The sequence below is a fragment of the Lepidochelys kempii genome, chromosome 9, assembly GCF_965140265.1.
Source record: "Lepidochelys kempii isolate rLepKem1 chromosome 9, rLepKem1.hap2, whole genome shotgun sequence".
Taxonomy (NCBI): Eukaryota; Metazoa; Chordata; order Testudines; family Cheloniidae; genus Lepidochelys; species Lepidochelys kempii.
Window position 1 is genome coordinate 61,303,801 of NC_133264.1, and position 56,487 is coordinate 61,360,287.

The 56,487-nt window shown below is 48.0% G+C and overlaps 3 protein-coding genes across 11 annotated transcripts in view; 2 read left to right on the forward strand and 1 right to left on the reverse strand.

Moving 5' to 3' along the window:
* Nucleotides 1-1,440: 1,440 nt before the first annotated feature.
* AIFM1 (apoptosis inducing factor mitochondria associated 1) lies at nucleotides 1,441-39,640 on the reverse strand. Of its 9 annotated transcripts, XM_073360652.1 has the most exons (19): nucleotides 39,332-39,636; nucleotides 26,234-26,376; nucleotides 24,598-24,725; nucleotides 20,890-20,980; nucleotides 19,779-19,835; nucleotides 18,936-18,968; nucleotides 18,177-18,301; nucleotides 17,904-18,034; nucleotides 16,935-17,025; nucleotides 16,164-16,248; nucleotides 11,580-11,656; nucleotides 9,678-9,786; nucleotides 8,190-8,297; nucleotides 6,027-6,115; nucleotides 5,795-5,935; nucleotides 5,098-5,240; nucleotides 3,547-3,671; nucleotides 2,168-2,364; nucleotides 1,441-1,693 (listed from the first exon to the last, which is right to left on the reverse strand). In XM_073360652.1, the coding sequence occupies exons 4-19, from the start codon at nucleotides 20,924-20,926 to the stop codon at nucleotides 1,622-1,624; spliced, it is 1,620 nt and encodes a 539-aa protein (XP_073216753.1). In that variant the 5' UTR covers nucleotides 20,927-20,980; nucleotides 24,598-24,725; nucleotides 26,234-26,376; nucleotides 39,332-39,636; the 3' UTR covers nucleotides 1,441-1,621. The 9 variants fall into 9 exon arrangements, with proteins under 9 accessions (XP_073216753.1, XP_073216751.1, XP_073216752.1 ...); XM_073360650.1 differs by lacking the exon at nucleotides 24,598-24,725 and having other exon boundaries at nucleotides 39,332-39,640; XM_073360651.1 differs by lacking the exon at nucleotides 26,234-26,376 and having other exon boundaries at nucleotides 39,332-39,639.
* On the forward strand, nucleotides 39,327-44,909 carry MARS2 (methionyl-tRNA synthetase 2, mitochondrial). Its single transcript, XM_073360657.1, has 3 exons — nucleotides 39,327-39,631; nucleotides 39,816-40,150; nucleotides 43,684-44,909. Exons 1-3 carry the CDS (start codon nucleotides 39,406-39,408, stop codon nucleotides 44,866-44,868), a joined length of 1,746 nt encoding a protein of 581 aa, XP_073216758.1. The 5' UTR covers nucleotides 39,327-39,405; the 3' UTR covers nucleotides 44,869-44,909.
* A 9,819-nt stretch (nucleotides 44,910-54,728) lies between these two features.
* Nucleotides 54,729-56,487, forward strand: part of RAB33A (RAB33A, member RAS oncogene family) — a 6,278-nt gene continuing 4,519 nt past the window's right edge. Inside the window, exon 1 of the mRNA XM_073360658.1 lies at nucleotides 54,729-55,135. Coding sequence (XP_073216759.1) covers nucleotides 54,818-55,135 — 318 coding nt within the window. The 5' untranslated portion in view covers nucleotides 54,729-54,817. The remainder of the gene's footprint in view (nucleotides 55,136-56,487) is intronic.

A 56,487-nucleotide genomic window follows, 5' to 3' on the forward strand; every position in this document is an offset into this window, starting at 1 on the left:
AGAGACACAGAACGAGGTGCTGAAGACATCTCTGGTGGTGTGTGCCGTACCAAAGGTGCAGCATTTGGAGTATGTTCTGAACCTGACAGCTCTGATGGAGAGAGAATGCCACCTCCATAAGGAGACACTTAAATCTCGCTGCTCTCTCTTTTTTTAGAGAGATGTGGGACTTTTGTCACAGATGTGGGACTCCTCCAAACATTTTAGGCAGCTGGGGTGGGGGGGGTCGCTGATCAGCACTGGCTTGGCACAAAACAGGCAGAACTTTAAACCCCCCAGAGAATGAAGCATGGCTCCAGTACTGGTCCTAGTACCAAGATTCTAATTTGGTCCAAAATGGACCTAAAACTAAAACCTATCACTAGCACTAACTATGCTCTTTACCAAGCCAACTACTAAGAGAACAAAAATGATATACAAAGAGTGAGGGAAAAACTCACAATAGCAAGACCAGACGTTCTCCAGCAACCATCACTGGTGGTCAGAAGGAACTGAAGGAGAGAAGGGGGTGGCTCTGTCCTCTTATACCTGCATACAGTGGTGCACAAATGGCAGAGGGCACTTGAGCTGCCCCAACAAGTACCACTGAGGGAAAAAGTTCTCCAATAACTGTACACGAGGGGCGAACACATACAGTGGAATGGACACGTGCAATTACTCCAAGAAGAATGTAGGCCATACTTACAGGATGGGGGACTCTATCCTGGGAAGCAGTGACTCCAAAAAAGATTATCCATCATGCCCAAAATCACCTGAACATGAGCTTTCAGTGCAATCCTGTAGCCAAAAGGGCTAATGTGGTTCTTGGATGCATAAACAGCGAAATCTCATGTGAGAGAGAGGTTATTTTACTCTGTATTTGGCACTGCTGTATTGGGCGTGACTGCTGCAGGAATACTATGCCCAGTTCTGGGGTCCACAATTCAAGGAAGATGTTGATAAACTGGAGAGGGGTCAGAGAATAACCATGAGAATGATTAATGGAAAACATGCATTAGCGTGAAAGATGCAAAGAGCTCAATCTCTTTAGCTTAAAAGAGATTAAAGGATGACTTGTTCCCAGCCTATAAATATCTGCATGGGGAGCACATATTTGATAATGGGTGCAGTTTTATTATCAGAACTCTGTGTTGTGATTTTTAAGCACACATTTGAGATTCTTCTCCCCCTCTTATTGCATAAATTCCTCCATCTGAATTTGCAGGATTTTAGCCAGAATTGAAGAACTGCCCTCCTAAAGCCAGCAAAGGATGGTAGTGCCAAGCACCCAGGGTAATACCGTGTGAACGTGTGCACTCAATCCCAGGTGGTAGCTCTGCAGGCTGCTAGAATGTGAACGTTAGCGGAGCAGACAACACCACTGCCCTCACCCTAGTGGAGCAAACAACAAGTGACTAATTTTTCCACAACAACTCACATCTTTAGGAAAAAGGCCTTGAATTTAGAAGAATCTGGTTTTATTTACTGGTGCAAATGTTAGAGTTCTAGATTACTGGAAATATTCACAAAGTACTCAGAACACAGAGTCAGCACTCCAAGGCGGGGAGAGCTCTCAGCCTGCAGCATGTGTGTCCCCACTTACACCGATGCATCCCAGCCAGACGGGTCTTGGAGCAGGGGTTCAATCTTCATGGATGTTGAAGAGCTTCGCTACTTCATTGAGGTCGGCATGTTCCTCTCCATCTTTAATGATCTGAGGAGACAGAAGAGGGTGTTGAGGGCTGCACACACTATGTATGTGGAGTCCATATTTCTAGTTGCCATTAGAGGGTTTCCTACACTTCTTCTGAACCACCTATTACTGGCCACTACTGGAAACACTATAACTAGGTTAGATAGACCAATGGTCTGGTCTGCTGTGGCAATTCCTATGATCCATTCAAAAAGACAGTACCCTGGCAAGTAAGGATGCCTGGCAAGGGATAAAAATAGGGTTACTCTCCCTACAAAAATAGCTTGTCTACCTATTTCCCAGCTGGCTGTAAAGACAGGACAAAACATCGCAGGTGAAGGTACATTAGATTCTAGTACTTAGCCATAATTTCCTACTATGAAAATTTATTCTGCTGCTCTAATATGTACGGTTGCTGCCGACTCATACTGCATACATGACACTTGGTGAACTCAAGTGCCCCAACCACTCATCAGTAGAGAGGAAACATCTGACCTTTCGAGCAATTGGCATCCGGTTGAAGATGTTCCATAAGACAATTCCCACCACCACTTTGTCCCTGATGTAGAAGATGACCCCTTTGCCATAGTCTTCTCCTTGCTTTGGAACTTGAGGTGTTGAGGGAGAGCTGGCAGAGATGGTAATCTCAGAGGCTTCTGCTTCTGTTTCACTTTCTGAGCGGATGCCAGTCCCTACAGCAAAAAATCCCGGGAGAGTCACACACTGGAAGTGTCATGCAAGACTGAAGCTTTTAGTCTGCAAGGCAAAGCCTGTTGAAAGAGCTCTGAATTTCCTATCCAGACCATGCCAATAGCTGCAATGTTGCAAAATACAACGCACCACTGTGAAGAGGAGATGTGTCCTGGGTGAAATAAGCGTCTTTAGACAAGAGAGTCACTTGTCCGTTAAGTGTAGCCTGTAGAAAGTGCGTTACGATTTTGTTTGATATGTAACCATTTGTTTCCAAGACCCCTACTCACTATCTCCGGAATTTTTAGTCTTTAATGATAAACTTATTCTTGTTTTCAGAGTGCTGTGATGTTAAGCAAAGGGCTGATCCTGAGTGGAATCATGGTGTGTACAGTGACCCTTTGGGAACAGCAGACCTGGTAATTCTGTGAGCAGCCAGAGTTAGGGGCTGGCTATCACAGGGGAATGCTTCAAAGGGACTCAGATGCACCTATTGTTACCCTGCAAGCTAAAGAGCTGGCAGAGCCCAGAGGAAAGTGCTTGGGTGGCTAGCAGGCTGGTGTCAGGGAGCTGACACCCAGCCAAGCACAAGCAAGTGTCCCTGACGTTGGAGGCAGGAGGTAACAAAGGTGGTTCTCAGTCCTGGATACTGAAAGAGCCACCACAGCAGCATCCCCAGTATTGCTAGCCAACAATTTTTATACCAAGGTGAGTCGCTAAACTGTGTTCCTACATCTCCCCTCCACCCCCAAAACCTTTGGTCGGAGCTCACCCCTTGCAGCAAAACGACCTACCTTCTGGTGGAAGAAGGTTGGACACTGCTTCCTGCATGAGGCAGAGGAGATTCAAGCTGAAATGCTCTCTCCTTTGTTTAGGCTGATAATGCCGTCCCCAGATGCACAGATCACTGAACCTGACCAAAGGTGCACCGACACTGCCTAGAACTCACCCACAAGGATGCTGCTCCCCTCTCCAGAGTGGTGTGGCCAGAAGCACACTCTGCAGTCTGGGCTGGAGGTGAGCCAAGTTCAAAGGGCAGGTGTCTCCTGATGCTCAGCCACCCTGCACAGTTCTGAAACCCCTGCCACGGGGGAGCGGAGTGACTGCCTTCAATACATGACAACCTTCCACGTATTACCACTCTACAGACAGCTGTACAGCCTCCAGCAACGCCGCTCCCCTACCTGACTGCTCCGTTGCAGACTTCGGTGTGTCTTTTGCAGTTGCTTTAGCAAAAACTCCTACAGTGGGCAAGCTACTGTCTACAAGGCCAATGGCTTCATATCCGACATCAGGACCCAGGTCACTCCTAGCAATAAACAGAAACAGACCGTTGCAGTGTCCCAGTTTGAAACCTTAACTAGCCATTTAACAATTTGATTGATTTAAAAGAAACAGGAGGCCACAGAACACCCAATTTCTCCAGAACAGCTTTGAGCCGAGCTGGGTTACCTGGTGTGCAGAATACAAGAGGTGCCAGCCAGCACCTGCAAGACCTTTGGCTGCACAGCTCTCAATGCAGGCATTCAATGGACAAGTATAAATCTAACCCAACAGGGGAGAGGGAGATGGCCTAGCAAACTTGCCTGTTACCTCACAGTGAAATATTGCAGTGCACCATCCCCTACAGAGCTGCTTGGCAATCAGCTGTGCTTCTGGATGGCCAACTATACAGGATTTATACAGCAAGCGCCATGCCACGGTACCTGGTCTGGCAACATAGCAAGGCACTAGGGAATAACTTTTAGCCACTACACATTGACAAATGCTGAGCTAGACCCAGTCTGGCTCCCCCGTGGGTTAGTACAGTTAAAATAGAATGCTTGTAGGATGCTGCATGTATTAATCCTACTTAGAACAGCTGCTCCCATGGTACAAGGTAATGTTTAAACATTTGCTCAGACTGTAAATCCCCCCAGGCAGGGGAGAAGCATTGTCCAGTGTGAATTACTCATTCACCACAAGAGGTGTTATCCCCTGTCCATCACAAAGCACTACTGTGTCCAAACGGGCCATTGTAGAATAAGGACTTTGTTGATTGTTTCCCCCACAGCTCTGAGGAGGGGACATGCCCAAGCCCTCATCCCATCCCAGCTTGAACGCTGGGGGAAGGGAATAAAAAGGCCTGTTAAGGAGAACTGATTATTCCTTTGCTGCTTGAACTCTGAGGGGTGAGTTTCTTAGCCTAGACAAGGAGTCCCCAACAGCTGAGCTTAGGTGAGCCCTAAAGGACATCTCAAGTTTTTTTAAATTACAGAAGTTTCTATCATCATTTAGAATGGAAGGCTAACGTGTGTGTGTGCGCGTGTGTGTGTGCGCGCTGCTTTAATCTTGTAAATAACTCATTTCTTTTTCCTAGTTAATAAATCGTTAGTTCATTACAATATTAGCTACAAGTGCGGTCTTTGGTGAGAGATCTGAGTGCAAGTGACCTGGGTGTAAGTCCTTTGGGACTGGGTGTAAACTGAATATTATTGTGATTTTTGGTGTAAGGGACTATCTATCACAAAGGCAAGCTTTAGATTGGTGTGCCCAAGGGGACTGTGTGAGACTCCATGGTAAGACTAGTATATTGGGAGTTCACACTTGTTACTGGAAATCTAATTAAAGAACATACAACCAATTTGGGGCTTGTGCCCTGCTCTGTGACAGTCTGCCCTGAGGCTGACACTCATGCTTGTGAGCCACTCCGGACAGCGTGACAAAAGGTATACAGAAAGAGGGAGTAAAACTACCAGAACATTGACTGATGCCAATATGGCTTAGCAGCTCCTGTCATGTTTTCTCCAGCTAATCTTCCACTCACAACAGCATGATCATGATGCTCCACGCGTCTTCTGCCTAGCTTGATATCGTAGAAGCAGGCAGCATCTCCTGCCTTAAAGAGAGATGCACACAATGAAAAATGGACAAGAGAAAAGGCAAGTTAAAGAGAAAAAGAACGATGGGAGATATTGCCCAACCATAAAGGGAAAGAAAACAAAGCGTTGCAGGACTGCCTCCAATTTAGCAGGTCTCCATGGCTTCAGCACTCATGCCAGAACAGGGAAAACTAAGATAGTTTTGTGGTCATGCTGATTGCACTTCAAGGAGGTTTGGATTCCCTGCCAAAGGGACCTTTGTGTGTCAACACAGGACTCCTCTGGCATTAGGCAAAGAGGTGAGGAGGTTACTGGGATATGCCAACTCCTCATGCACACAGTGCTCATACTTGTAAAGTAGAAGTTTGCCCACAATTCTTACTACAGGAACAAGGCATGCCAGCAAGTGTGCATTAATGAGATACCTAAGATTGCTGCTCTCTGCATCTTACTTGTATTGTCAGACCACAATTCACCTAAATTGGGTTTATAATCACAGTTCTACATACATGCTTACTCATTGCAACATAAACAGCAGATAAAGAAGCATCTTCCACCTACACACACTTACCACCCAGATGTTAGAGCGTGCCTGCAGCTCTGCATTCACCCTGAACCCTCCAAAATCAGAGTCTACCTCCAGGCCAGCAGACTTTGCTAACTCCACATTGGGCTCCAGGCCCACCGCTGCCACTATGTGATCGGTCTCCACCTGATGGAGAGAGAAATCCAGACTGGTTACACTATTCGTTCCTTTTCCACATGGCCAAGTGTCTGGCTCGCTGCCTGCGCCTGGCATTTACCTTTCTTCCATCCTTCAGTTTAATTATCAGCTGGTTCCCACAGACAGAGACGGACTTCACCACAGCATTGGGCATGACATTAACACCCTCTGGAAACAAAACACAGAACACTCAGCTGGAGGCCAGGGGAGAAGAGCAGAGATTTCAGTGGAAGCCAAACTATGTGGTGCAGACACGCAAACGAAGTACCGCTTCTTGATTGTACCGGGCAGAATTGCGGATGGCTCAGCAGCTAAAGGACACTGGCTTCTCTTTGTTGTACACAGGATCCACAGAGTCCAGAGTAAAAGTGTGAACAGAAAGGAAACCAACTACAGTAGAGCCTCAGAGTTACGAACTGACTGATCAACCACACACCTCATTTGGAACTGGAAATACGCAATCAGGCAGCAGCAGAGACCAAACAAACAAAAAAAGGCAAATACTGTACAGTGTTAAACGTACACTACTAAAAAAAATAAAGGGAAAGTTAAAACACATTTGACAAGGTAATAAAACGGTTTCTGTGCTTGTTTCATTTAAATTAAGATGGTTAAAAGCAGCATTTTTCTTCTGCACAGTAAAGTTTCGAAGCTGTATTAAGTCAATGTTCAGTTGTAAACTTTTGAAAGAACCACCATAACGGTTTGTTCAGAGTTACAAACCACCTCCATTCCCAAGATGTTTGTAACGCTGAGGTTCCACTATAACAAGTCTGAAGAGGATTGTTTAGAAACACACGATCTACAGCAACAAGTGTTTGTCTGTAAGGAGATGCAAATTACGTGCACAGAAACCTGCAGGGATTGGGACCTCTTTGTTTTCCAGTCCTCAGGCACTATAATGGATACATAGGTTAGATATTGCTCCATTCCAGCCAGGTCCACAGACCTTACAAAGGATCTTCCAGGACCAGTGGAAGGGAAGCAGAGCAGCCTTTTCAGTCACTAGGCCCTCTGGCTAAGCCCCATGCCCAAAAGCCCATGAGCTCTATACTGCCTCCATAGCAGGTTGGGTAATCAGTCCTCTTCCTTCCTCCACCCCAACCCTCGAGAGCACAAGAACTTATTCTCAATGGAAAATGCCAAAGAAGAAAAAGGTACTTCAGACCCTTCAGGGAGGGACAAACAGGGTCTTGCTTTCCCAAGGCGGGAGGCTGGGCAAGATGTGTTCCCTCTTCCACAAGCTTTGCTCCAGGCTATATGGCTGAGGCACAAAATGAGAGGCAGGATCCCAGGCTGTGGCTGTTGTGTTTGATGCAGCTCAGGAGAGGGGTGGGATGTCAAGTCTTGAAGCCATACTTTGCTCCCAGAATGCTGGGGCCACCTGCTGGTCTCGTTCCTGCCACAAATTAGAACAGCCTCAGGGCCATTACAGAGATCGCCATGGACAGGGTACTCCGGCCACGCCCCCTGCACAAGTGGTTGGGAGGACGGGTGCTAGAGGAGCCACCATGCCGGCTCTGTGGTACCCAGGAAATCCTCAAGCAGCCAGGTAAGCCAGCTTTAGGGCTGTTTTGTGCCATCTAAATAGACGAGTGGTTCTAGCCAAAACACGTCCTGTTCTGCTCATGGGTTGCTAGGCAACGGACTTGTGCCTCTTCTGCAGCAGAAATCCCCTCTCAGCATTAGGCAAATGCTCAAGCAGGACCCCCTCCTCTGGAGTGAAGGGACACTCCTCAGAGGGGATGCAGGGAGAGCCAAAACTCCAGCCATAGCTCCAGAGCTGCATGGAAAGGAGCGTATGATCAGGTCCAAGTGAGAAGAACCAGCTAAGCCTAAAACCTAAGCAGATTATAGATTCTACAACACATGCATGAAAGATGAAATCAGTGACACTACCAAAGATTTCAGAGTAGCAGCCGTGTTAGTCTGTATCCGCAAAAAGAACAGGAGTACTTGTGGCACCTTAGAGACTAAGGAATTTATTTGAGCATAAGCTTTCGTGAGGACACCAATTCCCATGGAAGGAGATGTCTGACTAAGAGTTCACTGACGAAAAGGTAGAGGCTCTTCCCTGGGGACAAGCTATGAGACAGCAGTGCTCTACCACCATGAGGTCTGCTGTCATATACTTTACAAGAGTAATACTGGTGAGGATGGATCTACTCTACTGCTCCCACAGGCTACCTCGTAGGAGGAGCAGGAGCTCAGAAGAAAGGAAGGGGTTAAGGAACAGCTTTACCTCGTTTGACTTTCTCTGTGGTCCAGTTGCTCAGGTACTCAGGCAGGACCTTGCCCATGTTGCCGTTCTCTGGGAACATCTGAATCACCTCCAGCCCTGTGGCATGTACTGTGAAGAGACCCAGAGAGCAGCCCCTTTATACCACATGGATAACAAGGAGCTACGCAAAACTTCAGAACACACCCCAAGATAGTTTACCCTGCTTAGACAAGAGGAGTTCAAGTCCTTTCTTACTGCAATTTCCTAGACACAAATCACTCTAACCCCATGTCCTGGCTTCCAGAGTTTGCATCACGGGTGAGTAACAAAGGGACTGTTTCTGGCCTTTGGGGTCAGACACTGTCTGGATCCCTGACTGGCACCAGCACACACTGTGGGATCAGACACTGGATTTACACACAGACAGGATTGTGTTAGCCTAAAACAGTCTCAGTGGTGTCCATTTAACTGCCCCGACTGCCTGAGGGGGGATTACATGCACGCAGAGAGGCCTGTTCCTTGGGAGACCTGCAGAGGTTAGGTGAGGAAGATATTCAAGAATCAGAGTAACAGCCGTGTTAGTCTGTATTCGCAAAAAGAAAAGGAGGACTTGTGGCACCTTAGAGACTAACCAATTTATTAGAGCATAAGCTTTCGTGAGCTACAGCTCACTTCTTCAGATGCAAAACCCAAACCAGCAGTGTTGGGCTTGTGCTCACAGGCCTTTGGGAGAATTACTGGAGTGGGGCTTCATTTACAAGGCAAACTTGACCCTTTCCACAAGGAGCACTGATCTCCAAATTTACTCAAACCCGCCTGCTATTCCAGACAGCAAGTCCAAAAGAGCCAGGCTCAAAGAACTGGGAAGCACTTCAAAATGCACTGGGGCCCTGGACTACTGGACCATTAGCGAAGGAGATGTCTGTGGGGCAATGGAGAGCCTGACAAGTCCACACAGCCAGCCAAGAGTTCATGTAATAATGCATCAGACCACTACAGGCAGGCAGACAGACATCCGTTCTGCTAGCCAACTGCCTTGACAGGCAGGGAACCCCAACCCCCAACTTCCCTTTCCAAAATAAGACCAGAGGTGGGTGGAGAAGAGGGAAGGACGTAATCTGAGGGTTTGTTCAAACAAACCCTTAGCTCACAGCAAGCTGGGGTGTAAATCTACCCCGCACTAGCCTGCTGCATGATGAGCGTCTATGTGGACCCTGCTGCCATGCACTAAAAGTTCCCTAGTGCACTTTCACCTACCTTACTTTGAAACACGAGTAGGTCAAAGTGCACAGAGGAAGCGTTAATTCGCAGCAGCAGGGTCCATACAGACAGGCAGGCTAGCAAGTGGTAGAGTCACACCCTAGCTTGCTGTAAAGCTAAGTGTTTGACTAGACAAGCCCTCAGATTTTTCTAGCTTGGGTCTCTCCGGGGTTTCTTGACATGTGTCAGTCTCACATGTGTTGCCTCGTGCAAGAGACTGAAGCAAGCAGCCTGGTGCAAACCACTCACCTTTTCTTCCCAGAGCACAGGCCAGCTCACTACCCAAGAAGCCGCCGCCAATAATGGTGATGGACTTGACTTCTCTTGAAATCTTTTCTAGAGCTCTGAAGTCCTCAATCTGTAAGAAGATTTATTTCCATTTCAGATGCCCCAGTCAGTGACAACAGCAGAGAGCATTTTGCTCCAGATCCTGCCTCCAAATGATTTGTGAACATGAGGAAATTGGTCCCACACTCTCTGGGCTGAGTCAGCTGTACATACTTCCCCTTCTGTACTTTCAGCAGTAACTCTTGAATTTCCACTGCAGTCTGATTTGATCCACCTGCAGAGATCCAGAGCACAAAGAGATCCTTCCCACTCCCGGGGTGAACCATCTCCTCATAACAATTCCCCTCCAGCCAAGAAGCCTAATCCCAATTAACGGTGCTGCAAATGGGCCTCCACGTATCGCCCTAAAGCAACCTCAAACCATGTTGTCCACCTTCTCCCTTCCCCAGCTGAGCATGTCAACCTCACCAGGCGCTCAGCAGGAGTTCAGGACTAAAAGCTGGTCTGCCAATTGGTGGCACACAGCACGGCTCCTTAGCACTGGTTCAGTGACTGAACTAGAAAAGAGCCTCAACTTCCTCCCATTTATATTTCAAAACACCACCAACACTGGGGGGGATGGGTGGGGGGTGTTCGCAGTACTGCTTCCCTTACTTCTGTGCTGCTGTTGGTGGTGATGCTGCCTTCAGAGCTGGGCAGCTGGAGATCGGCAGCTGCTGGCCGGGATGCCAGCTCTGAAGGCAGAGCCGCAGCCAGCAGCAGTGCAGAAGTAAGGATGGCATGGTACGGTATGGTATTGCCACCCGTACTTCTGCACTGCTGCTGGTGGGGCATTGCCTTCAGAGCTGGGCACCCGGCCAACAGCCACTGCTCTCCTGCCATTCAGCTCTGAAGGCAGCACAGAAGTAAGGGTGGCAATACTGTGACCCCTTTATAACTCCCTTTTGGATCAGCACCCCAATTTGAGAAATGCTGGTCTCCCCCGTGAAATCTGCATAACATAGGGTAAAAGCACACAAAAGATCAGATTTCATGGTGGGAGACCAGATTTCACGGTCTGTGACATGTTTTTCATGACCGTGAATTTGGTAGGGCCCTACTTATAAAGCATGCTGCCCTTGATGAAGGAAGAACAGAACTGTATATAGGAAAGGCCTCTGCAAGCAGGGATGAGATGCTTCCCAGGACACATGCACCATACTGGGGTTAAGGAGAGGGAAGCATGAGCCAAGGAGGTAACTTTCCACCCCCCATCCACATTTAGTTACTATTGAAACTGAAATTTCTGTGCACATGCAACGGTCTACCAAAGCTAGCTGGTCACGTGGTTAGTGGAATCTTCCTAGACTTTTAAATCCTCTGCTCTAATCCATCTGGGCCAGACAAGACAGGGGCAGAATGCTTTTGTGCTTATTGCACTGGCCTGGGAATCAGGATATCTTGACTCAATCAATATGGCTGTGGGAAAATAATTTACCCTTATTGTGCCTAATTTGTATCTAATCTAATGATAACCCCACCCTTTCCCTCCTGGGGGTTGGAGTGTGCTCCATTCATTATTGCATGTGAAATGCTTGGGAGATACGAGAAAGTCCTATGCCTAATTTATCTCTAAAATCCTGAAGCGAGGGCTCTAATTTCCTGGGGACAAAGTGGTGGGATGCTAACATAGCTACCCTGTTAGCTTGTTTGTGGCCAGCAAAGCCGTATGAGGGACCTTCTAGTTACTGATTGAGGCCAGTCCCCGATGGGCAAGATCGGTTAAGAATCCGAGTCAGCGCAGAGTTAGCACAGGCTGAGGGTAACCGACCCCATCGTGACAGGCTTCAGAGAGCACACAAGGAAAAAAGCCCCTTGGATTACCTTGCGGAACAGCGTCAGCCTTCGTTGCACATCTTTCCCTGCTCTCTCGATTGCAGGAAGATTCCTTGGGGAACCACCTGATAACAGGAAGAGAGACAACTAGCAACACAACACTCAGATGAGAGCACTAGCCCTCCAGGCAAAGCTGTAGAATCTGGGTTTGGACTCCTATTGCTGCAGAACTTACTCCAACCCCTACCAGACAGACAGACACAGACACATTCATGTACATCTCAGCTCTGTTCAAAACACAGGGTTCAAAAGAAATCAGTATTGTCAAATGGGACAAGGACAATTGACAAGCTCATCAGCGGGTATGAACGACTCTAAAGAGCTCAAAATAATAGAGCACAGTAAGCGTCAAACGTGGCCAAATACAACCCATCTGATGTATTTACACAGCCTCCAGGACATTCAGAACATGAAGAATCTTTGCGGGGGGGAAGTACTCATACGTTTCCAGCCTGTTTGTGAAGAAACTTTTCTAAATGTGCCTCAAGTGTAACCAATGCAGGGATGTCTGCTTGAGTCTGCAGACAGCCTGAAACAAGCATTCAGAAGGATGGACTCCCTTGTCCTCCACTAATCTCACTGGGATGAGAACTATAGCCCATAAAGCAGAGGTCCCCAAACTGTAGGGCACACCAGGGGGTGTGGAGCAAAGTTCAGGGGGGCTGGGAGGGAGTGCCACCCACCAACTCCGCTGCTGACCCTAGTCCCACATCCAGGGCCCTGGCTGCCAGGCCTGTGCGCCCAGGGATCCACTCCTGGCCACTTCCCTGCCCCTAGCTGTAGTCCCAGCCTCGACCCCCTTACCTCTGTATGCGTCCCCCCCGCTCCCGGAGCCATGTCCCCACAGGGTGGGGGGGCGGAAACAGGTAAGCGGTGGTGAGAGAGAAAGTCTGGAGACCTCTTCCATAGAGCTAACTGTGGTATTTATTTCATTCAGCAGTTAACACAAGGAACCTATAGGCCTGTCCCCTGTAAAACATCAGCTTCAGGCCTATGAAGTTTGGCACAGGTAAATGGCCTAATGGTCACCCCTAAGCTTTGGGGAACAGTGTGTGTAAGGGGGAAGTTTGTCCATAATGACACCAGCCAACCACAGGAACATGAGCTAACACCAGCTTTTAGATATTTTAGAATGGGAACATCTGCAGATGTCTGACCACAAGACTGCCATGGCAATGAACTGACATATATGATACGGAGATCATTAATGTACTAACCTATAGGAGAGGGGCGCCCCAACATTAGTAAGGTGAGGAAATACAAACAAGGAAGAGTAGAGAAACCCCTACTGAATATGCATTACACAGAGTGGCATAAGCATATAACATATTATACAAGTTGTAGCCCATCCTATGTGCAGGGTGAGAGAGAGATGGGAGGTGCCAGGACGATGGCCACTGGTGATGGTGAGGAAGGTAATGGTGATGAGGAAGATAATGGCTAACATTTCAGGTTGTTCTGCAAGGGAAGGAGAGAGTCTGGATGTGCAGATGGACATTCTGTATTCTCTCTACCTACCTTGCTGGGTTAGAGTTTGGGACTTTGCTAAATGTATTAAACTACTGTAAATATAGAAGGGGTCCTAAAGTGTGAGTGTTGCAACTGTGCACGTCGGGGCTCCCCCGAACAGTAATTTTAATAATAATGGGGCTGATTTTGGGACAAGAACCTTTCAAACCTCAGAGCGACAACTGGGAATTCTTAAGTAACCAATATAATACATACATAATCTGTAGATGGGGCTATTTAACTCTAAACCCTTACAATGACACCCTGAATGTCAATGTTAGCCATTTCAGTGCTAACCATTTTAGTGGAAGGGAGTGGGAACAGCTTCAGGGAGAAAATTGAAGGGAGAGAGAAAAGAAGGAAAACTAGGAAAGAGGTAGAGAAAGCCAGGAATGAGAATTGGGAAGGAACAGAACACACGGCAGAAAGATGATTTTCCCACTAAGTAACACTAAAGGTGGCAAGGTACTGAACAAATAATAGATAAGGTAACAACAAACAGTTTTGTTACCACCTAAAGATCATATTCCACACTTACCATGAGGGGTGAGGGTGGGAGGTTGCACAATCATGGGTGATCTCCCATAAACTCTGTCCTAATGTCACACCCTGGCCCACTGACCATGATAAAAAAAGGGAATCCAGCCCTCTCCACCAGATGAGTTTGCAAGCCGGGACTAAGAATCATAGGCTATAGCAGCAGTGCCCCACTACAGAGGGGATCGGAGCTAGATTCTCCCCATCACTCCTCAGGCAGGCAGGACCTTGAGCCTTGCTTGGCACTCAGAGCCTTATCATAGAATACCAGGGTTGGAAGGGACCTTAGGAGGTCATCTAGTCCAAACCCCGCTCAAAGCAGGACCAATCCCCAACTAAATCATCCCAGCCAGGGATTTGTCAAGCCTGACCTTAAAAAGCTCTAAGGAAGGAGATTCTACCACCTCCCTAGGTAACCCATTCCAGTGCTTCACCACCCTCTTAGTGAAAAAGTTTTTCCTAATAGCCAACCTAAACCTCCCCCACTGCAACCTGAAACCATTACTACTTGTTCCATCATCTGCTACCACTAAGAACAGTCTAGATCCATCCCCTCTGGAACCCCCTTTCAGGTAGTTGAAAGCAGCTATCAAATCCCCCCTCATTCTTCTCTTCTGCAGACTAAATAATCCCAGTTCCCTCAGCCTCTCCTCATAAGTCATGTCATAAATATACAGCTACGGGTAGCATAAAATCCCTCCTTTACCTGAAAGGGATTAAGAATATCAAATAACCTGGTTGGCACCTGACCAAAAGGACCAATAAGAGAAGAAGAAGATACTTTCAAATCTGTGGGGGAAGGTTTTGTTTGTGCTCTTTTGTGTGTTCCCTCTTGAGACAAATAAAGAGACCAAGCAGGTAATCCAGCTCCTACTGAAATTATACATCTAAAATTACAGAAATTGTAAGTAATAGCAAGAAAATGCAATAGATTATCTTTTGTTTTAGCTTGTGAATTTTCCCTATGCTAAGAGGGAGGTTTATTCCTGTTTTTTGTAACTTTGAAGTTTTGCTTAGAGGGGGAATCCTTTGTGTTTTAAATCTCATTACCCTGTAAAATTACCTTCCATCCCGATTTTATAGAAGTGAGAAGTGCTTCTTTTACTTTTTTCTTTATGATAAAGTTCTGCTTTTAAGAACCTGATTGGTTTTTAGTATCCTAAAAACCCAAAAGGTCTGGTCTGTGCTCACCTTGTTTACCTATTTGGTAGGTATATTATTCTCAAGCCTCCCTAGGAAAGGGGGTGAAGGAGTTTGGGGGGATATCTTGGGGAAACAGGAACTCCAAGAGGTCCTTTTCCTGTATCTTTGTCTAACTTACTTGGTGGTGGAAGCAATACCGTTCAAGAACAAGGAATAATTTGTGCCTTGGGGAAGTTTTTAACCTAAGCTGATAGAAATAAGCTTAGGGGGTCTTTCATGAGGGTCCCCACATCTGTATCCCAGAGTGGGGAGGGAATCCTGACATATGTGCTCCAGCCCCCTAATCATTTTTGTTGCCCTCTGCTGGACTTTTTCCAATTTTTCCACATCCTTCTTGTAGTGTGGGACTGGATACAGAACTCCAGAGGAGGCCTCACCAATGCCAAATAGAGGGGAACGATCAAGTCCCTCGATCTGCTGGCAATGCATCTACTTATACAGCCCAAAATGTAGTTAATCTTCTTGGCAAAAGGGCACACTGTTAACTCATATCCAGCTTCTCATCCACTGTAACCCCTAGGTCCTTTTCTGCAGAACTGCTGCCTAGACACTCGGTCCCTAGTCTGTAGCAGTGCTTGGGATTCTTCCGTCCTCAGTGCAGGACTCCGCACTTGTCCTTGTTGAACCTCATCAGATTTCTTTTGGCCCAATCCTCTATATTTGTGTAGGTCCCTTTGTATCCTATCCCTACCCTCCAGCGTATCTACCATTCCTCCCAGTTTAGTGTCATCTGCAAACTTGCTGAGGGTGCAGTCCACGCCATCCTCCAGATCATTAATGAAGATATTGAACAAAAACAGTCCTAGGACCGACCCTTGGGGCACTCCACTTGATACCACTGCCAACTAGACATGGAGCCATTGATCACTACCCGTTGAGCCCCATGATCTAGCCAGCTTTCTATCCACCTTATAGTCCATTCATCCAGCCCATACTTCTTTAACTTGCTGGCAAGAATACTTATGTCAGACTTGAAATGAGAACCTCCTTCCCCATATCTTCTCAGAAGTCAATTCTCAGCTTGCTGGGCATGGCTTAGCATGCCTCCCCTGCTGTCCTGTGGCACAGTCAGAGGAGAACAGAGACATCCCATGATTTCCATGGGAGGAGTTGGATTGCACTGGACCAGACACAAATTCCCATCAGGCACATCCCTGTCCATGTAACTGTCCTAGACAAGTCTGCTCGGTTCAAGTCCCCATCAGCTGAAGGGGTCTGTATTACTGTCTCAGAGAACAAAGAACCTTGCCAAAACGGTGTATGACATTACCGTCAGCCCAAGAATTAACATGTGAGGGAAAGACGACACACCACGGAACTAACCTGTGGCAATTAAACATTTATCATAGGATATCTGGGTTCCATCATCAAGTTTCACCACATTGCCTCGAACATCCATATGCACCACCTGCAAGGCACAATGCAGAGAGCAGCTCAGGTTTACATGTCCTGTAGCCCTGATCAGTGGGCATAGGCTTATCAGGCAGAGAAGCCGTCACAGAAGATACCCTAGCTTGAACAAGGTTTCCCTGTAGAATCTCCCTTTTCTGGAGAAAGGGAGCTGAGGAAGGAGCACGGCTTCAGAACTAAACAAGAGGTTTTAACTTGGCCGTAGGTCGAAGCTCAGACTGAACCTTCCCTAGGATTGTTCCTCTCCATGATTGCTGACTCTCAGGAGAATGCAGATCAGGCACCTGCTATTATTCTACAGGACTGATAGGCTCACTGAAACCAAAGGCATTCTGGGCTCAGCTACCAGGTGTACAGGGGAGGGAATGGGCAGCCAGGCTCCCTACTCACTCCGACCACGAAACTTGTAAGGAGGCTCCTAAAGCTAACTACACACACCAGCTCAGGGTCAGGTGGTGCTTGGCAGCCTCAGTAACACCCCATTGCCAGGCTTCAGAACTGGAGCTCCAGTCCAAATGTCTGCACAGCTGTTTTTAGTACCAGACCACGAGCCTACACCTGTCAACTGGGGCTCAGACTTACTGCTGTTGGTTTTAAAACGCAGTGTAGACAGACTCTTAGGCTGTAAGCTCTGCTGTTTGTAAAGGGCTGTGTAAATGTATGGCGCTGTAATGCTGTACCCACCTTCTTGCCACTGAGGACGGCCACACCACCATTCTCTATATAAGGCAGATCACGAGCAGGTACGTAGAAAGAAGGCGGCTGGAAATATATACTGTAGAGAAAAAGGGCTTCAATGTACACAGTATTGCTGGTTTTCCCACATTAGCAGCTACTCAATGACTGGAAGAGCACCCACCCATCGAAACACATATGGGAGTTTACAAAGAGAAAAACAACTTCTGATATGGTAACACGCTTCCCCTGCAAATTCTAGAAAGGATTTTGTTTCATAAAACTAGGATGTCTGTACTGTTCAAAACCAATCACTAGTACAGCAATGCTCTACAATGGAGGAAGCCACACAGGTCTAGTCAAAATTGCACGGAGGTCAGCTTTGCACCACATAATTGCATCACATTCTTTAAGCTCATTTCCTGGAGGTTATACAGTCCAGTTCTTAAGTGTTCAGTATTTTCCCTGAAGACAGAGGAAGATACAGGCTGTAGCACAACAGGGAGACACACTCATGCTCTGCACGGGCACTTCACCATAACAGTCTCCAGCGCTGCAACATCCTGGGTTTATAGTTTGTTGCTTAGTGCTCCCAACTGACAAGTCTGTGCACAGTCTCAGCATTTAAAGCCAGGGACTCAGTGTAGCCAGTGTACATAGTGAACTAAGGAGCTCAAAAGGGCAGCTTGCAGCTGTTATCGTCAGTACAAAGATGTGGCTCTTGGAAACCATGTGTACCAGCATACAGTGCTCCTGGAGCAGTCTAGCCACAATGCACGGCAGGATGCGTATTCTCAATAGGCTGTCCATCCATAGTGAAGATAAGTGCATGGAAAGCTGCTCCATTTTAAGCCCGGTGGCTTTCACGCACCTAAGCAGGTTGCCAGTGACTCCCAGATGAGCATAGTTTGGACACTCAAAGTGTCATTAAGCAATTAATTCAATTCCCATTAATCACTGCATGCAGATGGCACATACCTTCTCTCTTTGCCATTCCACTGTTTGAATCGCAGAGTCTCCGTGACATTCGGATCCTCTGAAAACCACAGTTCTTTGGAAAGAGGAGGACGCATATATGGCAGGTCAGGATCTTCAGAAACAATCAGCACCTTTAATATGGGAAATCATTAACAACCTCAACTATGTTTACAAGTTGAGAATGGCAGAATGAAATGTACAAGCTCTAAAGGGAACACATCATCTGGCTTTAGACATGCGCCATTCTAGAGGAGAGCTGTGCACATCCCTTACCCTAGCCCCAGGATCACGAGCCCGAATGGATCGAGCAGCAGCAAAAGCAGCAGTGCCTCCACCAATTAGCAGGAAAGGAGCATGGGATGGACATTCAGGGCGAGCACTCGGATCTGTCTCTGGAGCTGCAAAGCAACAGATCAGACAGCCTGTTGTGAATACAGCAACAAAGCTCCACCAGGAACACTGCCTGCCCCCAAACAGCAGAAGGAAAACATTCACCCTTGAAAGAATCATGACATCCTTTGGATTTCAAATACTGGTAATTCTCTTTGGTGGACTGCTGTCCCTTAGATATTCACTAAAGGTTGCTCTCTCCCATCCCCTCACCCAGAGGATGGCTTCTCAAATCCTGCATGACATTCTGGGAGACACTACCCTCGCCAAGGAGCAGCCTGAAACAGTGAAGGATGTTGATGTGTAGTTAGCATCAGAAGAGATACTATGAGCTGTAGCTCACAAAAGCTTATGCTCAAATAAATTAGTTAGTCTCTAAGGTGCCACAAGTCCTCCTTTTCTTTTTGCAGATACAGACTAACATGGCTGCTACTCTGAAACCTATGGAAAAACGGCTTCTTAACTCAGCATACCTAGCTCCCTCTACGTGCCAGTCAGGCCTGCTAAATTTAGTGACTAAATCAAGTTTTTAACCCAGTTACCCTGCAGAGCCAACACATCTAAGAGGCACAGCAGAGGATTCTGGAAAGAACAAAAGAATCCAATAAGATAACCCCAACAATGGAAGCTGTGCTCACTCACCTCCCTGCTCAGCTGTTGTCAACCCCTGCTCTGCTGTTAAAAGAGAGAGAGAGAGAGAGAGAGAGTTTGTTAAAGGAACCTTCATAATGAGGTTGAACTCTAACCCCATTGGGACAGCCTGTTATTAGGCATCAAATGGAGTTGCTTACTCATTTGAGCATTGCTACTGCTCTTAGCTGTAGACTGCTATTCAAACGTTCATCAAGGCTCCTGTTGTATTTATAAAACCTCCATTAAAAAAAGCTCTGCTTAAATGCACATAGCTGGGTGAAGTGGCTGCAGCACATTCAAGGACCCACAAAGCTTATTGTTGGCACTCAACGTGCAACTTTAAAAGCTTCAGATTCTCCTTATAGCTCAAGATAGTAGTTTATTCCAGACAAAGCATCAAAGATTCAATGTCTTTGAACCCCACAGGATCAAACAACTGGTTAGTGCTGAGCAAGTGAAGTACTACAACATCCGTGTAAGTTACGCAGCCTGCAAAATGCTCAAACACCAGGGAGATGAGGCTACTAGGAGTTTGAAAAATGCCAAATTCCAAGTGGTTGCTTTGTTTAAATCTCTGATATAGGAAATCTTTACATTTTAAAACCAGAATCACTTACAGGCAGGATCAACATTTCGCTCTTGCCATTTAGTGCACAGCTTGCAAGTAATCCAAAGACATGGAATACTTGAAACCACCAGGAAAAAATCCTGGGGGACATTTTCTTTCTTTTACTCATATACTGAGATGGAGACCAGCTCATAGGAATGTGTTTCTCCTACACACATTCAAACCCTGTTTTAAGGAACATATGACTATCCTGCATACAGAAATAAAACCAAGTTCAGAGTTACCAGGGCGATTCCTGGATTCCTTCCCATCTGTTGTGGCCTGGGAGGCAGCACCCTCTTCTGGAAGAGACAAGATACTAGACTTAATTCAGCAAGGTGCAAACAAACAAGAATGTACTTGGGAAGCCACAATTCAGAATTAATCTCTGGATTCCTCAGAATCAGCAAGCCTCAATGAAGGCGGGAGAGCTTCTAGTGAGTAACAGCCTCTGTCATTAGACTGCTGTTCCAACATTTAACCTAGAGAGTTCTCTCCCTCAACCCCAGCTCTGGCTTAGATCTGCTGTCGTCCAAGTTATTGGTCTCAATACCAGGGTAACTGCTGAAATTCACTGGCATGTGATGCAGGAGGTTAGACTAGATGATCTAATGGGATCTTCTGGCTTTAATCTACAAATCCTCCAAAACGCAGTGAATCTCCAGCTTTTTCTTCTTGTTAGCTTCATAAGAGAGCACTTCTCATGGACCTACCCCTCACTTCCCAGGACCAGTCCCCATTGGCCAGTTCTCAAGAGGTTTCATTCTTTGGCCCAGAAGAAATCTACAGACCGCAGTTTTGAGAAGTGATGCTCTAAAAGATGTGCGAGGGCCTTTGTGTCAAGCTGCCATTTCAGCAGCAGTTTGAGACACCTGACAGTATAAAAATTAAACTGGGAAATGTAATTGTGCAAATATAGTTTCTGAAATGGAAAGTAAGTTGGAAGTGGCTCTTGGACCACAAAGAGCTGCTGGGTTCACAAAGTGATGGAAGGGGACGATCTACAAAATCCAGGAAACTTGAAATATGGTTAAGTTTGGGGTTTTTTTGTTTTTACAGTGCTACCAGATGGCCAAGAAAAGAGGTTTAGAAACTTCCCTATGCTTTCCTCTTGCCCTTTTACAGAGAGCCATTTGGATGGCTAGCACCACTGTGCATGCTTGAAGGCACAAGGCTGAGTGTACCAAAGGCTGACAAGTGCTCTCCTGCCCTGGCTTAGTGCTACATGGGGCTTTGAAGAGTGTTTTGTCCAGTCTAGTTTTAGATGTCCCAAGTGATCACTTTTAAGAAAAACCCTTTCTTCTGAGACTCTTAAAACTGGGATATAGCTCGTAGCTATGATAGGCTATTACCCACCAGAGGTGGGCTTTACGTCTTGGGATTTCATAGCCATTGCTTCAATGCGGTCATTGAATCTCTCTCGGTCTTCTTTCAGCGTCTTGTACACCTGGAGAGGAGAAAAGTGGATGGCAGTTACGCATCTACCATGTGCATATCACTGCATCAATGTAACATTGTGCTTCAACTCATTGATAGGCTTTTGTCCACTCTGCTCGCTCAGAAGAGCCATCAATTAAACAAATGAAGCAAAATGCAGCTCATTGTTAAAAGAGAACACATGCATGTGTAGGTAAGTCTACAAAATAATGCATCTAGCGGAGGAATCTCAGATTCCTCCACTGTTCTATTTGTGAGACTTTGCTGTCTGGGTGCATTCCTAATCATGGACTGAGGATTTCTGCAGATGTCTGGGAGTCGAGCTGAAGATTTGTTTCAAGATGGACTGTATTTGTATGGGCCTTGCCACAAAGGCAACACACCCAATACAGACTCCCTCTAGGCTCTTTGCAAGGGCAGGCCATGGCAGGACAAGCAATTGGGTCTGCAGAAAGCTATTCTGGAGCAGAGAAGGAAGACAGCAAGACAGGATGTACACAAAGCTGCAGCAAGAAAAAGCAGACAGAAAGCAAAACAGCTCCCAACTGCACAGCAGAAGAGCACAGCAGAGCCTGGACTAGCTGGATAGGGCTCCAAAGCGGCAAACCAGAGTCTAACTGGGGAAGATGGCAACGACTGCTGAGTAGGACCATTCATATCTACGATGGAGAAGACCCTTGAGCATGGAACAGAGTTGGGAGATGCCAGGAGACAACTGCCTTGTAACCCCCCCATTTTTGTTCTCTATTTGGAAAGAGAATGAGGAGAAATTCTGGCTGGAGAACTGCAACATGTACCCTAGGCCAATGGGGTGAAGGAAGAGGACAACAAGGTGATGGTTTTTTGCTTGTTTGTGGGGAGACACTGCTCAGTTAAAGATGGTAGAATACAATGAAACACAAAAATTCACTGTCTTCAGAGGAGGAGTGAAATATTCAAGCCTTCCCCAAATACTGTAAAGCCTACACATTTAATGCTAGAGACCCAAGTCATCTTAATCTGTCTAGTGGCTTCCTACCTGTAAAAATCAGCACCACAAAAAGCATAGGTACTGAGAGTTTGACCTTCTACAACAGGAATTATACTGTGATTAAAGAATACTGGTTGAAGCAGCAAAGATGCCCAACTTTGACAGAGCTAAATCCTTTTTGATTCATGGTCTTAACAAGGCAAAAATAGAGTATGTCTCTTTCATTTAGGAGAAAACATTGGGTGAAGGCCTGGCAGCGTGACTGGCTTGGAACGTGCAATGGTCCCTGTCAGTTAGGACTTGAGAGTCATTCTGAGTCTCAACGAGGGAGAAACGTATTTTTATAGTTCTTGGTGGAAAGACAAAATCTTCCAGAAAAAGCAGAGATCCAAGGAACTACTTGAGTCCCAAGACAAGAAAAACTTGTAGGGAATTGAGCCTTGTGTAGGCTAGCATTTAAAGGCATGAGGTTAGCAAGTTTAAATCACACACCTTTAAATCCTACTCTAGACAAGGGCCTTGGAGGCTCTGAAATAACTCAACTTAACTGTCTTGGCTTAGAAAAGAATCCACATGAGATCTTTTAAACATCTCTCAGACACTTCTAGGGTCAGCAGCTAAGATGTCAGTGTCAGCACATCCATGGAAGGGAAGCATGGATTTGTGTCAGGAACTTGATACTAAACACCTGGAACCTATTTCAGCTGAGCATCTTTCCCCACGAAGATATGTGGAGACCTCAGGAAAATGATAGGAGAGCACAAGCTGTATTCTGGGGAGACTTTTATTCAGAGAACATATATGGAGGATATATTCCGAAACCAGTTTTCAAAAACTCCCATGTGCATGGGGAGTGGAAGAGAAAGGGACATTCTGGAAGCGGATCGTAGCAAGGTATTCCACCCTCCTACTCCCCATCAGAGAACTAATAAATAAAAGGGAAGCAAATTAACTGTCTGAAGGTATTCCCTAGCCTCGTGTGATTACGTAAAACCGACATGCATTGCATCTCTCGTAATGCTCTAAGGAAAAGCAACTGCTACAATTTAACATACAATAATTAGATACCACGTTTTGGACCCTTCTCAGAGGACATTAAAACAGCATACAAACTTGGATCTTTGCAATGTGCAACGTGTCACTTTAAATTCAAAGTCAGGGCAACTAAAGTTGCAACAGCAAAAACCAAATGACACTGAAGACATTTAACAGTTTATTAGCAAAATATTATGAGATCCAAACTCTGTTTAAAATGAAGTTAACTATTCTCTTGAGGTTTTTGGTATCGCTCCTACTGCCTACGCAGTTCAAACTTTACTTATCTCCAAGATTAAGCTTTGCATAGTGAAGCAAGGTAAAGTCTCAAATGAAATCTGAATGATTTCAATCTTAATGTAGAACAGGAATAAAAAGCAGAGGCAGACAAAAGCATATCTCTGGGATAGAAGCAAAATTTCAAGCATAATAGAAGTACTGTTTGAGAAAAATTAGCATAAAACATTTTAAACTGTTACTTGTAATCAACTGTACAAACCCAAGGTTTGTAAACCTACCTCTGTGTTTTAGAGAGAAGTAGAATAGTGCGAAGTTGAGAAATTAGTTAAAAAGGCAGCATACAACAAATCAAAATCTGACCATTCAGGAAAGCAGATACATATAGGTGCACGTATTAGATTGAACCACTTCAGGCACTACCTCTGGATAGCAGTGTCCCTTTGGAAAACCTAAGTACTTATAATAAAAAACAAAGCTACCCTCTTAGCTATTTGACAGAAGTGCTTTATTTAATGCTCCTTCTGTAGCATAATTACAAAAGTAGGTAAATGGATTGCCCCTGTTTTTCTAATGGAGCTTGAAGTTAGTGGGTTACTTCCTTATTTGTAAGCTTGGAAGGATTAAATCATCAGTATATGTTGGTGAATGTCTATTTCACCATACATGCAACCAAAGTATTTCCATAGATAACTGAAATATACAGATAGGCAAAGACAAATGCTGCTTGAGAACTAAGAGTCTGCTTTAAGGATATTTACTTTGTATACTTTGATGTAATGTTGACAACTTGTGTTTTAACATATATAAAGTTTTAATTTTTGAATATCAATATCTATCATTAAGAAAAATATTATCTGGGCACCCCATAATTTTGTACAACTGAAAATTTGAAATGACAAAATTGGGAAAAATGCTTAAAAATAAACATTTATATTATGGGTCAAAATTATAAAAAATGAAAATCAAATATTGCCAAGCCTATTTATTTGTACACCAGCTCAATGATGTCAGCATAAATCTGGTAATGTGACTCGTTAATTAACTTTGCTTCCCTGCTGGCTATGAAGAAAAGCAAAAGACACAGTCAGTCCTACACAAGCTCTGGCTATTTTGACTTTAGATATTCAGTGTAAAAAAATTAAACTCAGCAGGAAGTTTCCCCGTCACAGACTTGAATTGTGTGGACAGATCAAATTTGGAGTTGTATACTATTTGACAATGTCCCTTTAAATAAAACCGCAGAGAGGACACTTATCAGAGGATTTAGTTAAGTTATATGACTAACTGGATATTAGACATATGAGAGGCACAAAGATTTGAATCATGCCAGGGTATCCCCCACCCACCCTCCCACTAAAATGCATTTAGTTCAATCATCTTACATAAGCTCCTGCCCCAGTGACTGTTCCTCCTACAATTAAGTAGTACACTAGGTTGTTGCCATCTTTCCCAGGAACACCTGTAGACGTTAGAGATCTAGATGGGGGTCTTAGATGATGACACTGCAAAACTGTAGGTGAAGACAGGCAACGAAAGAAAAGAGAAGGAAAGAGTACTGAATATTAATGAGGACACTTCATCAAACACCTCTTGGTGAAGCAGAGTTCGTTTTCAGTTACCTTTTTGGTCAAAAGAAGCGTGGCTAATACATATTTATCATTTCAGGACTTAAATACTATGAAAGCCTCTTCCCTTTCTTATGAGCATATTCATTTCAAAGTGGACATAACATCCTCTAACCAGAAAGGCTCTTCTCTGATGCGGTGTCTGCTTTCCTGTGTGCAGCTGGGGAAGGAGATGGGCATGTCTCTCTCTCAAGGAAGATCAATTCACACGCCGGGCTCACTTTTTAGTTGAATTCTGAGTTTTACTGAAGTTTTCCAGCAGGAAAGCAGACAAGCAGCTTACCCCCCAGGCCACATGCTTAGTCCATGGCTTTTCCACATTAGAACACGGGACTTACCGTTCCCAGCCCTTTGTTCTAACAACTTTTCCACAGAATTTCCTTGCTAGATAAGCCCTCCTAAAGGAGGACACAATATAACATGTGGTTCTACTCCCCAAGGAAGCTTTTCACATTCAGGAAGCTCCTGAGTGGCAGACTTATTTATTCTAAAATTTGATGGGGGGAATTATTTCTGACATTTCCCCACTTAGGTGCTCTACTTCCTGGCTGCAGCTCCATGACAGAGGTCAGATCACATTTGCCAGGCAGTTGGAGCTGGCATCTCTGAATTGGGGAGAAGGGTGGCAGGGCATACCTGAGAGCCAAAGGAATAGGTAAAACACATTTCTCCCCCAAATTTAAAAAACATAAATAAAAAGTTCTATTTCTCAGGCTCCGCCTGTACGTGAAGAGTTTCGTTAAGGTAAAATCAGGGCAATAGCCACACTAAGTGTTTGATGTTTTAAATCAAGACTATCAGCTGTAGATAAAAACGTACACAATGCTTCCCTGTAAGAAACAGAACTTCAAAAGGGTAGATTCATATTCCTTAAAATGGAACCTCTCCATTACTAAACACTATTTGTGTCTTGAATTCACTCTGCCTTGGAACCTGATTTACCGCCTCAGACTAGCTGAACCATTTTGCTCTTTTTCCATTACCTAAGGGGAGGTTAAAAGAGGTCTATAAATATCAGAGTTGGACAAATGCAGAACTTAAACTTTGAAACGAAAAAAGAAATTTGGCAAGCAATGGCCTGATTAAGTTTGTTGCTCAAAGGATAAACCATCAGAACTATGTGCTAATTATCACATACAAGGTAACAGACAGAACTGTGGTTAATCACAGGATATAGAAAATAATGTTTTTCTAGTAAAGACAAAGGGTAACTGAAATGACAAGAGAAAATACTGGTTAATTTGCAGCCAGTTCCAGTTTGGACATTAGATTCCTAGGAATTTTTCCAAAGCGGGAAAGAACAGCAGAGATAAGAGGCAAAGGAGGCAAGAGAATGTAATCATTTAACAGGAGCTGTGTTGCAGCTTCTTTCATGAATTGCCTTTCTACTTACATATGCACCTGCTCCTAACGTTGATAAGCCCACAATAAGGACAAAAGCAGAACTATCGCCTTTGCCCCCAGGTGCACCAGAGCTAGCCATTTGTCTGCTCATCTGTAGTTTTAAGGGAACATTCCATCGCTGCAACAAGTTGCCTAAGGAACACAATTTTTTTTAAACAAAACACAAAGTATTGTCAATACATAGTCATGTTTTCAGGTATAGTAATTAACTGTATTATAAAGCCAAGTAAATCACCCATATTTGACTGACCCTAGTGACTTATTTTGTGCTAAAGCGAAACCACTACACTAAGTTTGAGATCCCACCTCCTCCCATTCAAACAGCAGAAAATGGAACTGCTACTATACTCAGTCTTCGGAATTGGTACTCAAACTCCCCTCACGGCCCCCAGTTATTGAATGCAGTACTGCCCCAGTAGCATGTTCACAGAAGAGGGATTTCCAGCACAATTTAGACCCTGTCCATACTGGGATCAAACTCTTAGCTGTACATGCTGGGGGTCAGCAGGGTTCCCCTGCAACCAGTGAGTAGTTCTGTGAACTTTGGAAGTCAAGCTCCCCCTCTTGCCCGCCCCAAGCTCTCCAAGAATTTATAGATGGTTCTAAGGTCTGGTCTACATGCCAAAGTTAGGCTGATGCAAGTCACCTTGTGTCAACTTATTTGTGCATGTGTCTACATTTAAATTAGTCTCCAGCCAACATCAGTGCCCCATTACAGTGACACAGTAAGACCACCTTCCGAACGGTGTTGAGCCATGGTTGAACTGCTAAGGTTGATGGCACCGCATGAACTATGTTGACCCTAACAGTCCTCCATCAGCTATCCCACAATTCCCCATTCCCTGTGACAGTGATTACAATTGTGACCAGGGTGAACTCCACTGAGCAGGGGTCAGAGACCAAAGCCACCCCCCGTAAAGTCCCCTGCATATTTCTGAAATGCCTTTTCCCGATGGCCCACCTTGGCAAGTACACCTAGCAGCTCACCCTTGCTGTATGCAATTGCCCAACCAACCATGCTGGCTCCATGCGTCAGAAACTCTCCTGACTGGAGTACACGGGAGGTGTTGCAACTCCTGCGCCTATGGGGAGAAGAGGCTGTGCAAGCACTGCTATGGACCAGACACAGAATCGTGGATACCTGCAAAGAGAGGCACAGGGGCGTGCAGGCAAAGGGGTATGGCAGGGACTGCGTGAAAGCAAAGGAACTTTGCCAGGCGCACCACAAGGCCAGAGAGGCCAACAATTGATCTGGTGCGGAGCCGCAGACCTGCCGCTTCTACAATGAGCTGCATGCCATACTTGGCAGAGGTCCCTGTAGTGTACCACAGACCACAATGGATACCTCAGAGGAGCCCGAGACAGAGCCCCCTGCCATGAACAGCAAGGAGGAAGACAGGAGTTAGGGGAGAGGCAGCTGGGGAGGAGCCTAGCCATGTCATGAGCCAGTCCTGCCAGCCAAACATGGATGAGCCTGCTGAAGGGGAAGGGACCTCAGGTAAGCACAGGCATGTATTTTTCCTTACAATGTTTAAATTTAAAGATGGCGCCCGGTCCATCCCCAAGTCAAGACAAAGGTATCAACTTTTCATTGTTCTACTCAGACTAGAAGAGTTAGTGGCACAACAAACAGAGGTAGAATTGGCATCTGCTTTTCATTCCCCTGTTCGGCTTGCTGGGGGGTAGGGTGAGCCATGCAGGGCAGTTTGGTTTTATGTACATAGGGGTGTCCCTCAATGAAACGTTCACGGAGATACTCTGCAATCCTCTGCCAAAGGTTTTAGGGATAGCTGCCTTATTTCTTCCTCAGTGGTAGGATGCTTTCCCGCACTGCTCTGCGATGAGTCCAGCTGGCACCACTGCAGTAAACAGGCTAACAGCCTACAGACCCAGGTGGCTTCAGGACGCCAGTAGCAGCTGCTCCCTCTGTGTCTTTGTTACACTCTGCAGTGAGATACCAGCTAAAACCTCCACTGCCTGTGGAAAACAGGGCCAGCACTCAGTGCCACTGCTCCATGCTCCCACCTTAGAATAGGGACTGAAATTTTATTGTTTCATGCAATAGAAATTCCTTTCCCTGGTCCCCCTTCCATCTTGCCCTGGATGGGCCATACTCACCATGCCTGGGGCTGGAGAGTGGAGCTGTGCCCAGGCACTCCATAGCTGAAGTGTCAATAAGCATGTCTATTAAAAGTGTTTATGGGAATAAGGGAAAGGAGTTTTGAATCTTATTTTTCTCTTCCCCTAGTGGCTCTAAATCCTGTGGCACATCTGACTATTTTGTTAACAGCAGATTCTGGCATGGAGGCCTTAAGGGCTGCCCCCTCCACTCCTATAGAACACCTGACCCTGACAAGGAGGAGAAAGAAGACGACCAGGAAAGATAGGTCCAGCAAGATCCTGCAAGCCAGTGCTGCATCAGACTTATAAAAAGGGCTTGGAGGGCCAATGTAGCAGAAAGCAAGAGTGAACAGGAGAAAGGCACGAGAATCCCAGCAGGAAAAGGAGAGGGAAATGCACGAGGATGTAATCGGTCTACTCATGCAGCAAACCCAAATGCTGCAGATCCTGGTGAGCTACAAGTCCAGAAATCCGAGACTCCTGACCCTTTGCACTCCTTGGAGAACTCCAGCTCCCTACATACCATATGGAATCCTGGGCCTCATCCTTATCCCTACTACTCCATGCCAGGAGACAGCAAGGGAAACCACAACTTCACATACTCTAACCTGAGAGACCAACGCCTGGTATACATGTAGTCACAATCGACTACACGTGTGCATTCAAACGTGCAGAAATGTTTGTTGCCTTTCCAATCTTCAAGTTCCATTCCATTAATTTACAATTAACATTTGTATTGCCTCGCATGCTTTTTGCGCATTGATTTTTCCTGGGCTGTTGGTGCAATTCAATAAATTTCTGTTTTTTGAGAATGAGATTCTCTTTATTACTTCACACCGGACACGGAAAGCACACGGTACTTGTAAATGTACAGGATCACAGTGCACACACGTCCTAGCAAACAGCCAGTCTTATTTATAAACAGACAGCAGGTACCACCTAATTCCTAGCAGCACCCACAGCACACTCCAGAACAGCACCCTACTGCAGCTCTTTCAAAGCTACCCTCAATCACCAGCTCCATTCTCAGCTCTTGTGATGGCCCCTGTGTCTGGCTGTTCAAAGTCAGCAGACAGCCAGTCATGACAGCTTCCCCCCCTTGGCCTCAAAGATCTGATGCAAGACACAACAGCCAACTATAACCATTGAGATATTTTTCTCAGTGAGATCTAATCTAGTGATTAAACACCACCAGCGTCCCTTCAATCCACCACAAGCATATTCAACAGTCATTCTGCACCTGCTGAGTCAGTAGCTGAGTCTTTCCTTAGTGGTCTTGAGGTGGTCAGCATAAGCTTCATGAGCCAGGGGAGCAAAGAGCAGGCTGGGTCCCACAGAAGCAATACTGGCATTTCAATATTGTCAATGGTAAGCTGCCAGCTGGGAAAGAAAGTCCCTGCTTGCAGCTTTCTGAGCAGTCCCGTGTTCTTAAAGATGCAAACATCATGCACCTTCACAGACCAGCCCGCACTGGCATCACTGAAGCGTCCCTGGTGACTGACCAATGCTTGCTTAACCATAGAAAAGGAACCCTTTCTGTTGATGTCTCTGTTGCAAGGTGGACTTGTGCTAAAACAGGGATATGTGTGTGGTCTTTTGCCCCACCGCAGTTTAGAAATCCCTCACTGCCTAGCAATCCACCATGTCCTGCACACTGCAAAGAGTCACAGTCCTGAGTAGCAGCAGACGACTAATAGCCCTACACACTTAACTGACAATGGTCCCTACTCTGGATTTTCGAACTCCAAAATGATTTCCCACTCACTGGTAGCAATTCAGCATTCCAAGTTTCCAGAGTGAAATCACCACACTCTTCTCCACTGTCAATGCAGCTCTCATTCTGGTGTCCCTCTGCTGAAGGTCTGGGGACAGCTCAGCAAAGATATCCAGCACTATGGCCTTTTACATCCAAAAGTTCTGCAGCCACTGCTCATCTTCCCAAACCTGCATTATGATGCGATCCCACCCACCAGTGCTCGTTTCTTGAGCCCAGAAGTGGTGCTCAGCTGTCTGCAGCTGCTCTTTGAACCCCACCAACAATCCTGAACTGTTTTTCGCTACATCCCTTCGTAAACTGTCCTTGAAGAAATCCTCACGTCCCCCATTGTTGCGGTACTTCCTGTGGGTCTGTAACTACGGAAGAATTGTGCCTCCTGTGTTTGCAACATTCATGAGAAAAGCGCAGAGCTCTGTGGGCTCCATGCTTCTGTCAGAGAGGGGAGACACTGAAAGTGCCATGCGGGTTGGTGGGATTTTTTTTAAAAAGGCACAACTATAGGCTATTATGGCATTATGGGATGGAGAAATGGCATTATGGGATGGAGAAAGTTGCATGCTGGTAACTTGACCCCTAGCTCCCAAAGGTCCTATGTGACTCATTTATACTCTATACACATTGCAAAAAGTTCCCAAAAGGCATTACACCGCTGACGGCGACATGCAACACACTTTGCAGTGACACAAGCACTCCTGGTGAGCACATACAGTGCAGATGCAAGCAGCCAAGCATACATTCGCACGAGCAATGGTGGTCACTGTACAAGAATGTACTTTGTGTCAACGACAGTTTGTAGTGTAGACATGTCCTGAGATGGGGATTGGAGTCCGAGACACAAGTCAAGAAGTTACTAGAACCCAACTAACAAAAAGGGCCTTGTCTACACCAGAACACTTTCCTTTAGGGTCCTACCACTGACACCCCAAGTGGAGTCCAATCAGTGATATCAGTAAACATGCTCATGTGAACTGTGCACCAACAGTCACTGGCATTTTAAGTATTGTCATGCTAATCTGCTCTGAAGGCTGCACTTAATGCAATGGGATCCTGGAACCCTGCTTACCCTAGCTCCCAATGTTGCTACCATTGGTGGTAGCAGTGATGAGAAATGTTCACAGAAACCCCCAGTGCAGAAACAGATGACGGTGATTAAACAGTTACAGCTTGCTACAGCAGGCTGGACAGAATCTCATGATGCTTTCCCTACAGTAGACTTGCATACTGCAAGCGAAGATCATCACAAATGAGAACTCTGACATGCTTTCTACAAACACTGATGCCAGATGCTGTGTATTACCACAGATTAACGCCACATGAAAACCAATTCCAAAATAGAAGACAAAAAAGATACTGTCTAGAGTGAAGGAGGATTGTTACAGGGACTAAATGCCAATTGCCCTCATTCTAGTTATCCAAACAGCTCCAGTCCCATGTAAAGTGTCAGCAGGAACTTCCTTAATCTCAGAGGGGCAGCGTACAGCAGAGGGGCAAGGCATGTCTCCCTGACAGAGCAGTCCCTGTTAACTCAGGAAGTTTGCTGTTGTTGGTGCATGGGGGTGAGGGGAGAAACCAACTTGATTAACTCAGTCAACTCTCTCAACTTCAAAGAGAGAGCATCAGAATGTAATTACTCAGCATTGTTCATGGTGGACAAAGCCTGTATGGTGATCCCCCTCACCTCTCTGGTTTTCGGTTTGTGTCCCATAACATGCTGTTCTAGCACAATATTTCAATTGAAGTCAATGGGAGCCACAGGTGCCACGCACCCCTGAAAATCCAGCCTCAGGTACCCTACACTGGACTTGCAACAACTGAGACTCCTAAAATCAGTGGCCACTTCTGGAAAATTTGGCTGCATCCAGAGAGGCCTAACTGCAACAGAGACAAGAGAGAAAAGGACACAGAAGAGGGCGTTTGGGAGGGTCAACCAACAGTTCTGTGAATTAAACACATATCCATTATGTTTTATATTGAATTTGAAATATTACATGCAAAAAATGGTATTCACATCATACCACAGTTAAGATAATAAAACCTTGGGAAATGCAAAAGTTAAACTTGGCCACATTACACATACAGTATGTTTTCATAGTCTGTACTTCTAGGAACTTTGCTATTTCCCAAGAGAGAAAGACAATAGTACTTACATGCAACACAGCTGAGTAATGTTAGAATATTCAGATCGCATCAGTGAATGCAGCAGTCAATTATGTATTGTTAATGCTGCATTAACACACTTCTTTCCCTTTAATTTTAAGCTTACAGAGCTTGTAAATTCTTTTAACCAGAGCTACTAGACTGGCAAAATCTCCAATCTGTGCAGACTTCACAAGCCGCACCATAAGCTTCTTGAATCAATCTGTGCATGTACCTAACTAGCTGTGAACTTGCGAACAATCCATGTCTCCTGAAGCGTGCACATGGAAATTTAATTTTCTCCTGTGAAAGCTTGGCTTAGGCAATTTTTGAACTGTCTATTTTAGTCAATCAAAACCAAGGTATTTTAAGTGTAGTACAGGCACTACTTCTCAAGGAGGACTGCGTCTATGCCAAGTTTAAATCTTCAGCCATTTTTCATATAGCTCTCTTTAAAAAAGTGACTAGATTTTCTTAATACAGGGAAAAAGTATTTTTCAAGATCAACTGAAAGAATTTTGCTCCAATTTATGAAAAGGCCACTTTTAGATAGAGATCAACATGTAAAACTTAGGAACAAAATAAGAATTGGCCATAAATTTGTAAGCATGAAAAATAGAGGAGTAGAAGGGAAACTTTTGCATAACAGTGACCTGTATAAATATTAGCAACTTTCAAGGACGTGTGCTGCTAGATTCTCCAATGGCCTTCCAAGGTCATTGCTACACTCCCGTTTTACTTGGCTACCTATAGAGCCCTGTCTACACGACACACAGTGACTGTCTGAATAGGGCTTTGAAGAATTAAAATTAGCTGACAGGGTAGTCCAGGAAACATTTGTCAGCTATCTCAATTCTTCACCACCACATTCAAACACAGCAACAATCTGTAATGTGTACAAGGCCTAGAATCATAGACTATCAGGGTTGGAACGGACCTCAGGAGGTCATCTAGTCCAACCCCCTGCTCAAAGGAGGACCAATCCCCAATTTTTGCCCCAGATCCTTAAATGGCCCCCTCAAGGAGAAGACCGCAGCATGTCTGATGTGCCTCAAGACTTGCTATGAGCACACTAATTCAGATTTCCCCAAAAGCTGCCACGCCAAGAACAGCCACAAGTGAGAATCTGCCTCTGCCAGAAGAGGAAAATCTAGGGTTAGAACAGTCAAGATTCATCACTACAAATATCCGAGGGACCCCTACCACTACCCACATTAGGTGGCTAATACCAGAGCACACAGCTCTTCCTTGTAGCTCCTGCCCTCCAGCTAATGAAGAAATCCACTTCAGAGCTCCCTGCTCCACTGTTTCCATTACATTCACAGGGAGACCAAGATTCCTGACCAAGAAGTTCTCTAACACTAGAGCAAGGGAACATTCGAACAAACTGAAAGGTGCCAAACTCAAAATGGACAACAGAAACTATCTTTTCACATATCTACTGTGGAACCCACTGCCTCAGGATATTGTTGAAGACAAGAGCTTATCAAGACTCAAAAAAGGACTGGACGTTTATAAAGATAACAACGTCTGAGAATAACAGTAAAAAAGAAAAAGTTTGGGAATTGATATCAAACCTCCTGCTTTGGGATTTAAACCAGTTTTAATTATTAGTGCTTAGGATGAAGACATTCATGGGGAGCAGATTATCCCACACCTGCCTACTACATGGTTTCTTGCACCTTCCTTTGAAATACATGGTGCTGGCGACTGTTCGAGACAGGATACTGGACTAGATGGACCATGGATCTGACCCAGTCTGGCAAGTCCTATGTAGGAGCTCCCCTCCACAGTCTGCATTTATCCATGATGCAAGAAATTTGGAAAGCATCCTAAGGCGATCAGTTCCTACCTGGCCAGCCAATTCAAAGTCACACACAAGCTGTGTCTATACTAGAGAAATTTTCCAAAATTTCTTGCTGTAGCTACCATCAGTTCATCTCCACAAGAGTTAACACTGGGGCTCCTAACTTTGTTAACAGATCACCAATTTTTAAATCATCACCTGATCTTGTTCACAGCAGGTCTAACACCACTGTGCTGAAAGCAGTGGCAGCAGTCCATCTACACTAGGGCTCTCAGGATTGCAGAAAGGGGAGGACCTGAACCAGGGCTGGCAATCATGGAAAGCATTTGCAAAATTTAGGCAAAGCTTGAGACCAAAAGTTACCTCGTAATATTTACTCCCAAATAAGAAGGTTTGGAGTTTTTTTTCCAAAGGAGTTAAAGTTGAAAGCGTGCTTTAGAGTCCAGCTACTACCTAAAAAATACACCCTCTTCATAAAAACCCTACACCTTTAAACAATCTGGGAAGTTAACATTGAAGGGCTCCACTGCCATACCTTCTCCATCATTCTGCCATCACTTACTACCTTACCTGATTTACACCAGTAAGTGTAAGTAGTTTTCTTTGGCTGCTAGGTCTATGTTGTTTATTCAATGGATAGTAAATATTTCAAAGTGTAGAGTCTCAGGTACATTGTTACATCCAAGTTCCGTATATTTTCTCAGTGTGATATATTGGTGGAACAGAGTGGAAACACGACTCATCTGTGGCATCATAAGACAGGCTGACTCTATGGCATTGAAGGTTTATGTAATTGTGGGTACAGCTTGCAAGTTTGTATTTTTAACTCCATTAACAATAACATGTAGCAACTAACAAATGCAAATTTTGTAGCGAGTAGTGTTGCACTGTCTCTCTGCTATACTACCATGGAAATGGAGTTTGAATAAGAAACAGGATTTTATGAACTCCTAGTCATTTGGACCTTTGCACAAACTTCACTAGTTTTAGAGGGACAGTTAAAGATGGTTGGGTGGTGTAAAACAGGCAGTGTGAGAGCCAGAGGTGAATCAGTAAAGTTCAGAATTTTTAATTTTCTGGTTTTTCTAACAGCGTCAAATTTTGGTCAAGATTTGTTTTTGGAGGAGTCCACTGGAACACACTTTCAACATTAACTTATTAAAACAAGCTTTGTTTGGGAATCTCCCTGATTTTAAATGCGTGCCAAGTTTAAATTGGGTTGGCATATAAAGCCCAGAGGAAGGCCCCCTTGTCCCCTCCTCATAGATCATAGCAAGCTCAAAGCAGGGCTTTGTCTCCTGCATGAGGGATACACGGGATAGTGAACAATGGAGGAGGGACAAGCATTCGTGCACATGGAAACACTAATTTTTATGTCCAGAAAATTCAGTGTGGATAAAAGAACACTTGGCCTCTCTCTGTCCTTTCCAAGTGTCCCATAGCAACTTGCAACCCCCTCCCAGGGACTCCTCTATGGCCCCAAGTCCTCTGCACCATCTTTCCCCATTCTGCACCAGTCTGCTTTCTCCTACAGAGCCCCCTCCCAGCCCTTCATTCCAAGAAGCTAGGCAGAGTGTTTTTCCTCTAATTTGCCCCACACCCCCAAACCATGACTACCTTGGTTCCCTGTCAGCTCCCCCTGAACACTGCCCCTCTGCATTTGCCACTAGTCTCATACCCATTCGCCCCACTCCATACCCCTCACCTCTGGCTCAACCCAGCAGCTGCAACAGTAAAGCCTGGAATCAGCTGCAAGCCAGTTTACAATTCTGTATGAATGTAGCCCAGGTTGTGACTGTGGGTCACAGGAAAAAAAAAAAAAAAAGAGGGAAAAACAAAGAAGAATCCCCCAACTCCTGCAGTCAGTACACAGCCTGGCCCATTGTGTAGGATTCAACATCATCAGACTTAGAGCAAAACAGCAAACCAGGATCATTTGCTTCAGTCAGGGGAAACACACACAAGTCTCCTATAAGAAACTGCAGAAGCAAGAGTCAGTTTCCCAGTTCCTCCTTGGTTCCAAGTCTCACTACAGGCCCAAGACCTTCCTGCGGCAGTTTCATTGTTGAGCTGAGAAGTAAGAAGAGAGCATCATTTTTCTTCTGCTCAGAGACTCTCCCCCAGCTTTCCATGACATCCTCTTTCATTTGCCAAAGTAAGTTATGCTGAATTTCATCCTCAATTGAAACTAAAGCCCCACTCTCCCTCCCTGACAGTATTTCACACACTCAGGAATACTAAAGATTTTTATCTAGTCTGGAGCATTCACAAGGAGCACTAAGAGTTTTGTTAGGCAAGATCATTTACGATAAATGATTATAACGGAATCTGCGTCTTGCAATTTCAAAGTTTAAATAAAAACAGTAGCTCCTTTCTGTGGAACTAAGACACAACATACGTAAAAAGATGTTTTAGATAGGAAAACTCGAGTTTACCAGGCTACTGGCAGCAGCAGAATATCACAAGTGGATTGGTTGTGGCACATGGAATGCAGGACTATAACCAGCTGACTATATTTGCTTCCATTTCCCTTCATTATCATCAAAGAAAACTTCATATCTTTTGCACTGTAAGGCTAGTCTTGAAACCTCTGCTACACCTTTTCCACTTAGAGAGTTCTCCAGTTTACATCCTTGCAGTAAGAGTCAAACTTCAAGACGGGAAAGTGAGACGGCAACACTGCATAGTTCTTATCTCATGTCATGCACCCCAGGAAGGAAGAGAAGGAGGGTGTGCGTGGAGGGGAAATAAGAAAGAAAGCTGAAAGTTCAAATCTGTCACCCTGTAGAGGAGGAATGGGTGGAAAAGGCAACAAGATTCTAAAAGAATTATAGATTTATTATTTCAGTAGCTGTTAGAAAACATGTTCACTCTCCAATGAAAAGATAATTAACAAGATTCTCTGGGCTATTAATTTGGCAGTGCTCAGGAACTACAATAGGCCATTCATCTTAATCGATGACCTGAGAGGAGAAGGGCAAATCTCTTCCACCAAAAGATATGCTGGAAGAGAAAGAATATGCCACATCCTTAAAGGTTAACTTCTGATGTCAAAAGTAAATGGAGAACACAAGGACAGATAGTGTAAAATAACCTGCTTCCATGCAAGGATCTGCCATAAAAAATTTGCTTGTATTTTCATTTCACTGCTCATGCAGAGCTCTCCGAATACTTTAAAAGTCCAAAAAACAAACAAACAAACAAACCAATACAAAACAAGAGAAGAGAAGATGAATTCAGGAGATCTCTAAGCACCAAGGTCCAAAGGCATGGACGTTGCTTAAAAATGAACTATGAAGCATAAAGTCTCCTTTATTATGTTCAAACACAGATGCAAAACCTCTCCCCCCATCCTAGAACAGTTTTCATATTTGAAACATCAGATTCTCCCTTCTTCTTAAAGGGCTCTGGAAAGATCATTGGAGGACCAGATTATTGACATCAAGCAGGGATGGGAAGACAAGAGAGAATGCCGATTCTTAGACCACGAACAGTAGTCTAAGGTTATCAGTTTCCAGTCTGAGAATCAGCATTCCTTCCCCATTTCATTTTGGATGGGGAGCTGAAGCTCAGGTTATAGCTTTGTGTGACATCAGTAACATCCTCCTCCAAGGAGCTTTTCCAGAAACTGCCAACAAAGAAGAAAATGAGGAGCAGATATTCCCAATATGAAAGACAGACAAGCAGAACAAAGTTTGAGATCCTCTTCAAGCCCTTCTATCAAAAGAGGTGTAGAAAGCAAATGCACACTGTGTGTGTTACTTCGTAGTTCATTTTTCAGGAAATAGCACTCTCACCTCTCAATCCTGAAGATTAAGATGGCCTTCCTACAACACAGGATTAGATTAATGGGATGGGAAGCTGCACAGGGGACTTCATTCACTGATCTCATGCTCTGAAAGCTCAAAATGACATCCTTAAACAGCCCTCACACTGAGATGTCACAACCTCAAGGACAATAAACACAGTAGTTTTAAGAATCCATTTAATGGTGCCATGGAAGCTGTCTCTCACTACCCACATTCTGATGCAAAAGATCACAGAAGTGGGTAAAAAGCAACACAGCTAAGAACGTCTAACATTTACCATTAAACCCTACTGGTTTTATTTCTGTTCTAGACTCAAAACTGTTTGAGGACTCACTCTCATCCTGTCTCTCTTCCATTATGAGGTACTCAACTCGAAAGTCATTCAGCAGGCAACGTAGCAAGGAGCTCTAGCAGACTGTCACTTCACACCTATAATACTTATTGGAATTCAGAGGCCCAACTCCTTCTAGTCATCATCCTGAGCCCTGCTGGCTTACAGCAATGAGATCAGGTTCCAGGAAGGGGTAAGAACACAAGAATTGCCATTCAGTCAAACCAATGGTCCACCTAGCCCAGTATCTTGTCTCAGACAGTGGCCAGGACCAGAGTTTTCAAAGGGAGTGTACAGAACAGGGCAGCTGGATTGATCCAACCCCACTTCCCCTCCCGGCTTCTGACAGTCAGGAGTGCAGGTGTCTGGAGCACGGGTTGCATCCCTGACCATCCTGGTTACTAGCCACTGATGGACCCACCCTCCATGAACTGATCTACCCCCTTGGCTGCCTCTGCTTAACCCATTCTGCCTTGGTGCCCCGCAGCCGCCTTGCTGAGGTGGCAGCGCTCAGAGCACGCCAGGCAGACACCGGTTCCTCCCCACCCACCGTCCGGCTTTCACACGCCCCCTTCCCCAGAGGCCCCAGGCAGCTCCCGAAGCCCTGGCTCCCTGCGTAGCGCCGGGCTGTACTTCTCAGCAGCGGCCCCAAACCAGGCACGGGCGGGGCTCGGCTCCGCCGGGCGCGGGGCTGGAGGCACTGGCAGCGCCCTGCTCCCGCCAGCAGCGGGGATTCGCGCCGGAGCCGCTGCGGGGCGGGATCTGGCTCGGGGGCTCCCCGCGAGGATCGCCAGCACGCCCGGGTAAGCGGGCGTCGGGGCGGCCGGGAACGGGGGTCGTTCACCCCGACCCACCTGCCGCCGCCCGGCCTCGCGGCCTCGGGCTCAGAGAGCGCAGGCTCCGCGCCAGCTTCTCCGCCACGGCGGCCACTCGGCAGCGGAACATGGCTGCAGCGTGCCCCGGCCTCCGCTCCGCTTTGCTCTGACCCCGGCCCGCCTTCAGCGCATGCGCCGCCCGCAACGCCGCTCCCCGATTGGGTGATCCCTCCACGCACGCGCAGTGCGCAACGGTCCACCAGGGGAGCCTTCTCGCGTCGCGTCACTCACCTCTCGCGAGCGGGCCGGGCTGCGAAGTGTCGCTCGTGCCCCCCGTCTCCATAGTGCGTCCGCCGGGTCTGACCATGCGGTGGTTACCGGCGCGCTGCCTTCTCCGCCCACCGCGGCGGCCGCTCGCGGCCCCTCCCCGGCGGCGAAGCTCCGGGCCCGGCCGCCGCTGGCTTCTCACCACCCCGATCTTCTACGTGAACGGGCCGCCGCACATCGGGCACCTCTACTCGGCGCTGCTGGCCGACGCCTTGCACCGACATCGGGGCCTGCTGCGGCCGGGCCCGGGCCGCCTCGCCACCGGTGAGCGGAGGGGTCGGCGCTCGGGGGGTGAGCGGGGGCGGGTTAGGGGCGGCCCCGGGCCGGGAGCAGGACCTGGCAACTCTGCGTCCCCGCCGGCCCGGAGCGCTCGCCGGGCAGGGGCCGGGGGGGCGGGCCGCGCTCGCCGGGGAGCCCCCCACTCAGCTGCCCCGCTTGGCTGTTCCAGGGACTGACGAGCACGGGCTGAAGATCCAGCAGGCGGCGGCAGCGGCCGGGACGTCTCCTCCGGAGCTCTGCGCGCAGGTGTCCGGCCTCTTCCGCGACCTCTTCTGCCGGGCTGCCGTCTCCTTCACCGACTTCATCCGCACCACGGAGCCGCGCCACCGCCGGGCGGTGCAGTGCTTCTGGGCGGCGCTGCAGGACCGCGGGCTGCTCTACAAGGGCTTTTATGAGGGCTGGTACTGCACCCCGGACGAGTGCTTCCTGACCCAGGCCCAGATCACCGAGCGCCCCGACGCCCAGGGCCGCCCCTGCAAGGTCTCGCTGGAGAGCGGCCATCAGGTACAGCGGTGCGCTGCGCTGCCTTCCTGCCTGCCCTCCTCTTGGCATGGCCCGATGCTTCCCTGCCTCGCTGGCCAGAGCAGGTGGGCAGGTACTTTCTTCTCACCCGGGCCCAGGCCGTGTGCTCCCGTAAGGGATGCTCAGCAGACCGCCTGCTTAAGAGAAATAATAGCAGTTCTATAGTTAATGTAGCAAGACAGAAGCTGAAGTTTCAAATCTCTCTAGAATTTTCTTGTATAGTTAGATCAGCTTGAAATGTGGTGTGCCTGTTCATGGGCTGGAGCAGAGTTAGCGGTCTGAATTTGCACTCATTTAGTCAAAGGGTTCTGGAGATATAGAATACTATAAAAGGAGATGGTTTTAAAACCTCAACCTTCTTATACCAATTTCTGGGCACAAATGGAGACAAAACAGAGGGCAATAGCCACATCAATCCCATGTCTCTTCACTGCATGTGTTGAGAGCTAGCATTCAGCACCAAGAAAAACCTCCTATATGTAAAAATTAGGGCTGTCAAACAATTTTTAAAAATTGTAATTAATTACTAGATTTAAAAAAGTCATGCTTAATCTCAATTTTGATCACACTGTTAAATTTAAATTGGTATTCTATTACTGTTATAAATATTTTCAAATATATTTCTTTCAAGTACAACACAGAATACAAAGTGTACAGTGTTCACTTTATATTATTTTTTATTACAGATACACCTCTTCCCCGATATAACGTGACCTGATATAACGCAGGTTCGCACACAACGCGGTAAAGCTCCGACACGCTGCCCTGAGCAGCGTGTTAAGGGTGCCGGGCTGGGCTGGGGCCGAGGGGTTGGATAAGGGGCAGAGGGTCTCGGGGGTGGTCAGGGGCTCCCCCCGCCCCAGGGTCTGGGAGGCAGGAGCTGTGGTGGGGGGGTGCTTTTGGGGGCCCCACAGTCCCAGAGTGGCCCTAGGGATTAGCAGGGGGCTGGGAAAGGTCCCACACTCACTTGCGGCGGGAAGCGGAGCACCGCAGCTGGGAGCTGGTGGAGTGGAGCAGGCTGGGGCCGGGCTGCTCCGCTTCCACTGCTGCTGATGAGTGCGGGGGGATCCCTTCCCCCAAGTTCCCTCCCTCGAGCAACACGGCTGGGGCCGGGGTGAGGGAAGCGGAGCGGGCTGGGCCCTGTTGTTCCACTTTCCACTGCAGGTGAGTACGGGGGGGCGTCCTTTCCCCAATCTCCCCGTACTCACCAGTGGCGGGAAGCGGAGCGCCACAGCTTGGAGGTGGCAGAGTGGAGCGGGCTGGGGCCACGTCGCTCCGCTTCCCACCACAGGTGAGTGCGGGGGGACGTGCTTTCCCCAACCTTCCCTTCCCAATCTGTGGCGGGAAGTGGAGCAGCCCAGCCCCAGCCCGCTCTTCTCTGCCAGCTCCCAGTTGTGGCACTCCCCCACTTACTTGTGGCGGGAAGCGGACCTTTCCCCAACCCCACCCCCAGTGACACTGCTCAGGCTGGGGCAAGGAAAACGGAGCGGGCTGGGGCTGTGTTGCTCCGCTTCCCGTCGCTGCCGGTGAATGCCTGTCAGGGGGCGAGCGGTGTAGATAGGGGTCGGAGCAGTCAGGGGACAGGGAGTAAGGGGGTTGGGTAGAGGGTGGGGTCCTGGGGGTGATTAGGGACAGGGGTCTCTGGAGGGGGCGGTCAGGGAACAAGGAACAGGGATGCCAAAGCAAGTTCGATATAACACAGTCTCACCTATAACGCAGTGAGATTTTTTTTGGTCTCCCAAGGACCGCGTTGTGTCTGGGTAGAGGTGTATTTACACTATAAAAACAAAAGAAGTAGGTTTTTTTCAGTTCACCTCATACAAGTATGGTAGTGCAATCTCTTTATTGTGAAAATGCAACTTACAAATGTAGAATTATAGAGCCTACAAGTCGAAGCACGAAGGGGCTCACGAATGTTTAACATATCTGGCACATAAATACCTTGCCAATGCCAGCTACAACAGTGCCAGGTGAACAAGTGACATAAGAAGCAGACAGCATTATCTCCCATAATGTTTACCTTTGCGATTGGCTGAACAAGAAGTAGGACTGAGTGGACTTGTAGGCTCTAAAGTTTTATATTGTTTTGTTTTAGAGTGCAGTTATGTTAAAAAAAAAAAAAAATTCTGCATTTATCTGGCAGATGTTGGCACATCAGCTGGATGTGAGCTCCTGGTCCGATGTCCTGGCTAAAATGTTTAACATGATCCTTGAGGGCGTAAGCCAGAACATCCAGTAGCAGTATAGAGGTGGTATGACCTCTGTATACCACATTAGTAAGACCATTACTGACTACTCTGTCCAGTTCGGTGTCCACACTTGAAAAAGGATGTTGGAAAATCAAAAAAGTTCAGAAAAGAGCTACAAGAGTGAAGCAAAGTCTGGAAACCTGCTTTACAATGAAAGACTTTATGTGGGGAGAATAGTTAATAACAGTGAGGATAATTAACTATTGGACGAATTTATTAAGGGTTGTGGCAATTTTTGAATCAAGATTGGATGTTTTTCTAATAGATTTGCTCTGGTTCAAATAGGAATTATTTGGGGGCAGTTCTCTGGCCTGTGCTATACAGGAACTCAGCCTGAATGATCACAAAGGTCCCTTCTGGCTTTTGAATCTATGAATGTTTCTGATAACAGAGGGCTTGTTAATACAGCAGGCAAAGGAGAGGCTGGAAATTGAAATCAGGCAAACTCAACCTGGCAATAAGATACAAGTGTTTAACAATGAGGGACAATTTACCTAGGGACGTGGTAGATTCTTCATCACTTGAAATCAAGATTATATGTATTCCTCAGAGATGTGTTCTGGCTCAGTCAAATAATTGGGCTTACTGCAGGAATCACTGGGTAAGATTCTCTGGCCTCTTGTTATGCAGGAAGCCAGACTAGATTATTATGATGATCTCTCTTGCCTTTAACATCTATGAATTCCCAGTTTGGCCAGACAGTTCCTGAGTTCACTGATCAAATCAGTCTGCAGCGTATATACCATTTTAACTAAAGTGAAATTTCAAATTAATTCAGTTAAATAAGTGAAAAAGGTGTTGTGGACACTCTTGTATCAGTCAGGTGTATATCAATTTATCTTCAGTGGATTAGGAAAAGATTTAAACTAAATTGAAGTAAAATACTCTTAAACCAAAGTAAAAGTGTCTACAGGGGGTTTTGAACCCATTCCAGTAAATGGTCTTAAAAACGAATTTAAATTAAACCAGTGCAACTTTTGTGTGTTGTCTGGGAAGTTTCATTTCCTGGTTTTCTAATGCTTGCCTAGGGGAGGGAGAGGTGCAATCCTTGTAGTAGAGATGTATGGGGACCATAGCTCTGCATTTCCTGGTTTTCCAAGGTTTGAATTTTGAGAATTAAGCTCTTGTGCGGTGGGAGGGCCAAAAGGGCACCAAGCACGGTTGGATGTCTAAAACCATAACTCCATGTTAACAAACGTATGGGTGTCACTTGTAGAACTTAGTGAAGGGTATTGGTTGTAATTCATTTTTCTCTCACGCTCTCAGGTGCACTGGACCAAAGAGGAGAATTACATGTTCAAGCTGTCTGAATTTCAAGAGCCGTTACAGAAGTGGCTCCAGGGAAATCGGCACGTAATCTCCCCAGAGCCCTTCTACCAGGTGGTGCGCCGATGGCTGGAAGAGGACTTGCCAGACCTGTCTGTCTCCCGTGAGAGAAGCCGATTACAGTGGGGTATCCCTGTCCCTGGTGATTCAACACAAACCATTTATGTGTGGGTAGATGCCTTGGTGAACTATCTGACCGTAGCGGGTTACCCTGATGCACACCATGCCTGGTGGCCAACTGCTCACCATGTTGTTGGCAAGGACATCCTCAAGTTCCATGCCATCTACTGGCCAGCATTACTCATGGCTGTGGGGCTTGATCCTCCAGAGCAGATCTGTGTGCACTCCCATTGGACAGTCCATGGGCAAAAGATGTCGAAAAGCCTGGGCAATGTGGTGGATCCAGTGGCATGTTTCAAGCAGTACACAGTGGATGGCTTTAGGTACTTCCTGCTAAGGCAAGGTGTCCCTGAGCGAGACTGTGACTATTACGAGGAGAAAGTTATTAAGCTGGTGAATTCTGAGCTGGCAGATGCGCTTGGGGGGCTTCTCAACCGCTGTACAGCCTCTAGCATCAACCCCAGTGGGATTTACCCACATTTCTCAGAGTCTTGCTTTCGAAAGGGCTCTGACCACGTGGATGTGGAACCCTCAGGTAGGGCTTTGGCTGAGGACTACGAGCTGGTAGCATCAGTTGATCACCTGCCTCTCCAGGTGACTGATTATTTTGAACACTTCCAAATATACAAGGCTTTAGAATCCATTGTTGCGTGTGTGAGGCAGACCAATGGCTTCTTCCAGAGACACGCACCCTGGAAGCTGTGCCGAGACAACCCTGCAGAGAAGTGCTGGCTTGACACAGTCCTTCATGTGACTCTGGAATGTCTGCGGATTTACGGGATTCTGCTGCAGCCAGTGATTCCAGCCACTGCGGACAAGTTACTTTCCAGGCTGGCTGTTAAGCCTGAGGAAAGGACTTTCACAGACTTGACCTTTCTGCCTCGCTACCATGGAAAGCCGAGTCCCTTTGAAGGAAGAAGACTTGGCCCTGACATGGGGACCTTATTTCCTAGGCTGGAAACACCAGGAAGGCGTCAGATGGAAACCAAAGGCCTTAGACCTTGACAAATGACTGCTGTGAATAAAACCTCCAGGGACACACCGAACATCTGTGTCTGTTTAAGTATGTTTTTAAAAAATGTTAACAGCTCCTTGGATCAGGCATCAGCTGGGTGGGTCTCGTGCACCCTCCTGGCTGGGATGCCCTTGCCAGAGCAGGAGGCCTGAATACCTCATTGTGATAGAACCCCAGAAGCGTGAGCCAGGCCTGTTGTCTTTTGTGGGGTTTTGAGTGGAGCGTTCTCTGATGGTGTTGCTGGTAAATATCCTCAGCCGCTCTGCTGAGTGGGTGGGACATGAGAAGAGATTAGGATAATGCCTGACTCTTTTTTAAAAGGGTAGATCTTTGTTGCTGGCCCTTTCTAAATAATATTTGGGCTCTGAAAAGTTAACCCCACCCTCATCTCTTACCCAGTTAGTTTCCTTTTCCATCCTGTCTGCCTCTCTCATTGACGTGAGGAGTTGGGTGGTCATTCTACTAATAACATCTGGGCAAGAGCACAGCAGCCTGTCCCCCAGAATGGCCTCTCCTCTTCTGGGGTGAGACCCCTCCCAGCTAGCATCTATATGCAGAGAGGACCCAGAGCCCTCAGGGGCACTCAAACCTGCTGGCTGACTTAGCAGGGTAGGGGGTGAGAGAGAGAGAGTTGAAGTGAGAAGGGTAGGGGCTGATGACAGGGCATTGAGGGGTACTGGGGTTGCTGCCAAACCCTGTAGCCAGCTGTTCTGCACAGGGCTTTGGATGCCAAGGCCCTTGTGCTGGGCTCAGTGCCAAGGCTGGTGCCTTTGCCTGCTGGCATCAGTGGCAGCAGTGATAGCTGCTAGAGCGCTCTGCTAATGGCTGTAGAATGTTAGCTTCTTTTGTCCTCGGGATACAATGGCCCCTACATGTTGTGTTTAGCAGCTTCGTCCTCCCGAGGCATTGGGGGTTGCGGCTAGCTTGTTACAGATGGAGGGGAGGGCAGATGGGCTGGAGTGCATGCAGTGTCGATTTCCTGCTGAGTCTGACCAATTGACCCGCAGAGCTGTGGGATGTTATGCTGTGGGAAGGATGCAGGAAGGTACCACCATCGTACAGCTAATGAAATTGTATTCTGGGGCAATTGCTCATCTGTCCAGAGGTCATGTGCAGGCAGAACGTTAGTCTGTCACTGCTGCTGTTCAGTCTGGACACGGGGCTGCTAGGAGGATTGGAGGAAGCCTGGTTTCCAGTGTTACACTCTGTAGCCTTGGCCAGGCTGCAGTTGTAACTTGAGTCTGTAACCAGTTAATGGCTACTGGCTGTCAACAGGGCCAGTCTCCAGTTCTGTTAATACTGTCAGTAACCCTGGCAGCTGAGTCAGTGGCCGCAGCCAGAGGCCTAGATTGCACATGGTTGCCTCTGCTCACAGTCCTGTGGTCAGATCGTGGTTCCTACCTAACCAGCTTGGTCGCTGTCCTTCCTCCCAGGACAGCCCAGTGTACATTCCTTCATGTGTCTCCCACTGGAGCAATATGGGCCTGGCCCTGATTTTGCGAGGATGCACAGATACAAACATCAGGCAGTGTGGCAAGTGCAGTTGCTCAGACAAGCAACAGGCTCATGTTGTGAAGACAACTCTTGTAGTTAGAGTAGATGAAAATGACACTAACTGGTTACAAAACCGTGCTGTACTTGTGGCGTGGGTAGATCCTTTAGCGCCATTCACTCGGGCCTGGCCCATGTATTGGAACAGTGCCCGACGAATGGGGACTTAGATGAGGATAAGCTGGCCGCGACTCCATCTGGGTAAGCTGGAAGAATGCTTGTGGGCTGGGGGAAGCCATGGGAAGAATCGGTGGGGGTTATTTTGGCTCTGTTGAGTAGGGGAGTTGCTCCCAAGGTTGTGAAACTGTACAGCAAGTCAAGTGCAACTGTTTCTGGCCATCCAGCAGTTATTGTGTCTGCACTTGGCTTGAAGGCAGCAACCTTGCTTTGGGAATGCAGGGACCTTGCTGCTGCTTTCCATGCCTTCACCACCCCGGATTGATTCTACAGCTTGCTCTACCTCATGCCCCACTGACAGCCCCACAGAAACTTCAGTCAGTGCTGAAGCCCTGGGACCTGGCCACCTGAGAAAGGGCCTCTCTCCTCATGTGGTACTCTGGGATGGACAGATGTGTGTTAGCTAACAGCCCCATGACTTTAAAAAAGGGGGCAAGGTGTTCCAGGGGCTCCCTCAATCCAGGAACTCTCTTCCCCCTTGTCCTCAGGGAGCTTGAGAAAAAGCTTAGGGCATCTGTGCTCCTGGCTTTTGGGAAAAGGTGAACCCTGAATGGCTGTCACGGGTGTGGCAGCCCCATAGCACCCCCTGCTGGCCAAGCCTGGATTTGCAGACACTTCGTCCCTACATTTCTGCTCACCAGAGTTTTCCATCTCTCTGGGGGATTCAAGTGGCTCAACCATCGGGTGAAGTCCAGTCCCGTTGTGCGTAACAAACGTTCCAAATCAACAAAAGGTTCTGCCATCCCACTTGGGCTTCTCTTCAGCCCACCCTCTGGGCTCAGTTCCCAGTCTCTTCTGGGCTACCTTTAAGTCTCTGGCTCTGGGATAGAGCACTGACTGCCAGCTCCACTCCTGGAGCCCTTCCAGACTCTGCTTCAGAACCTTCCACAGGAGCCCAACTTGTTCCCTGTCCCTCCAATCAGTTTCCCTCCGACTGGGTTCTCTTGTGTCTTTTTATTTACAGGCCTAGAGGTTCGCCTGCTAACACCTGACCCATTATCCATCCCTCTTCGGCTGGGAGGCAACTAATTATGGCACAGGTGGGCTGACTGAACAGAGCTGGCTAGTGCCAGGCCTCCTGGCCCTTAACTGGGCAGGCCACCCTCTTACAAGTGTAAATGCTCCCCTTGTACATAAGCTAAGATTAAAAGGGAAACAAAGAAAAGCCAGAGAGAGACAATGGAGTTCCCTAGTGCCCTCTGGGAGACACCCAAAGCACTGCACAGCCAGGGGCTGGGTTTGCAGATGGGATAACAGTGTGCTGCCAGTCCGGAGCAGATTATGTCCCAGCCCTACTCTCTGGTAGCAGGCTCCAACCCCCGGCTTCAGCTGCACGGCCCCCGGCTCTGACCACGCAGTGGTGGTGCACTGACCCTTGGCTCCAGCCATGCAGGCTCACTCCCTGCCCCCCAATTGTCCCAAGCCCCCACTGCCTCCCCCAGCTCCACATCCACCCCCCCATCCAGGGTTTAATTTGTCCTGGTGCTTGCTGAGAAAAGTGATATTAACAAACATGCAAGTATCACTTCTCACAGCAGACTTACTAGCTAGCTGGGAGGCTGTGATGAGTGATACTTGTATGTTTGTTAATATCACTTGTAGCAGCCCCCCACCTAGCGACTAAATGTGCTGTGAAAAGTGATATTAATGAACATACAAATATCACTTTTCACAGCATTATTTTTATTATGGTGTCTGCAAAAAACAAACAAACCCTACATCAATAAATTGCAATGATTTAGAGGGGTATATTTATTTGTTTTCCTAAAGTGAATTGTTTTAGGAAGAAGTGTCAGTGCGGCCACGAGCAAGAGTTGGTGGCCGCACTCTGAGGCAGGAGCTGATGGAGATATGGCTGCGCCGCCCAAAGAGGGAGGGGCCTGCTGCTACTCTCCTGAGCAGGACAGGGGGAGTCTGAGCAGGGGCAGAGTTAGTCCCACTCTACCCTCTAGAGCCACAATGGGTGGTAACCGCTACCCTTGGGCCATTGGCCTGCCAAGAACACACTTTCTCTTGAGAAGATTGCCTTGTAACACAGCAAAATCCCCCAGAAACAACCACCCCCTTCCCCTGAGTGCAAGAGGAAATCCTGGCTGGGAGGATGCTCCCTGGGCCCTCCACCTTTGCTGCCTTTCCCATCTCCAGCTTTCATTTAAAGGCCTTGTCTCATGCAAACCGCTGTGCTGCTGTCCCTTAACCCAGCCTGGCAGGAAGCTTCCTCAGCAAAGCCAGACCTCTTCTCATTCCAGGGAGGGGTGAGTGCAGTGTCTAACTGGGACCATTTACATACCAATATTAAGCATGGGCCATTTTTTCCTTCTTTGACTGTCTCAGCATTTCTTCCCCCTGGGCTGGGGGAAGAGCTACAACTCGGGGTTCAGCCTTGTATTGGCAAGCAGGTCTCCCAGAGGTCCTGCCAGGACCCTCCCACACAGGGCAGTGAGAACCTGAGAATCCAGGTGTGGATAAGCTAGCAAAGAGCAAAGTCCTGCTGGTCAGGATGTTCTTCCACAGCAGGAAGGGGCCCCGTTGACAGGGTTGCAGTTCAGTTTGGAAAGGGTGTCTGAGGGAAGAGGACCCTGTGGCAGGGAGCAGGCTGCCATGCAGGTGAGGTATCAATGTGTGCATATGACTACCTCATTCCCCCCCACTGCCCATGCCTCTCAGTCCTGACCCACATGCCCCCTACTGTGCCAGGGCTGGGACCCCAGGCAGTTCTGCTAATGTACCCCACTCATGAGGGGCACGATCCACCCCTAGTTTGCTCCTGAGCTTGCCTCTTGCACAATGAAGTGGTTTGAGGAGGTGCACAAATTGGAATTTGAATGAGACCTTCCAGACTCATCTCACTTGTGGCTCTTTTCACAGGCGAAGGGTGAGTGCAGCTGTCCTATGCTGAGTCCTGTGCACTGCTGAGGTACAGGCAGACTCTGTTCTCCACTTTCAGTGCAGGGGTAAGCCAGTCAACCCTTGATAATGATTGGAGATTCCTGTGTATCTCTTAAATCCAGACCTGGTCTAGGACCATCACTGGGATGGGATCTGGTCTAGGACCATCACTGGGATGGGATGGGACTAATGGGATCCCCCTGAAAGAATGCTGTTCTGCTTCTTGCTGATGTGGGAAGATGCCAGAAGGGACATCCTCCCCAAAGGTTTTGCTGCTCAACTATTATGGTAGAAGTGTTGGGGACCCTGGCTGGTCATGTAGCTGGATTTGCTGACTCTCATCTTTCATTTTAAAACAAAAAGGAAATCTCTAGCCCTTCTCAATGTAGGGAAGTTTGAAAATGTGACCTCTAATGGCTGAAACACAGAGGCAAAACAACAGGACTGCAGCTTTATTAGTTTTCAAAATCTCATGATTGTTAAGCCAAACTTATGACTGTGTGAGGCCTGATTCATGGTTCTTGAGGGCTGGGGGTTGGCAGTGCTGCGTGGGAGATAGAGAATCACAGAAAAACATGATGGGAAGAAATCCAGAGGAGCCCAGCCAGTGCTTAATTTGTAGTGAAGGAGTTGCTGGGGCTCAAGCAATTTTTTTACTTTCATAACTGATGTGGCAAGCCCAGGGGTGCCAGGGCTATGAACTCACAAGTCTAGAGGTGCCAGGGCTAAGCATAAATTAAGTGCTGGGCCCAGTCAGTTCCACAGGTCAGAGTAGGGCCATGTCCTGTAGAATATTCACCAATTGAAATGACTCCTGACAGTGACCTGGCAGGAACTTGTTTCCATGCTAGGGCTTCTGTCTCTCCAGCCTACCAGTAGGAAGATGTCTCCTGATTTCAGCTTGTATTTTCCCTTTCAACACCCCCGCCCCCACTTTCCTCCTAATTCCACCTCCTTCCCCTACACTAAGCAGTCCCAGTATTGCCTATCCCTGTGCTTATCAGTTGTGAGGTTGGCTTACAACCCAAAGTTTGTGCTTACCCAGGAAACAAACCCAAAGGTGGGGGTCTGTTTCTTTGCCTTTTGGTGTCTGAGCCTGTGGGGGTTTTGTTTTAAAAACTTTTATTCAAAATGAGGACTGTAAAAGTGAGAACAGATTATTCCGTAATCACCTGACTCCAGGATCTGGGGATTTAAGAAAAACACCAAAAAAGCATGAGATTTATGATCAGATTGAGAGAGTTGGCAGAATCTGGCTTATAGCTGATACCTTTAGGGAACTGTTCCCTAGCTCTACAGATCTAGCTCTTTTAATATCTTCTCACAAATTGCTCCCTCAAGATCCTATATGTTGCTCTTCTCTCAATTTCCTTACAGTCTGTCAGCATCTTTCCAGAATTGTTAGATTCACCCTACTTCTTGAAGCCAATATAGCATATTGTCTCATCAGAGTAGCAGTGTAATGTGAGACCTCTGCACGTGCAGCCCAAAAGTGCAGAAGATGGGGTCTTGTCCAATGAAGCATCTACCTCACAGTTGTGACTGCACACTACAAGCCATCCCAGAAGCATATGGAAGTGCTCCAGCAGCTGCCCTGTCCAATCCTCATCTGGGCTCGTTGTATAACTAGACACTTCTTGTTCCTGCTGGTTTGTGACTCCTTTGGCTCTCAGGGTATGTTTATACTGCAATAAAAATTCACAGCACTGAATCTCAGAGCTTGGGTCTGTTGACTTAGACTTGCGGGGCTCAGGCTGCAGGGCTAAAAATTGGTGTGTAGATGGTTGGGCTCGGGCTGGAGCCCAGGCTGTGAACGCCTCACCCCCCTCCACCCCGCCCCAGGTTTCAGAGCCTGCGCTCTATCCAGAGCCCAAACATCTACACTGTGATTTTTAGCCCTGCAACCTGAGCCCCACAAACTTGGTCAGCTGACCTGGACCAGCTGAGGCTATGCTGTGGGAGATGTACCCTCAGCTCTCCCAGTGCAGCCTGGAGTCAAAGTCTGCATCAGACTCCCCTGGGGAGGTTAGAATCCTCTGGGTGTGTTTCTAATGCACCGGTCACCAAAATATTCTGATATTATCCAAGGGAGGGACTGGAAACTGTTCTAAATCCCTCACTGTTACTGCAAACAAAGAATGCCTCAAAGCATTTTCGCCCATCCCCTTCTTAGCTGCGCTGTCTTTCACCAGCATTTTCTGGGATGTACATCCCTTTTGCAGCTGAGTGCCTTTTGACTGACTGCTCCTGTATGCATTTACAGTCCTGTCCAGGAGAATCCTCCTTTTAGCTACAGCAATGACTACTAGCCAGGTTCTAGCATGGTTTCCTTGACTACAGTGAAGGGTGTTAGAGCCATTCACAAAGCCACAGGGTTGAGGGGGAAGGGCCGCAGCACTATCTGGCTAGCATAGTTTGCAGCGCAGCCTGCGTGCACTGCTCCAGGGAGTCATGCTAGGCCCCCAGTGGCAGCAGTCACCACTCAGCTTCACCAGTGCTAATAGAGAGCAGCTGTTGTATCCCCCAGAGACGCTGTGGAGGGAAAGGCAGGCAAAGAGAAAGGAACAGGAGATTGAGGGGTGAAGGAGCACTGCAGAGACTCCTGGGCACTAAGGAAGACTCCAAGATAAAAGAGAGGGCCATGGAGGATGAAATCAAAGGTCTTGTCTGCACTCAGCTTTGTCTCAGCGCCAGCCAGTGGTGCAGGCAGCAAGTCCCGTATGAATCAGCTCCATCGTGTCTGCAATGGCAGTTTGCACTGGTGAAAATACACGGGCACTGGCTGTAAGTGAAGTAGATCCCCAGCATAGGCAAGGCCAAGGAAGGAAGAGAGGGAAGAAAGAATAAATTAACTCTGTGAAACAGAGTGAGGGGGAGAGTGGCCAAGAGACTGTGTAGCTGGGGGGAAAGCAGCAGTCCTGCCAAGGGAAGGGGCACAGGTGACATGAAACATTCCAATGCAAAGGGAGCTGGAGCCAAAGTGTCCAATGTGCGATGCCTCTCCAGGTATCAATCATGCTAGACTGAGCATCCAGCTGAAGGCAGAACAGTGACCCTATCCAGGGCACAAACGCTGAGGAGCTGGGCTGAGGTGAAGGGGACTCTTCCCCACATACCAGGGAGCAGGAGAAAGCTTCCCCCAAACTATCCAAAAGGATCCAAGAGCAATGATGGAAACTTGAGCTGACAGTGAGAAAGGAGAGAGGGCAGACACAGCATTGTCCAGGGGAGCCACCTGCCAAAGAGGCAGGAGCAGACTCGGGGCTAGTCTATACTCGAAGTGTTGTGCCACTGTATCACATCTGGTGAAGACACTACGCCAAGGGGAGAGAGCTCTCCTGTCAGCCTAATAACTCAGCAACAGGTGGTTATGTCAGCGGGAGAAGCTCTCCCACGGACAGCGATGTCCACACCGGCGCTTAGGTCAGTATAACTTATGTTGCTCGGGTGTGTGTATAAGTCACCACCGGGAGTGACATAAGTTACACCCCTGAGCACATAAGTGGTAGTGGGTACAAGCCCTCAGATGCCCTATGTGATGAAGTGGGAATTTTCTGTAATATTTTTTATTCCTATGTGACTCAGTTTCCCTATGTACTTGCATTGCTACCCAGTAGGTGCAAAGGGGGTAAAAAGCTGCTCTTGGGGCAGAACAGGATACATGAGATGTTGTGTCATGTAACTGTCTGGAGTGGAATTAATGGGTCATTAAAGGACTGGCTGAAATTGACCCATATCAGTGAAGGGTCCACAAAAACAATGGGACTGAGCAATTCATACTTATCCATGGGACTGTCTCGCAGGCGAACTCGGTATGACTCTGCAGGAGCTGGACGATGGCCTGAAACACATCAGGTAGCTGCAATAAGAGTTAGCATTGAGGAGAGAGGTGGGAGCTCTCACCTGGGGGTGAGGAGAAAGGGAGAGCGACAGAGAGAGAGAGCCAAGATGGCTTCAACGGCAGCATGGCTCAAGGGAGCCCTGGCCTAATTGGCCAGGCTGAACTCTTTTCATCTTAACCTTTTCATCTCTGCTAACAGCAGGATTGTCAGATTCTGTAGCCAGGTGACTAAGAACTCATTGCCTTTGTTTGAAAAGGCTGCCTGGTGTGGCTGCCAATACTCACAGAAAGCATTGCACCCTGAAGGGGCCTGGTAAAAGGCTTCTGCAAGAGTCTGGCTTGGCTGGAGTCATGGAGAGAGACAGAGACTGAAGGTGCCTGAAGGCCTAGTTTCTAAGTCTTGGAGGCCATAGGCCTGTCCCTGTGGAAATGTGTGGGTCCTTGGGGCCCAGCAAACTGAAGGGGTCACTCACAAGGGACTGGTTACAGGCTGGGGCACAGACTAGACCCTGTGGATCCATGACCTATCCCAGGCATGTGCTGATGGTCCCTCTAACAGAGACCCAGCATGTGTGTCTGTCACAGGTGTTGGCAGTGCCCATAATGAATTCCTGTATTGGATGCACACAGTCATGTCTGTACTTTGGTCTGTTGTAAATTTCTCTTCGCTCTCTGGCCTGCATGTAACCCGGGAAGTGCCCCCCTAAGCCTTGTGATCCAGGTCAGCCTTCTCCCAGCCACAGACCGCCTCTGATCTTGCCTACCCTGCTTCTGCCTTTCACCTGAGCTGGAGAGACTGGGCCTAGAAGAGCAGGTAGGGGTGAGAGGGCTGTCAGCTGGTATGTGCTGATGGTGCCAGCCCACTGCTGGCTAGATGTCATGCTGCTGTGGTCACGCAGGCTGTGCAAATGTGGCTCTGTTCACCTCTCCAGCCTGGCTGTCCCCACAGCAGCCTGCAGAGGAGGTGGAGGGCAGTGCTGCCTTTTCCTGCTTCCCGCGCGGGTTTGGAGAGATCTGGAGGGGAAGGTTCCCTGTGTGCCCCCTTTGGGCTGCTTGTTTCCCCGCCAGTATAATCAGGCCCGCCTGGGCTTTGCTGATGGGCTGAGCTGGGCGAGCCAGAGCGGGCCCTGGGAGGCAGCTCTTCTGGCCGCTCAGCAAGAGTTTTTCTCCCACCTGGGCCTTTCACTTCAATATGGGTGTTCAGGGCCCGGCCCACAGCATCCGAGCGCCCGCGGCGGCCCTTTCCTGGCCTAGGCTCCCAGGGGCAGAGGTCCTGGCCCTGGGCTAGGCTCCCGGAGGGGGCGTGGCAGGCCGCGCCCGGGGCCGCCCCTTGCTCCGCTGGCGAGCAGCCAGGGCCAGGTACCCCTGCGCCCCGGCTGCTGGCCCGCAGGCAGGCGCCGCGGGAGCGCGTGGGTCGGGCGAGCCCCGCTGCCAGCCCCACCCGCCGGCCGGCCAGGGGGAGGGTCTCCGCCGCGCTGAATATGTATCAGCCACCTGATCCGACGGGCTCGCCGCCGCGCTCGGCAGCTGCCTCCTGCCTTTGTGTGCGGGCCGCCGCCCGGCTCCGCGTAGCGCCCGGCATGCAGCCCTCCGGGCCGGCCGCCGCCGAGCTGGACGCCTCGCTGGAGCAGTACCTGCGGGTCCGCATCTTCAAAATCATCGTCATCGGCGACTCCAATGTGGGCAAAACCTGCCTGACCTTCCGCTTCTGCGGGGGCGCCTTCCCCGCCAGCACCGAGGCCACCATCGGCGTGGACTTCAGGGAGAAGACGGTGGAGATCGAGGGAGAGAAAATCAAGGTGGGGGGAGAGGCGGGGTGGGGGGTGAGGAAGAGGAGGGCGATGGGGAAAGCAGGGGGTATGGGGGGAGCAGCAGGGGCAGTCAAGGAGGAGGGAATTGGGGGAGCAGAGCAGTGGGGGAGGCGGGGAATGGGGAGCAGGGAATTGGGGGAGCAGAGCAGTGGGGGAGGCGGGGAATGGGGAGCAGGGAATTGGGGGAGCAGAGCAGTGGGGGAGGCGGGGAATGGGGAGCAGGGAATTGGGGGAGCAGAGCAGTGGGGGAGGCGGGGAATGGGGGAGCAGAGCAGTGGGGGAGCAGAGCAGTGGGGGAGGCGGGGAATGGGGAGCAGGGGCAGTGAGGGAGGAGGGAATTGGCGGGTGAGGGTGGTGAGAGGAGGAGCAAGGGGCAGTGGGGGATGGGAATGGGGGAGCGGGGGGGCACGGCGGCGGAAGGGAGTTGGGGGAGCAGGACGTGGTGGCAGATGGGGAGTGGGGAAAGGGGAAATGGGGAAAGCAGGGGCAGTGAGGGAGGACGGAATTGGGGTGGTGGTAGTAAGAGATGGAGTCAGACGGGGATGGGGGAGCAGGGGACAGTGGTAGATGGGAGCAGGGGGAATGGGGAAGCGGGAAGGATGGGGGAGCAGAGGGGAGTGGGAGATGTGGAGTGGGGGGAATGGAGGAGCAGGGACAGTGAGGGAGGAGGGAACTGGGGGTGCGGGATGGGGTAAGAGAGGGATGGGGAGCAGAGGGTAGTGGCAGATGGGAGCAGGGGGGAACGGGAGACCGGGGGCAGTGGCGGATGGGGATTGGGGGGGAAAGGAGGAGCAGGGGGAGGGAATGGGAGGTGGCGAGGGATGAGGAGTTAGGGGATTGGTGAGGGATTGGGGGGAGAGGTGGAGAACAAGCAGGGGAGTTGGTGTCAGGAAGGCATGGGTCAGAGAGAGTGGGATGCTGGAGAGCAGGTGAGGTACAAGGAAATGGGGGAACAGCACCAGCAGCAGAAGGAGAGAAGGGGAACAGGGAGAGTGATTGGGGGGTTCTCCAGGTGTGAGACATCCATGGTGTGCAAAGGCCAAAGAGCAGGTGTGGGCATTGGAAGGGGCTGAAGAGGGGTGGAGGTGTGTGGTGAGAGGGCTAGAGGTTGCCTGGGGTGTGTCGGTGGTCAGAGGTAGGGGGTGTCACAGAGTGTGGGGGAGTCCAGGCCCTGCACCCCTCTTCCTGGAATTCACTGAGACTCTCAGCCAGCCAGTAAAACAGAAGGTTTATTGGACAACAGGAACACAGTCCAAAACAGAGCTTGTGGGTACAACCAGGACCCCTCAGTCAAGTCCTTCTGGGGGAGCAGGGAGCTTAGATCCCAGCCCTGGGGTTCC

Excerpts from the sequence above, each read along its gene's own strand:
- AIFM1 (XM_073360655.1), bottom strand. The coding sequence starts at position 39,170 with ATGTTCCGCTGCCGAGTGGCCGCCGTGGCGGAGAAGCTGGCGCGGAGC. Across the intron at positions 16,249-16,934 it reads CCGTCCTCAGTGGCAAGAAG|GTGGTGCATATGGATGTTCG; the intron begins GTGGGTACAGCA and ends TGTGCCTTGCAG. Across the intron at positions 9,787-11,579 it reads GGCTGACGCTGTTCCGCAAG|ATTGAGGACTTCAGAGCTCT; the intron begins GTAATCCAAGGG and ends ATCTTCTTACAG.
- MARS2 (XM_073360657.1), top strand. The coding sequence starts at position 39,406 with ATGCGGTGGTTACCGGCGCGCTGCCTTCTCCGCCCACCGCGGCGGCCG. Across the intron at positions 39,632-39,815 it reads CCCGGGCCGCCTCGCCACCG|GGACTGACGAGCACGGGCTG; the intron begins GTGAGCGGAGGG and ends TGGCTGTTCCAG. Across the intron at positions 40,151-43,683 it reads CGCTGGAGAGCGGCCATCAG|GTGCACTGGACCAAAGAGGA; the intron begins GTACAGCGGTGC and ends TCACGCTCTCAG.